Raw genomic sequence first — 72089 nt, 5'->3', positions numbered from 1 at the left:
CATAAACTAGAAAATGACAAAACAACAGGTGGATTATGACGTGATTAGTAATCAATGTCGTCATTTGCACTTTGAAGAACGTCGTCGGCTGGAACACGATTGTTTCAACATGACGATACCGTGTTTTTTTAGCAGCCATTTGCTTTTTTTTGCAAAAATGGAGAGAATATTGGAATTAATTTGATTCGGAAAAATAGCAGTTGATTTATCGACTGACATGGCAGCATAGTCTTCATCAATAAACTGCGCAGTTTGTAATGCAAACGCAAACGTAACTGTTAAAGGCAACGGCGGAAAGCAAAAATACGAATATTATCTGGAAATATTTTAATTTCTTCTTAAGTTTGACTCAATGCAACTACCAAAGTTACTTGCTTCATTTGCCGATGCATTTGACCAATTAAACATTGCCTGTGCGTATGAATCGCGAAGGGAGATAACTATTGACATTTTTAGCAAAGTAGATACCACTGGTATGAGATTTTACATTTTTATTGAAACTACACAAGACATTGTTCAAGCAACCACAAATGATCAATCAGCAAAATATTATCAGCTGCTGCTAGCGGTAGTGCCAAGTCATGTTCTGTCCTAGAACTTCTCCCTCCAGCTTCCTCTTCTGTCTCCTATGTCAGTGTAAACATCGAAAGTAACGATTACACACCATGAGGTCCGTAATTTATAAAATACCGTCGAAAAGCAAACTGCCATATCAAATTGTTTCGTCCTTTCAAGCCACGTCCTGTCTAATTCGACATTCAATTAATGCAACATCACATTCCAGAAGATGTATAACCTCGAAACTTCGAGCTAGTGAAAAGATGGCTACCGTAGACTCGCAGATGAACCTGCGCATCGCGTCTAGACATTACTCTCCGCGATGACGTGTCAGAATATTTTAATATCTAAACGCATGAATTCATCAACAAAAATGAGTATGACATTTAAAATATGTTTTGGAGTTTTGTTTGTTCAGAATTTGACTATTTGAACTATCAGCGTACATCATCATGTTGTATGATGGTCCTTCAAGGACGGACTATATGTTTTAACATAACCTCAACACGTAGACTTGCATAAGCTCCAGAATCTTGGACAAACGATCAGAAGGTTCCAATTATTGAAAAAATAAATATTGATTCGCAGTTCATGTTGAATTTGTTTCAAGACCAACTCAATTCATCACCCTACGAAATCGACCAAAGTAAGATTCATTCCTTAAAAGATTCCATTGAATTCATGTAGAAGTAAAATCATGTAATGTTATTTTTCCGATGCTAGCAAAGCATAAGCTTCCAGATATTCGACGACTGTTTACGGTATTTATAAATAGAAATGACAAGGGAATACCATAGTGTTTAAACCATAGTTTGAACTAAAATCGGTAAAACTTGGTCAAAATTTGAACAATTGAAAGTTTTACATGGAGACCATGTAAAGCTGTACAAAGATATACGACCAGGTGTTTCGGAAGGGTAAGCGTCCTCTGCTTCATCGTCGACATTCGCCATGTAAATCTAGGTCGAATCCAAGTTATGTCAAATTGCTTGAAATAAAAGGCAGTAATAAGGTACTCTTGTATCGGACACATGTTTCAATAGATGCCTCCAATTCAATATTAAAAATGTAACAAACTCGACAAGCTATGTGTGATTTCTTCTTTTGTCCCCTCTCAGTTACTCAAAAAGTGCCCTGTAATATTGTTTAGCCGCTACACGCAAAAAAATACAAGTTGAGGACCATAGCAATGTATAAGTTCAAAGGCTTCCTGGCGGTAAGGATCACCATGAGAATATTGAAACAAATACATCTACAATGCAAATTGGAACGCTTAAAATGGAAGCCAATCCGGCAAATGACTCAACTAGATGTCCTCAAGAAATCGGTTATAATTGATCATCTGGTGTTTTTCTATAAAGTTCTGCCCGTATAAGCATGGCACATTTGTATAGTAGATTTCACTGCGATACCACACATACATATGTTACAGAAACGCTAAGGGCTAATAGGGAAACTCCAGTGGTCATTAAGAAAGTTTTAGTAGGCCCCGGTGAAAGAATTTATTTCGGCAACTGTCTCTCAATACCAAACAAAATCGGGAAAATAGGTATACTATTTCTCTCGACAGCGGCAACTGCTAACAGGAAGAAAACTACCCCAATACACAATAAACAACATTAATTATTATAAATCATCTATATAACTGCGTGCATGCTTGTAATGACTTGATCACATGACCGGGAAATAAAACATTATGTTCCCTTCTCGCTTTTCTTCGGCTACACTATTTATATTCAAACGGTTTAACTCCACAAAAAGAGTTACTATGACATTAAATGGGTCCGTTTGATGCTTTGCAAGCAACGTATTTGTGTTATAGTCCGGATAAATCCATGAGAGGGAAAACAAAAGGAAATACTAAGTAAATATTAGACCTTTATACAATGATATATATGGCAGTCCGACATCTGAAGTTGTATTTTTGGGTAAAATTTGAGGTTTCAAAATGAAACAGTAATTGTGATATGGCGTGGTCAATAAGAGTTAATAGACCAATTTTACGTCTGCCGTACTATAAAGCTGTTAACTCATTTTACGTTTTGAAAGGAATGTCCAAAAATTTAACAAACCCGAAAAACATATCAACAAATGTGAACATACAAACCTACGCCAATATGATGAATGAAAGGCTAACATTTAAAGAAAAGGTCTTGTTATAACATGTTTTACAGTACCCTAATGTAATTCCACAATATTAGCATTCTGTATGCTTTGACCCATTGACGACATCACAATCATTTTTGCATAACAAAGGTGACCTCATCGCCGCGTAGTGATACACTACAATGACGTAGCACAGGATGTACTTGCTTCACGTCCGCCGTGAAACAGCCATCGATGTAGTTTTGTTATGCTAATATTAATTAACATTTAACATTATTGGCTTGATTTTAAAGCTAAAGTAAGGTAAAGTATATGATAATATTTTTTGACTTTTAGCAATTCTTAAAATAAAATTTTGAAAATGGAACTATATAAAAAAAAAATGGTTGTTTCTCTGTTGCTAGTACCCCCATTAAAAGGTTTTCATTTTCCCGAGAAAACACGCTGTTCTCTCTACTGCGTTTCCCCCATGTATAAATAATAAACAAATACATGTTATTTATCCTTGCATCGGAAAATTCAAAGCACTAAAAAATGTAAATATAAGAAATGAAATTATGTTTTCAACATTCATGAGGTCATAACAACATTGGCTTTCTGGACATATTTTCCGAGAATCGCGTCATGGAATATGTCCAAAAAGCCAATCTTGTTATGACCTCATGGATGATGTAAAAAATAATGTCATACCTTAAATAAGAGGTCCAATGGGTCCGTATCGCTCAACTGTTATCTGTCACATCTGTGACTTTCAAACTGGGTCTTAAATAATAACAATTATAATATACAACATTTATATAGCGCCCTATATAGTTTGTTTAATTACTCTAAAGCGCTTTACAACATATGGATAATAGTAATAGTTATAATTGTGAAACACAAGCAAAGGCTTACAATCACTTTTATTCATTTAAGCAAGCAATGTGCACATAATTGAACAAATAAAGGGTGGTATTTACATGACGTCTTTGCAGACCCTAAAATGCAGACGTGAAGAGGTGAGTTGTGATGTCTCTCTTGAATTTGGCGTGGGTATTTGACTTTCTAANCCCCCCCAAAGCACCGGTGGCCTATGACACAGTACGAGATTTTGGGACACACAATAATGATTCTGAATGCGACCGCAGTGATCGTGACGGCTGATACAGGGTAGCAAGCTCCTGTAGGTACTGGAGAGCTGTTCCATTCATTCAGTGCCTGGTATGTGTACATCAAAATGGGGTACTGCGCCCTGTATCGTACAGGTAACCAGTGCAATGAATATAGCACAGGTGTGATGTGCTGTCTCTTTCGAGTACGAGTAACCAGCCGTGCTGCAGTGTTCTGAGCCCTCTGCAGACGACTAGTTAGTTTGTCAGATATACCACAGAGCAGGGCGTTACCATAATCCAACAGAGAGGTAACAAATAAATACACCAAAATATTGCATGCATCTTCCTGATCTGGCAGTAACATGATTTGGCAATAGCGTTCACTTGTTTCTCCATGTTCAGTGAACTAGCAAAGTTTACACCTAGGTTTTTAACAGCTTGGCCAGTCTTAATAGTTCTGGCACCGACCTTTTGCTGACACTTTGGGGAAAAGAAGATTTGTTCCGTCTTTTCCTGATTTAGCTTTAGCATGTTGGCGTTCATCCATGTACTGATATCTGTCAGACAAGCTTTCAGATTTTCTGAAACTATATCCCAACTGTCCTGTGGTATAGCAATGATAGCGAAGACTATGGCGACGACAAACTTCTCCAATCGGTTTGGAGTACAGGCAATATTTTCGTGGTCCTAACACCGACCATTGAGGAACCCCGAAATCTAGTACTTTGTCATGTGAGGTGGTAGATCCGATGGCAACACAATGTCGTCTTTCACCCAGATAAGACTGTATCCAGCAGAGTGCGGTATCAGTCACTCCATAAGAGTATTCCAGACGTTTATAAAGTATACCATGGTCGATGACGTCAAATGCAGCTGACAAGTCCAGCATGACAAGCACCGCTCTGCACTTGCTATCCAAAGCAGAAGCTTTGTAATTATGTACACGTAGGAGGGCCGTCTCAGTAGAGTGTCCCATGCGGTAGGCCGATTGCATGTTGTCGTGGAGACTGTTTGCATGGAGATGAACCTCTAAACGCCGGGACACAACCTTCTCCAAGATCTTAGACAGAAAAGGCAGATTTGGAACTGGGCGGTCGTTTTTCAACTCCTGCCTGTCCATTCCAAGCTTCTTGAACAATGGTCTAACATGTGCCTTCTTGGCACACATTGGAACCTTTGACTCAGCCAATGATTCGTTCATGATTGAGTGCTTCAAGACATTGCTTTAATAGGTCTGTAGGCAGTGGATCAAGCTCACAGGACTTCGATTGCGAGGTCATGATGATATTGCGCAACTCGTCCTGGGTTGTTGGTGAGAGCTTTGCCAATGGTTCCCCAACAAATTCAATGTCAGCAGTCATGACAGAGATATCATTGTCAGCAGAAGAGTTCACTTCGGCAATATTTTCCCTGATTGAGCTGATTTTATTCAGAAAGTAATCACTGAACTTGTTTGATAAGTCTTTTTTCAGAATTACAGCTTGGTAGGATAATTTCACCTTTCTGGCCCATTAGGTTTTTGGTGAGTCTAAAAAGCTGTCTATGTCAAATCACTTAAATTAGCTAAATACCATTTCTCTGCACTTACTTTATCCTAGTAAGACGATTGTATCATTTTACATCTCATGAAATTTCTTTCGAAGATTTTATGATTATTTTACAAATGTGAGCTTGAAGTTAAACTCAGTCAATCATTCTGCTGTCACATGTTACAGCACTTAACACCGTTAAGTAACGGACCAAAATATCATAACACCAGGTCTCAGGTCATCCAAAGCCTTCATTGCAAACTTTCACATATTTGACCTATTTGATTTGATTTTTTCTTTTATTGGTAAATACGATTTATTCGAACAAAACTTGACAACACATCATAATAAATATACAACATTTATACAACCATAATACCATGCGACTTGCCAACTATCATTATCCACAGCCTGTTGGTCATTCAATAGAAGTCATTTGAACAGTTAAACAAATTCTAACCAACGTAACAAAATCAAAAAACATTAATTAGATTTAGGCCTAAAACTTAATTAAACTTTCCATCACAACAACCCCGTAATTACTACATGCATTACCTGTACAGTTTAATTAATTGTTGTTAACCATTCGTTGAAAAGGACAGAAAAAATGTCGTTTCTTGTGCAGTGCTGTATATGTAAGATAGAAAAAAGGAAAATGTGAATATGACCAGGCACCATAGTATAAAAGAAATTAAAGTATCGTGGTCACTAAAACCCTGTAATTATAGCTTGTATTGCAGAAGAAAATGGGGCTTAGGGTTGATAGATGAATGACCTGGCACGTACTTCTCGATACATAACAATACATGATTTTTATTATTCAGTTATTACATTTTTGCACGCCACATTTGTTTACCGTTATTGTGTAATCATATGACAAACGTACCGGAGAGGTTGATAAATTAGAAATATTAGTGTAGCTTCTACAGCAACAGCCGCAACTCTGTACAGACCATTGCTAGACACCTTAATGTATCAACCGGTCTTCTAACAGACCGTTCAGACTATTTGTCGGATGTTGGTGAGAGCGGATGTCCATAACTGCCAGTCAGCACCTGATGGTCAGGCCAAATTCCGGCTCTGAATTTGCCATAAAGTTATAGCAAGGACCAGCAAAGGAGTGATTGACAGGAAACCGCCAGATAAACATTTGCGAAGAGAGAGCCCATTGTGTAGGAAAATTAAACTTAGACTTCACATTGACGCTGCAGTATCTTCAACACAAAGTATGGTTAAATTGAAATGTAAAATGGCACCAATTATTTCTATAAGTGACAGTTGGGATAAATGTGGGGGTGAAGATAACGTGTAAAGAGCATCACGTGGCATTGTGGAGGATTTACCTACAGTCATTCGTCTGTATGAAACCATGTACACTGTCATAACAGAAGAGAGAGAGAGATCGCCGTGGTTCAGTATCACGACTACGACTTGAAAATTGTCAGCAGTGACTCTATCCAGGAGGTTTTTTGCCCTGTTGATATACACACGTCTATCGTACTATCCTAAAGACGCGTCCGTCTCCTTCCCGTTCGAGCTGGTTTTAAAATTTCAGATGTTTTTGCTCGTTCCTGTGACGCGTTAAGGAGCTTAGACCTGATATTATACACGTTTTACTTGTCGTACTGTCGTGTCGTCACTTCCGTTTTGTATATCTGTCATTTTAATGCAATAGGTCGAAATTGTAGTTACTGTAAAATCACTAATTTTCGTGTTTTTTTTTAAAATTCTGTTGATTTATTTGTAAATTTTTATCGACTAATCCATAGGTCTACGAAATGATGACAAGTATTCCACGAATTTAGTGACTTACGGAATGGTGTTTTACTGGAAATCACCAAATTTGAGCCCTCGAACATATCTTATTGCACAGTAACACCGGGTAAACATTAGTGCATGTTCGTGGCGATGGTATGCAGACAACTCACTACCGAGACGTTACTTCCATATAGACTATGTATGAAATGTACCTAAGAGAGATACTTCACACATTAATCACATATACTGCCGAGATAAAACTTCCAATACAAGGAAATTTGATGATTTTGAGAAGGTCATATATAAATAATAATATTGTGTGGGCAGATGTATTCTTGGTACGGTTGTCACGTGAAGGCCATACAAATCAATGATGTCGAGCACATGACGCTATATATATCTGATAAATATATTTACCGATTGAAATTAACTAACTCTGTGAAGTCAAAGTGTTTTTGTTTTGTGAAATAGTGCGGGCGCACTAGAGAACGGTAAAACAGACATTAGTTTCTTGAAAGATGTACCTGTTCCTGAATCGGGAAGGGATACAATTCCTATTCGCTTTATTTAGTTGCGGAATAATTAATAGTAGAGATAAAAAAGCATTTGAGCATTTGTCCCTTAGTTAACATGAAATTATGTGTCTTGTTTGTTGTTTGACTCAAAACACATTTTGCCATCAAATTTCGAAATAAAACTCTTCCCTTTTATTGCATCCATCATGACAATACCACACATGTGTGCTCATATAGCGTCTCAGATTGCACGAGCTCAGGGATTTAGCCCTAGTGAAATATATCCACTCGCCTAATAAACAAATGCGATCTAGAACGCCAAATGAACACATGTGTGGACTTGCAATTATTATGTACCTTTATATATATATGTGTATTTTTTTGCATATCATATTGTCTGCAAATGTGTTCTACTTTCTTCTCGACAGCTTAAACCAAACAATAATGACGGGCAAAATTCCGTCGATGACGGAATAATGACGTCATATGACCTTAGCGTAAAATGACTCTTAAATCTATAATTGTTTCAGTACCATCAAATCAGTGTTGCAGTCGTATAGTGACACTTTATACAAAAGAGGGGGAATAAATGGTACAGTATATGGATTTTGAAGAATTCAAAACATGGTTCGATCCTTCATGAACATCCTCCTCTCAAAAATTGTTTCTTCTATCAATACTTTTGACTGTTCGACCCTTTGCAGGAACGGAGGCATTCTCTTAGAAATTTCTCATTTTGAGGCAGACCTAGCACGGAGTCAGAGACGGACACTGAGAGTAGTAAATTCAGGGAACATCTCAAAATCTTTTTTTCATTTCATCTGTATTAAGGAGGCTCCACCCTTTCGCAATTAACCAGCAGAATTCAATGAAAGTTTCACATTAGGTTGTGTCACTATGTAGAGATGATTTTATGAAAATCTTAGCATTCTGATAAACTGGGGATTTTTTTTATAAAAAATACCGAAAAAATGGTTTTTTGTCAAATTAGCACTTTCCCATTTTTTGAGTGTGTGGCATTGTTCAAAACTATTAAAACAATAAAATAATAAAAAGAAGCATTGCTTATCAACCCTACACATATTTCATTTATTTCCCAGCGAAGTCTTGTTACCGGGTGTTGACATATCATCGTCACACACGTGTATTATTGTTTACCCGGTGTTACTATAATGATATGCAATACGGAAATGACGACACGAAAAATTAAATACGACAAGAAAAACATGTGTATTACGAAGGGTGGGAAGTCCTTAAGGATTCATGTCGCCCTGCTTGCGACAAAACACTAGAGCATTATCATTTAGTGTTCCTTACATGTTACCTACAGTTACATACCCTGATTTTCATAACAATTGATAAACTTATCCTGGCTGATCTCACCCAACCGTAATTTGTTTTCAGATTTTTTTATTTTTTTTTGAAATACAGTTTATACTGAAAAAACAAGGACTCTGTGCATGCTACAGTTGATTGTATTAGTAAAGAATCCGAAAATTCACTCCCCTGAAATTATCCCTAGAACAGTTTTCTAAGAAAAAACATTTAAATAATTTTGCCCCCCACCCGCCCCTATCTAAATATGTTGGTTGTGTTGCATGGGGTAAATACCCTGAAACCTATCGATATAAAACGAAGTAAAAAAATAGGGGGGAGAGGGCAACAGAAAATGATTCTAATGACTTATGAAGCATGGGAATCGTTTTCAGAGACGGTTATTTAAAGATATATTATAACGTAACTTAACGTCAGTAGAACCTTTTCATTTTTTTCAGTTGGTAGCTATTATAGGTAGGTATTTTTTCAGATTAAGCAGATTTCTTAACAAAAAACGTTAACTTTCAGCGATGTTTCAGTCCATTTTTTCATCATAATAAAAAAAAAAAGTTTTAATAGATTCCATTTTTAGTGGGTCGGTCAGGAAACCGCAAAGTTGTTCCTACATTGGACCAAATCAAACAATATTAAGCTGTCACCTTCGACAAATAGTTGAAATACATATCGATGTAGTCCGAAATTCTCGTAAATATTTTGCTTTTCACCTATTTATCACGAAAATGTGTTTCTATATTGCAGTTCTAGTCTAGTTATAAAAACACACGTAACTCTTTCTAGACAAATTCAATTAAAAAGAGCGCGCTAAGATCTTTAGAGGAACACGTTCAAATGTATGATATACTTTAATTTCCGAATGAGTGGTTTTCTAAATCACGTTTCTCAAGAGACAACTCAGTCTCGTGTGGCTTTATTTCAAATATTTTAGTTTTTAGGTCATCTGAGCTTTAGCTCAAGTGGCCTATTGCTATCCGTCTTCGTCCGTCGTCGTGCGTCGTGCGTCGTCCGTTAACATTTTACATTTTCAACTTAAGCTGAAATACTCGCAAAGGAATTTCATTAATATTTCATTGGAAGTATACCGACATCTCTCTGACCAAGTGTTGTTATTTTTTGGGTCGATCAGAAATTCAATATGTCCGACACGGCCGCCATTTTTAAAAACTGTTTAAAACTTAAAGTCAAGTTCTGCTGGGTCGATCGACCTATGGTCCTGACAAAGTGTTGTTATTTTTGGGGTCGAACAGAAATCCAATATGGCCGACACGGCCGCCATTTTGAAAAAACAATTTCAAACTTAAAGTCAAGTTCTGCTGGGTCGATTGAACTGAAACTTGGTAGGAATGATCAACTTATGGTCCTAACAAAGTGTTGTTATTTTTCTGGTCGATCAGAAATACAATTTGACTGCCAAGACCGCTATTTTGAAAATAACTATTTCAAACTTAAAAACAAGTTCCAATAGGCCGATTTAACAGCTCATGGTCCTGACAAACTTAAGTTAACGTTATACTTAGCTATTTTTTACTCAAATTGGTACATATTTCAACAACAAAAATAAATACTGTAGGACTCAGGTGACCATTAAGGCCCATGGGCCTCTTGTTTTAATATGACGTAGAATTTGTACAACCCAACTCTCCATCAGAAAAGGAAAATAGGTGGTGGTAGTTATTTAGGAAAAAGATAGACTTGATATTCTATCCCAGAGAAAGCATTATGGCTAAAAGTTCAAGAGAGAACATTTGTGATAGCATTTTTTTAATATTTTGACGTTGGAAGTATAAGCTGCTTTCTTCATTTCGTAAATTGATGTTTGTAATTAACCAGACCACAACATAACACCGGAAAAACTGGATTGGAAGTAATAGACGAACATTGATTCCGGGAAGGATGTTATAGTATCATACTTATTTAGTTAATGATTAAATACAATTATGTTATTATCTTGATTACATGATGTCATCTTTTGTTATTGTTAAATAGTCAATGTTTAGACATTTGGTTTACACAGAATTTTTATGTGTAATCCCGGTGTTTTTTCTATGGACGCTACTCCCCTGCTTATGGCTAATCTATTGTTCAAACAGATGGCAGAACAATAATGGTCGCTTCCACAGGGCCCTGATAATTTGTTACATCTATATTTGGACATAAACTAAGGTGTGTTAGAGTAATTTTACACCTTTTTGGGGATTTGTGACATTTTTACCGATAGTGAATCTAACATCGAGGCTCGGGTAATTTATTTTAACTTATTCGGCGTCAGAATAATACAACAGAGGTCCCGGGTGAGATCCTTAGTGGAGACATTGAAATATAAATTACCACGGTACGGTTACATTCTTGCCGCAGTGAGCCACGAAATGTATAATGTGTTTCCATATGATGTTACCTGTTCCCTTACCTGTAGTCACGTATATGTGCGTGTACACACTGACATGCCCTATACGCTACGTTCCATATAAAATATTTTTGAAATGACCCCTGTATTTGCTTGTAAAGGTCTCTGTCTCCTTGCTCCGTGCTATGTCTACCCCAAAATGAGAAAGGTCTCTTATTATGAGAGCTTTCTGTTCACAGAAAGGCGTACGGCGATATAGATATATGGTTGTATAGCATTTTGGAGCATATTTTGTGAAAAGTACAACAAAGGCCAATATTTACTGAGGGCTATATTTACTGAGGGCTATATATACGGAGGGCTATATATACTGAGGGCTATATAGGGCTATATTGGGAGAATGAGATCCTGGTTGACAATATCTTAGTTGAGTTCGGTGGCACGATTTCAGCAGACTGTAGGCATTCTTATGGGAACAAGCTGTGGTCCTCTTTTTGCCAATTGTTTTCGTTTACATATATGCATGAAGCTGAATGTATTGATAAACTTATCAGGACTGATAACCTAGGCTAGCCCTTCAATTTTACATCAGATATATCGACAATGTGCTGTCTTTAAATAACAAGAAAACCTTCCAGAAGCTGAGATCAAGAACACCACAGACTTTTCTATTTAAACCGCTTTCCTCGATTTTTACTTGCAACATGACCAATAGGGACGGGTCACTACAAAACTGTACGATAAGCCGGAGGATTTCGACTTTCACCACCATGAAAAGCACAAGTTAATCGGGCGCCGCCATTGTAGTAGCAGTGTGTATTTGCCCCATCTCTGGTGCACTTAATATACACTGAAACCAATCAACCGCAATCACGATCTGATACAGATTTTCACGGATTAAGACTTCACCAAAATATCATCGTCACATGGTTCTACCATGACATTTATAGATTATCACACTGTGATTCAAGAGTTTATCGTAATAATATTTTTTATCACGATCACGTGGATAAAATCGAAAGGCCACCGCAGTTTTACAGATTGACGTCTTCCATTCCTCGTCGTTTTTACAGAATGGGGTTTGTCATTCATCGTCAGTTTTTTAGATGTACGTCTTCCATTTCTCGGCAGTTTTGCAGAATAACTTGTTCCATTTCTCCCTTATTTGTGAAAGCTTTCGTAGAATGTCAAATGATTGCCTTTGGTCATCCTCGATATCCAGGAGTAAGTTACGCTCACTTTCGCTCTCTACACGCCTGGAATATGTGATAGCAAAATTGAAGGCACGAATATAGCTGTTTGCTTGGTCTCAGGTAAAAAAGAAATGACCAAACGCTAGACTGATACCTGTCCTTTGAGGATGACAAAGGAGAGACGCCCGACTCGAAAGGATCGAGCTAGTCGTCTTGTCTCATCAACAAGGTGGCGCACACTGAGTCATCTATTTTACTATGACATATTCCAGGGGTGTAGAGAGCGTAAGTGAACGTAACCCCTGGATATCGAGAATGGCCTTTGGTACGTATCGGGTCCCGTATAATTTAATCCGTAGCTGAATGATTTTAAACGGTTGTTGTATCTGAGCGCACTTCTCCGCACATGGTTTGTTATCGGCTGAAATAACGAATCCTTTCTGGAATCAATAAATACATATACACAACTCAGTCTCGCCAAAGCCATGATTCTCCAGAATAACTTGATTACGTCTGACCGATCGTAAAACAATGAATAGCCATGCGTAACTGGCCAATCATGTGTTCACGCCTGAGTGAGTTGAGAACAGTGACATTACTAGACAGGATTTAACTAGAGACATTACCCCCAACCAACCAATGGAGCGTACAATCCAGTCACCAATTATACGCGATTTATCGACAGCATTGACGTTTTTATGATGAGTTTATTGCTGATAATGAATATTTATTGATTGACAGTCGTAGCGATAATATCCCAGGGGGATCGGGTCGTTACCAAACAAACCCACATGGCGTCAGTTGCAAGTCTACAGGGACATCTGTTACGTCACGAGCTCTTAGACGTCTACTCCTATAAATATAAGATTCCGAGAAAGAAACCTTTTAGCAGACCACTTTAAACAAAACTTCAAAATACAAGCTTGTTAGATATCTTCATATATTGTATTTTGAACTAAAAATTTAATATATATATATATATATATATATACCCTGATATATAAGAAGTTAAAAACCATAAAGGACCTGTTACAGGAACAAAAGTATTTTGCCCACAAAGCAATTTAACCATTACTGGGTTATATTTGTAGCTCCCTAAGACACGACCCATGAGATATTTTTGAAAAATGAAAAAGGTCCCCAGGGCCTGTGCTATGAACTATTTAGTGATGCCTTCCAAAGGTGTACGACAGGGTTCACTTTTTTGTCCAAAAAACTATCAAAACAATGTTTTACGCTATCAAATAATATTATATTATTTAAAGTAGGATCTGCTGCAAATTATGAACTCAAATATGTTACAAAAAATTGCATAATAAAAAAAATATAAAATCTTAAACTCTAAAAATGTTGGTATTTTCATACATTTTTTTGCTACATCAATTGCTTTACGGTAGTAAAACACCAATTTCCGGTTCTTGTACACCAAAAATCTTTTAGTATTATTTGGTGCATTATGTTGAGATACGATAGTGAAAATTTCAGAAAATTTGAGAACCGGTAAATTTGTCATATAAATGTCAAATTGTAGCAACGTCTATATCCAAATAAAATCCAACAACCTTATGATCTATAGTCATGTTTGATAATTTAACAATATGTCGCACCAATTTATTATCGCAACTGATCAAATTTTCATCAATAAGATCTGCTGCTCATGATGAGCTCAATTATAAAGCTAGATGTTGCAAAATAGAAAAGTTATGCAGTCTCACACACATAAACGTTTAGTATGTTATGTACATTTTTAGTTGTTTCGCATCTTTATGAAAGTGATATACATATTTCCGGTTTTTGTACACCAACATACTTTGGATATTATTTGGCACATTATGTTGACTGACGATAGTAGAAATTTCGAAAAAATCGGTATGCGGTAAATGTGTCATTTTAAGGATAATATGTGTATGACCAATGTCAAAATAAACTTCAATAACTTCAGGTTAATGCAAGTATTTCATAATTAACCCAAAATCATTCCAATATACTATCATGGTGGATGATATGGTTCATAGTAGAGTATGACTGTTTAACTAAACTAGGTAGTTAAAGGGGAGGAATACAGCAAAAGTTAGGCAATTTGTCAGAACATTTGGTGAACCAGTATAATATGTTGAAGATATGTTAACCCATCACATTGTTTCTTTTTAGGAGAGTTATAGTTTCCAATTCATGGATTGTTGTATTTACTGTTGTTGTTTTTTAATTTGACAACACGTAGTCAAAATTGAACATTCAATTTTTTTTCTGAATTTCTCCTTTCTCAGTTCAATCTTAGGTCTTATTATTTTTTCATATTATTCCCGACAAGTAATTGACCAGAAGTGCATCAAGTGTCCACCGATAAAAACTGATATTGACTTGGAGCGCGTGATTTTTGTTGAAGGACTGGGTGTTTCTAAAAATAGAATTATGATGTGTCTCCAAACAATGCACCGTCCCACTTCCGAAGCTTTTTTTTTCTCCCAGATTACTAACACTACTGTTTTGTAAAATAATAAAACAATTGAAACCTTTAACTTCGGTCAATACCTGGATTTATCAACCCGAGAAAAGATATATTGACCTCGGAATGCGTCCTCGGTTAATATATCTTTTCCCGGGTTGATAAATTCAGGTATTGACCTCAGCCAAAGGCTATAATTGAATAATATTTCTTTTTTGAATGCATTCATAATATGCAGTCTCTGAATTTGCGAGCTGAAGGCTGGACCGGTTTAGCATCTGTTAAATGTGCATAGTATCCTAGATAATACAGTATTGATGCGACATGAGTACACATACCCGATGTTCTCTTTCCTGCAGGACACACACAATAGTATGCCTTGACAGGATCCTCTGATGCGTGTAGGTCAAACTCTATCCAGACATTGTGATTTGCCTGCGACCTGTGGCGAGAGTGTATTTGGCCTCGGAGAAGGTCATCAGCATGTTGGTACACCCATATCTCATAATCACCCCCATCCGTCTGATGTTCTGTGATATAGTCAGGTGCCAGCTTCAGCTGATATGTACCACAAGCCAAAATCGCATTGACCTGGAGATATTGACGATTTATTTTGACATTGGTCATACAACATATTATCCTTAAGATGACACATTTACCCATACAATATATTATCCTTAAGATGACACATTTACCGCATACCGATTTTTTCGAAATTTCTACTATCGTCGGTCAACATAATGTGCCAAATGATATCCAAAGTATGGTGGTGTACACAAACCGGAAATATGTCTATCACTTCCGTAAAGATGCGAAACAACTAAAAATGTACATAACATACTAAACGTTTATGTGTGTGAGACTGCATAACTTTTTTATTTTGTAACATCTAGCTTTATAATTGGGCTCATCATGAGCAGCAGATCTTATTGATGAAAATTTGATCAGTTGCGATAATAAATTGGTGCGACATATTGTTAAATTATCAAACATGACTATAGATCATAAGGTTGTTAGATTTTATTTGGAAATAGACGTTGCTACAATTTGACATTTATATGACAAATTTACCGGTTCTCAAATTTTCTGAAATTTTCACTATCGTATCTCAACATAATGCACCAAATAATATTAAAAGATTTTTGGTGTACAAGAACCGGAAATTGGTGTTTTACTTCCGTAATACAATTCATGTAGCAAAAACGTGTATGAAAATACCAAAATTTTTAGAGTTTAAGATTTTATAAAAAAAATATTATGCAATTTTTTGTAACATATTTGAGTTCATAATTTGCAGCAGATCCTACTTTAAATAATATAATATTATTTGAAAGCGTAAAACATTGTTTTGATAGTTTTTTGGACAAAAAAGTGAACCCTGTCGTACACCTTTGGAAGGCATCACTAAATAGTTCATAGCACAGGCCCTGGGGACCTTTTTCATTTTTCAAAAATATCTCATGGGTCGTGTCTTAGGGAGCTACAAATATAACCCAGTAGTGGTTAAATTGCTTTGTGGGCAAAATTCTTTTGTTCCTGTAACAGGTCCTTTATTGATTCATGATACTCGATTGCTGGTTAAAAAAGATTATTAAAAAGATGAAATGTCCGTGTGAAATATATAAAAAATAAGATTTAACGACCGACTAAAAAACAAGCTGCTTTCACCCTTCAAAGGGTTCTTCAGTGTTATTTTCTATATAGATATATAAAGTACAAAAAGCAAATCTTGTCAAAAGACAATCTTGTCAGAAGAATAATAAAAGCACTGCGAGAAAGTATAATAAGAGAGAACGCAAAGGGTGTTTAATAAGGAATATGTTCTATTGTTTTACCAACGTTGTCGAGAAAGTTGACTTTTAACGGGAACTGTTTAATCCCCTTGACGTAAATGGTATCATTTACCTGCCGGTGCTGCATTTTGGCGCCCACAGCCAGCATTCAACAATTTTAGCACTGCCCTACCCCGTACTCATGATCATTTACAGCGGAGTAGACTGGAACAAGCGGAGTAAAATATCTTGCTAAAAGATACAACACAGTGCCGTGCCGTGACTCGAACACGTAACCCATTCAGTCACGAGCCCGGCGTTCTGCCACTAGACTACCGTGTCTCCTGTGACATATGATAAATTCTGTTTTTACGCGATATTTTATTTCTGCATTTAATGCTACCGTACCACCCTACCCCTACTGCTTGATAAGTGCTGTGGTATTTCTGTTTGAGATCAATAAAGAACAATGTTAACTGATTGTAGTTTCCAGGCCTGTCGTGTTTTAGTATAAAACATCAATAATATTTAAAATTTAAGGATAGGATAAGTGTCATGTTGCTTTGATATTCTTCCACCAATTCAACAAAAACATGGTAGGCTTTTTGTTAAATTATTGAATTAGCGATGAACTGCACAGCGTAAATACATTTGTAATGTAAGAACATATTTGTTAAAATTAAGACTGACAAAATATTTAAGCGTGTTACCATCTTTTTACCAAAAGTATTGCCTCCTTCCTTTCTTAACTGTGCTACAAGCATCAACTGTGTTTCTGTTATTAGTTAGCTGCCATTGGTAATAACTAAAATTGTAATTGTTAAGAATTAGCAATGACACCTTAAAGTGTTGGAATGAGAGTCATGTAGAAAATGCCAAAGGGAAAAAATCACATCTTTACTAAAGATCTGTTACTCCTTTCTTATATACTGTTAAATCACTATTTTTTGTGGGATTAAAAATGTCGTTGATGGAATGGGTTAATCTTCATGAGTTAATAGGCCCACAAAGTAATTACAAGTTTGATATAAAGCAGTTCTCCGTTTGAGTGGGTACTCAATTAATTTATGTGACCCCGAAATGTGTTGTTTTTTCTTTCAGAAAATCATGAAATTTGGGCCCCACAAATAACTGTTCCTGTTAACTATTTTTTCAGTAGATGATAAAAGAACAAAAACTACTTTAACGAAGCTTGTCATATCCCGAAATTGAATCTTCACTATGTCATTATTATATGTATTTGTACATGTGTGCGGATGAGTGCGGGTGTGTTTGGTTTGGGACTTGAGTGAACATTGACGTCTACATAAACTCCAGAGTCCTCGGTATTCCGAACGGAATAGACCATGTCCATACTAGACGAATTCAACCAAAGATAATTAGTGATTTATGATATATCTATACATGTATGGGGTCTTAAGTGACCAGACCAGAAATAGAGGTAATTATCTATAAGGAATTGTCATGTACTTGCTTTAAATATCACTCAGATTGCATATGTAATCCATTAAACCGTTGCTATTGCCCGGTTGTGTACAACCTAAATGATACATGCATCAGCCCGCATCTTGGGTTTGCGCTACTACTATAACATGACAGACCGCTGGTCGACTTTTTTCATCGGGTATGATCATGTCGACAACGAAAACCTACTTCTGAAGCATTGTTTCCTTTGTGCCGTTTTCCCTAAAACTCCAGGCGAAACAAATAAGACATAAAAACTAAAAACAACACCTCATGACAACGATGTATATTCACAGTTTATGTTACATGTGCTACAGAAACGAAATGTAGTGAATAAGCGTATATGTTGTTCTAGCACTTCGCTGATAATGCTTTCACAACATGGCTGCCCGAGTCGTTTTAAACCCATCAGAAAAAAAGATTCCGCTTGTTGAAAATGCATGTCATCCGTTTTTATACTAACCGAGTCACTATGTGTTATTTCTAATTTCGGTTCGACCATGTTGTCTTTTACATTTCGAAAAAGGAAAAGCTAATCATTTATGTTTTTGAGATTGAATTCTTCTGATTTTAGAAGAATGGAATGGTGGAGAGGAATATTTATCGGGTCCTGTTCAAAGTTTCAATGTAACTAATGACACTAGATTTGGTCAAAGTCTGAGTTTTGAACATTTTATCGTCAGCATTGGAAAAAGCAGTCATAGAAAGTAAGAAGTTACGCGGCACCAAACACTCCATCCGGCTCTGTTTCGAAATTCAAAATAATTGTTTGGTCATTTGCAGAAAACATTGACGGGGAAAAGGCGTACTGGAATTACAAGCAAACAGAATTACGGAGTTGAACAGTGTAATGTACAAAGAAAATTAACAACAAAAAAAGAGAAGAACGGAATGAAGGTTTGTAAACGTGGACAGGGGCGATACACAAACTTCTGTTCATCAAACTATGTAAAACAACACGAGAAGGAATACTCAAATACTCCTCGATCATTCTGAGATGACGTTTGTAAATAATAATTGTTTAAAGCATCATAATCATACATATATAATAAATATGCAATAATGTGGCTGTTTTCATATCAGACCATGGATCATGTGTCATCGAAACGTCACATAGATACACCTATTGGTTGTGTAACAAGAAACATTTCATAATCCGTACTTATCAACCTGAAGAAAATGATGTGTCCTTAACCAATCTGAGGTCTGGCGTGAAGCAGTCAAATAAAAACTTCAAATTACTTGACCAGAAATTTGGAGGTTGTGATATATTTGTGTAACAGGAAAGGAAAAATACGTCAGCCAGACCGGGATTCGAATCCTGGACCTTCGAACTCTAAACGGACTGTTATACCACGGTTCCTCACCCCGACGCTATATCTCAGACAAAGAGCTGCGGAGTGAAATAGTGCCGAGTAAGAAACGTGTAACCTATGTACATATGTCTTGCACAATTTCTCAACCGGGTGAGAAATCGCGCTGAATTGTAGCGTTTGCTACACGATTTCTCACCCCAGCAAGACATATGGGCATAGGTGACACGTTTCTCATCCCAGTTCTCATTCTCAATTGGGGTATTGTCTGATGGATTTCCTGTTCGCCGGCGAACAACCCAGTACAGTTTCGCTACAAATCGCCCTCCTTAAACAAAGCTAATGTTTTAAAACGAAGACACACATGACCCTATTTCACCTTCCTTTTGTACAATATGTTACATGAAAGGAAAAGTATGCAAATGCTAAACTGGGATTCGAACCCGGGCCCTCCGTACTATATAAAGATGATCGACGTCGATCAAACAAATCATAAAGAAAAAAAATCAAAAGAGCCAAGAGGGGAAATGATACATGTACTGTACCTGTATATGATGATTTATGAAACTACTCGCAAATAATTCGTCAAAGCCAAAATCGCGAGGGAAAAAAAAATTAAAACGAGAAAAAAAGATATTTTTATCAAGATCCACGAAGAGTACATGTTTAGCTTATTGACAAGTATAAATATTTCAATTTATACAAAAACAAAACAAATACACAGAAACACCTCAAACACACGCCATACTTGTTCCACACAGACGCATGCATCTTATCGAGATGAACGATTTCAGATTTTCTTTTCAGGATATTTATTATAAAGATTAAATTATCACTTAAATCATTTTATTTTATTCATGAAATATTTTGCAGGATAATTTTCGGAAATGAGTACGTGACAGGAAATGAATAAAAATATTCAATTATCATTTTGAAAATTTTGAAATGTCACATGGGAGAAAATTGCAAAAACAATCATCCCATAAATAGACATTAATAACAGAGGATACGTTGAGAGCTGTTTTTCTATATAAAAATGTGGAGATGCGTACAGTTGATATTATATAGGCATCGGAATCTTAAAATGATATCACTTGTCTCCTGCTCCCTCTCCGCACATATTATGTCAACACAACAAAATGTCATAAACACAGCGACACCTGCGAGAATGTGCGTCTATATAAGGCCACAAAAACAGCGACACCCCACTGTTAGTCTGAAATTAACAGGAAACGTTCGTTGTACACATAGATCATTGTTTTCACAAATAGTTCACGATTTCAGTGTCAGCTGCTTTATAGAACATCACCAATAACATGTTTATGTAATTGGGTTTAAGCGACATTTCCTTTTCATTACAACATAATTTACAGCTTGCTTAGATGAATTTATCAATAGGTTTCCGCTCATAGCAAAAAGAAATCTTTGGAAAATAGTTTGTGTTTTGTTTATTTTTGATGGGAATCTCGAAAAATACGAACAGCAAAAATCGTATAAATATGCAAATGAAAGGGAGCGAGATGTCGACTAGCTTGGTGGGCGCTTCTCTAGATGGTGTATGACTGTACAAAACAAATTGAGCAGGGCCGTTGTCATTTCCAGTAGTCTCGTTTTAGTTTCAAGCAGCTCGCGATCAGTGGCGTATGTTTGTTAGGTGTGACGTAAAAAATAAATATTATGAAGATAGGAACCATATTAACCAAAGAAATATTAGATTTTACCGTAAAACGAAGTTGATATTTTCTACCGTGATATTTTGTTTTGTTCGTTGTCACTACCCCGATTCTCACTATGAGAACATAACATTAATTGGATTTGACCTAAAATTACATGGCGGGTGTCGATGATTAAGCAGAAGACACTTACCTTTGGAAAGCAAGAAGAACTTTAGACCGGGTTTTCCATACTGGTAAGTGTTTTCTGCTTAATCGACGACACCCGCTGTTCATATTTTGTCTCAGATTTAACGATTTTGAGTTCAATTAACGTGTTTGTTGATACTTTGATTTTTGTTTGTTGTTATGTTTTCCCCTCAAGAAACCAAGCAATTATAGAGAGTAGGGTTTTGGGGGAATAACAAATTATTTGCGTTTTCAATTTTAACGCGCTTTGAAATTACAATACAACATTCCTTGTCTTAACATTTTGTCGGATGATGCAATATATAGTCCTGTGAGTTTATGTTTTCATAAATCAACGCTTAGTTAACATAATATGTTTGCTTTCTTGATGAATAACATTTTTTTTTTTCTAATCTAATCCCTCCTTTCAGTGACAGGTCATCCCACACAAATTTGTCAATATCTATGGCAGACGAGCGTGAGCATTGCACTAGTGGATGAATTTCTACTTTTGAGAATCACATCAGACTAGGCAGCACCGCATGGCTGCCTCCGTACTAGTATTATGCTGTGTTATTCCATTTATAAGGTTAACGAGCAACTAATGAGCTTGATGTGAGAAGTTAAAATAATATAAGTGATGTCTGTGTCGTGATGGCTACTCTCTACCATGAAAGTATCAAGAATATTCATATCAGAAAGATCTACACTGAAATTCACCAAAGGACGATGTTTATGTACGGAGTACGTTCGTCAAGCCACCTGGTAGTCGGACCTCCCTGGTTGAATCTGCTTTGTCATGTCAAAACTACTCTGGAAATGTGCTATGGAGTGTGATGGATAACTTTCGTGTTATGTGAGCAACACCATCTCCATTACTAGCGACGATGTGGATAGCATTCGAAATAATTTCTTCTGACAGATTGAACAACGACTGAAGATTGTATTTTCATCCAAAACATTGGCAACGCATTAATCTCAAACAAACCAGATGTAGACTTCGGTGAAACCTGTCTTCTCTTTCATTTGTCTTCCTCAAATTGTCTACATCAGACTATTGTGTTTTGTTTGTTTCTGTGTTGTTGTTTGATTTAGATTTGACATCTAAAGGTGGCCAAAGTGTCCTACAAACTTAAAACAAGCAAATCGCTTTTCGCTGACGAGATCTACAAAGACACATCGATACGATTTTGTCATAGGAGTAATAACTGCATCGGAAATATTAAAAGGTATGTGCATGTGTACTGTGCTTAGGTTGGCGGCTGTGTCATCTGTTGATATCATCTTACTGACCATACAAAGACATCAAACAGTCAAACGAACATCGTGTAGAACAATAGGACGGCCAGTTTATGCGTCAATACGGAGGTAAAAATAATCACCGTGTTCGAAGTGCATTCCTGTTAAAAAATGATTTTGTTAGACGCACTAAATATATTACAAATTTAAGACATGTTGCATTGATGCTATTATAATTTTAATTGATGGAAGTGAAATGATTCTCGAACGTCATAAAAAATGTACAGATAACTGTTTTTTCAGACAGATTTGTTTGCAATAAATATGGACTGAAATCGCCTTGTAGTGTTCTTATTAAACAAATGTGTAATTAAGCCAATACAATTTAGTGCTGTATCCCACTTCTTATTTTCTTGCTCTGGAATTGATCTCATTTTGGTGAATAAAGCAAAATGTCGAAGTTCTTGCGTGACTCTGCCTAAACGTCTAATTGATTAGAAAGGCGTTAAGGAAGGAGAATTTTTTAGATTTTAAAGTCATTAAAAAATAAAATCGAAAATCGAAACGTTTGTCGAAAAGGACATATAGCACCCATTGCACTTCAGAATCGCAGCCAGGAGTGCGCACGGAATATAGTGCTTCAACGTCATTTTCAAAAATAAGTTTATTTTTAAATCTGATATCATGAATAAGAATTGTGATGTCAGGTGACCTGAGGTGTTTGTGATCTGATCTCCAGCAAAACTCTCAAAAAACAATATTAGGAAGGTTCGTTTTTCATCTCTATGAAAGGTCTCAACGGTGGAGGTAATCTGTTTATATATAGATTGAAATTATTGGGAAAATTGTTGTAAAAATTGATTATAGAGGCAATGTCTGATAACAACAGCTATGGTATGTGTGGTGGTGGGCCGGTGCACGGAGCTCGTGCGACACTCGTCGACAGTGGCCCCTGGACACATACGTAACCTTCCAAAATATGATGTACCACAATTTTACATTGGTATCCTACAATCATGATTGAAAGTTAGAGAAATATTACACCGGTCTTTGATTATGATTATAAGGATATTCGTCGGGAGATCATTTGGGGAAATAGAGATATCAGAAGTAATGGAAGTTCGCTAGTTTTAAGAACTGAATTGAATCTGGTTTAATATTTATCAAATGAAATTAAAATTTACCAACAGTTAAAAGAAACAAGAGACTGGATAAGTGAGGTAAGAACGGAAGGAAAAAATCAAGGGAGATAATGCAAGGGTAAATATACAAACTAACACTGATCTATTAGTCTTTGATAAAGGAGTTTGTGTTAAAATAGATAAGGTGAATAATAAGTTTCTGTATTTGGCATTTATAAGAAAAAAGAAATCCACGTCATGCTGTAGAGATATGTGTGAAAGTCTGTTTGAGATAGAAAGTAGTGGTGTTTTTTTCTTTTGTGGATTATTTGAATTCATCAATAATATCATGATTGAGAATGACGAAAAAATGTTTAAATGGAAGCTATTCAATAATATTCTTCCAAATGGAATCTTACTTAAAAGATGGAATATTATTGATGATGAAAACTGTTGCATATGTAAAGTTAAGGATGATTATATGCACTATTTTATTGAATGTCAATGCGTAGAATCATTGTGGAATTTAATCAATGAGCTTCTACGAAAACATAATTGCAATGTTCAGTTAAGAAATATGTATTACATTATGGTAGGATATAAGATTGTTGACATGAAGTACAAAGAATTTAACATTCTTATGTCTCTGATTGGTTATACAATATACAAACATTACCACATCTCAAATAGAAGGACTGACAGTAGCTCGATTGTATACTTATATAAAATATACCTTGAGAGAAAGCTACTACTACAGAGATATAGAGATATTAAATTATTAAAAGATATGGCAAAGTCTTTGAACGAGTAATGGTATAAAACGAGTAAAAAAAACAGTGAAAATAATCAATTTAAAAAAAAAGGTGCAATGATGACAGTACTGAAGGCTCAGTGCGCTTAGCACCTAAAGTTACGATTTCTGGATAAAGATGTGTAAATTAAAATAGTATGTACAGGATTTGCATGTAACCATGTAAATGTGTATGCAATGGATGAGTATGTGTGTGCGCGAGTGTGCGTGTGTGGGTGTGCGCATGTGTGGGGGTGTGGGTGTGAACATAAGTGGACATCTTGAGTAGTAGATCTGTGTTTGTATTTATGGGGCAAAGAAGTAATTCCAACAGTGTGGACAAGTTTAAGTTGTCAAATTTTCGGAGCGATCCGCTCCTTTTTCAAGACACAGTGAAACAGAACAGTTACATGTACATATACATCATATTACAAGAAGATAGAATTAATATGCTATAATTGAAAATATTTGTATTTACATACACACGCACACGCATACACATACATGTATGTATGTGCGTGCGTGCGTGCGTGCGTGTGTGTGTATGCGTGTGAGGGTGTTTGGATGTGTGTGTGTGTGTATTAGAAATAGATAGTAGGCTGGTTTCTTTCGTGTTTGTGTTGGTAATTACAAACGATATTGAATTGTGATCATTCCGTTACGCGTGTGTTTGTAATGTACGTAATGTTAGTGAACGGGCACAGGTGAGAAGGTAGTGTGCGATACTGTCTTCTTTTTTTGTAAATCGAACTGATGAAATGTGAATTGTGTTTAGTAACAAAATATAAGGGATGTGAATGCATTAACATTGTGACAATATACTGTATTTGACTATATATTTACTTAATATTATCACATAATGTGATATATAAAATCAGGAGAACTATAAATGGGAAAAAGAGCCTATATCCGAGCACAAAAAAAGAGAGTTGTGAAATGAACAATTATCCGTCTTTCCAGTGATTCAAAGGTTATTGGTGCACCAACCAACCAATCATAACGTAGTCTTTTATATCATTTCTATTGGAGCTTTACCTGGTTCTGATATAACCCTCAAACCTTTAGTAATACTTACTATATATGCGGGAAAGTCCTAACCCTAACCTCTGAACAGTAACCCTAACCATAACCCTAACCATAACCCCTCACAGTAACCCTAACCCTAACCCATGACAGTAGCCCTAACCCTAGCCCCTGACAGTAACACTTACAAGAAATCAGGAAATGTCCTAAGAAATGTACTATGAGGAGGCCCTTGTGAGGCTGTAAGCACATTTCAGTCCAATATGTATGTCTTATTCCTTTAAAACGTATGATGATGTACACCCAAACATTGTAACACACTCAGAAATACGATGTCGAAATTAATTAATTGCGTAATACGCTATAGTAGTCATTAGGTTTGGTTTTATTTTGTTTAACGTCCTATTAACAGCTAAGGTAATTTAAGGACGTGACTCCATGTGTGTCGTGTAAGCGTGTATGTGTGTATATGTGCTGGAGACAGTGTATGGTGGTGTAATCGCCTCCTTGTGATAGCGCGGATATGATGCCGACTTTATAGTGCTACCTCACTGAATTACCATGCCGAAGGCACCCAACACAGCATTCCGCCCGGTCACATTATATTGACAACGGGTGAACCAATAGGGGAAAAAAATAGCACATATCATAGAGCGCCGAATTCGTCCCCAATGAGACTCCACATCTAGAAGCATTAACTTTTTGAACTGATAAAGTCTGCGTCGGCACCTAATATAAAAAGGACCCTCTTAGTGGATCTTATAGGTACAGGACCCATCACGAAAAAAAATTATTGGAGTACCTCAAGGATTGTCCTAAAGACCACTAAAAAGAATAACTTCATCCAAAACACTGATATGAGATATTTAAAAATAAAATCTCTGACTGGTTTTTACGTATACATCCTTGCAACGGTTTTATCGATTTGATTGACGTTTTAGACACGTCACAGTGCTAAAACATTTCAAAATGTAGGACCTGTAGTATACTTGAGACTGACAGGACTAAACGTCACTAATAAACGTCACTAAACGTCACTAATAAACGTCACTAATAAACGTCACTAATAAACGTCACTAATATAATAAACGTCACTAATAAATAACTTTCTGAAAGGTAGCTTCGACTGAACTAATGAAATGCCATCCTCGATATCTAGGGGTTACGCTCACTTTCGCTCTCTACACCCCTGGAATATGTCATAGCAAAATTGAAGACACGAAGATAGCTTTTTGATTGGTCTCAGGTAAAAAGACCCTGACCAATCGCTAGGCTGATACCTGTCCTTTGAAGATTGCAAAAGAAAGACGCCCGACTTCGAAGCCTGTCAATTTCTACCGTTGCGTGCGCGCGAGATTCTTTTGATGTACATCAAAGTATCGAACTAGTCTTCTTGTCTCATCAAAAAGGTGGCGAACACCGAACCTTCATTTTTGCTATGACATATTCCAGGGGTGCAGAGAGCGAATGTGAGCGTAAACCATGGATATCGCGGATGATGAATTGCAAAACCTTCAATGTTGATGAAACAAAAGGACAATCACAACACTGAATGAAATGTAATCTTTCGTAAGTGAGCTGTGTAGAAAATCAATGCTTTTTTACAGTCAATATATATTATCCAGCGAATAACGCTACACTTACACCGTACCGTAGAAACGAAAGGAACATACAGTAAGACTTCTTAGCCAGCTGTGCCACATTAAGATAATGTCTGTTTGGGATTCTGAAGGAATTTGTCAAGTCCAGGTTAAAGTCATACATGTCTTCGTTCGCTCCTCAAAATAGGCTTAATGATTATCATCGGCATTACAACAGTTCGACGAAATACAAAATTATAATTGATGACCTTAAAAAAACTCCACCATTTTCAAATGATACGGTATTCGCTTCTTCTCTGTATTACAACATCACAAGCGGATTCTATTAAAACTCATCCTAATGACATTTGAAACTAGCTTGGAGACTTCAAAACACTTTTGCTGATGTGGTACAAAGTCGATTTTTAAACCAGTTCGTACGTAATTTATAAATGCCAACGTTTGCCAACATGAGGATAGATACACTACATCTCGTATTTCGTACATGTCATACTGTTATTCTGCACTTATTGCTCCCAAGCCTCACAACTACAATCTAACGTCTTCGTTATCTTATAAGGACAACTTTCAAATTGCACTTCGTTTTTTTAATTTGTCAAACGGCAATGTATGAAGATTAATAGAATCTATCGCTACTGGTCGTGTAAGATAGAGAAATCTCAACCCGAGGACTAAGATTTTTTTGTCCAGAACGAGGCTTGCCGAGGTCTGGACAAAAAAATCTTAGTCCGAGGGTTGAGATTTCTCTATCTTACACAACCAGTAGCGATTGATTATTTTTCTCCCATATCTAACAGTATTTTAATGTGAAACAAAGGTAAACATGGACCCGAAACACATACAGGCAATTTGTTGATGGATTGTTGACGTGACGTCATTGTATTGTTGAAGTGACGTCATGCCATTGTTATGAATAGGGGAATCCCCCCGTCTCAACCCTAGGGCGGAGACAGATAAATCTAGCACCGGCAAAACGGGAGATAAATCTGTCAGGTGTGGGAGAAATGGCAATAAACAATTTTGGAACATAATTTGTGAAAAGCACGACAAAGAACAAAATATAATAAATCTATGATGAAATCACTAGCATGATTGACTTATTGGTATCTTTGAGTTCAGTTTGGTTTGGTTTGTTTGTGTTTTACGACCTATCAACAGCTATGGTCATTTAAGGACGTGCCAGGTTTTAGAGGTAGAGGAAAGCCGGAGTTCCTCGAAAAAAACACCATCGACCTACGGCCAGTACTTGGCGACTGTCCCACGTAGGCCTCGAACCCGCGGCCCAGTGGTGGAGGGTTAGCGGTAGAAAAATGTTAGACGCCTTAACCACTTGGCCACTGCGTCCCCTTATTTGAGTTCGGAAGCAATATTTTCCAGGTGACATTAGGCATTGCCATGCGAACAAACTGTGTTCCTTTTGGTCGAAATGTGTTTTTTTGCAGTTAAGGCTGACCTTACTGAAGAGTATATCTGGTCTAGTAACAAAACCCCATTCCTTCAATTTCACTTTCAGCTATATCGACAATGTGCTACCTTTAAATAACAGGAAATGTATTGACCACGTTGAAAGTATTGAAGAACACTACAGATTCTTGTTCATCAGATGACCTACGAACTAGGTTGTGATAAAATGGTATATAAGAACCTCGAATTATTATTATTATTATTTTTACAACATAACCAACACAACTAATTGCTACGCTGTATAAAATGAGAAAATGATTATGATTTTCCTGTCGTAAACTTTTCCTTTCTTCATTGTAACACCCCTTCTTTCCAAATCTACGGTAACTACGTATACATGATTCAGTTGATTCGGAATTCATGAACTTGCTTCGCAAAATTATCATATGATGAGATGAAAAGGAAGCACCTAATTGAAAGTCCTGTTTGTAGATACAGAAAGCCGATTAGTAAACATTTACAATTTGTCCATTGAGGACCACTCCTGCAGTTGGGGGATCGAGAAAAGAATACACCTGCTGTTACCCACCGCACGTATCGTAAGAGGCGACTATTGTGGGAATCCCCCTCCAGAGTTGGGAATTTGCTTTTGTGCCCTCTACTTGGTGACTAAATATGCTGCACCAATTGCAATAGCTGGGATATTTATATTTCTCTCTACCTCTAACTACCTTTAATTTCCTAGCGCCTTGCTTGGCAATACTTCGCTTTTGGCTTTAATGTTGAAAGTTCGCCCAGGTGAGGAATTAAGGCATTGGATTCTGTCCGCAGGCCGGGACATACCAAAGTCCTTCAAAATGGTAGTTGTTATTCTCTGCTTAACGTTCAGCATTTAGGATAATGGCAACAACTGGTTCACCCGTTGTCAGAACTGATGACACAATGTTGATGTGTACCAAAATCTCTCATTGATATCCCCTTGATATCACAACACACGATGTATGTGGTCTTTCAGAACCCAGTCCTATAGTTACTGTACGCAATATGCATGTATATTAATAATCTGCATAGGAAGACTTCAACGTAAAGAAACAATATTACAACCGTCTGCAGACACATAAATTTACTCAGTATTAACGTTTTTACACGAGAATTGGTAGGGGAAGGCCGTATGGTGACAGGTATGTTTATATTAATATCTTTTTTAAATATGGTGCGTCACATACGATTACGCTGATAATTAAAACGATATTTACGTATTTTCTTGACGGAAATGGTAAATTAGAAGTTGTTAGGGACATATATCTCAAATTTGCTTTCCTATTGTCATTGTTTCAGATATATGTAGGAAAGTGTTGGTCACTTATCATAATACTGCTATATTTTTCATGGGACATATTTGTTCGGATTAAATCAAGGGAGTTGAAAAGCTAAATATCCAAAGACGCCATCACTATAATAAGTAACGAATTTAGATATTACATTGTCCAATCGCAGATCATTAGAATTCGTGGTATTTTCAAAGACAGTTTGCGGTTTTACAGATGAAAGGCGAGAGAGAATGTACATGTTAAGCACATTGAAAGTTTTCGTTTTCTACGAACTACAATATTGTTCCCGAAATTAACTAATGTACGGGGAACAGTAAAGCATTGATTAAAGTACGTAAACAGCTCGTTAAAAGTAAAGCAACAGTTCGCAAATAGGATAACGATTATAAGTTCGCCGCGCAATTTTTAACAAAATAAGATTTCATGGTAATTAAAGGAACAATGCACGCTTTATATCACAAACCGTCCTGGAAATACGTAAAAACAAGATAACCAATTATACATCTTCCCTGTGCACACGATCGTTACGTCAAAGACCATATTAGGACAATCCATATTACAAAATGTATCAAAAATCTGTCGGTATTCCGCGGGTTATAGTTAACAAACAAAGGATTTACGTTCGGCCATAACGGGAAATCGGCATCGAATGAGATATGTCAAAAGACATTCAGAGATTTGGTAGACTGTGAGAGACATAAGAAATTACACAAACAATTGTAAAATATGCTAAAAATAAATTAGAAAACGCCCACGACAATCAAAATTGATTACGTACAGAAACCCCTAGGAATTCGACAACGGTATTAAATAAGTCCGTGATGTGACGGAATAATGACATAGTGACATATGATATTAGGCCTGTAATTCATGAACATACATTTTTTTTTTTTTTTAATTTTATCAACGACAGTAACAACTAAATTTCAGGATAAGGAGATTCTATTTCATATATTGAATCTGTCAGAAACACTTTTATCATAATGTAGTTTAAGGATAAAATCTTTAAATGACAGACTAAACTCGGCAAGGGTTTTCATTACTAAATCAAAAATTTACCTCAAGATATAGTTTCCATGCAGATTAAAGAGGATTTTATATTTCAAACACTTGTGGCTTGAAAAGTATAACTATGGAAATTAATTCAGTACATATATCAATTCCTGTAGCTATCATTACCAGCACTTGACTGATACAACAGCAGGCTAGGTAACAACTGCGTCAGAGATCTTGCACGATATATATGGTTTGGTTTGATTTTGTCCGTCCTCGATATCCAGGGGTTACTTTCACTTTCTCCCATGGCACCCACCTATATAGTCTATGTAGGCCTGATTATTATCCCTTTAAAACATTCTTGACGGGGGCGAGATAGTTATTTGCAAAATTCCTATCAAAGACTTCTAGACAAGTATGACGTGTTTGTTGATAAAAGATATGCCATATTTTAGCTAATTTCTTACAACCTGGGCACAAAACCTTTTGAAAACAAAAAACTGAAATGTGGAAATCGAGCCCCTGTGTGCACATGTTCGTGTAAGCGTCTTTGGGACTCAGATGAAAAGAAACAACATGGCTGTCACAAGTAAAGGTTATCAAGGCACAGTATGGTTCCAGAGGGAATTTGCTGTTTCTTCAAAAAAAAGAGGATGTCATCTCGTAACAGACGAAGTACTAGCTAATGTTCCAGAAATTGCAAACATGAAAATTGGATTGCTGAACCTCCATAGTTAGTAAAGCTCAAAAAACCTTTCAAACACCATCTGACACGCTACCATGTGATGTTGATGTTAAAAATGACTCCTATCAAGCGTAATGTCCTTGTTTTGATTATTACCTAGCCTATCACAGTGACACGTTTTCTTCACATGGTTACCTTTTAGTGGTATAGTTCTGACAAACTCGCCTAAAAAAGTATTTAACTCGTTGGTGGATTTACATGTACATGTAATAGAAACTTACAGTGTACCGGTGTCGCCAGGGCGGGCCTCGTGGGCTTACATCTGTCTCAGGAGGTTGTCCAAACTGGACACATTTTGTATAGAAATGGTTAGAGAAAACTTTAACAAGTCTCCGAACACACGGCTCGTCTGGGTGTGATAATTAAAAGCATTATTGTGTACATGTCATCAACAAAGTTATAATCTGAATGTATGTTTTACAAGTTTCTTAATGTTGAGTCCATTTTGACAAGTATTGCCTGAATGCTGTGACCTAATTTGTGCTACAGACAATCCTGCCATCTTTAGTGACACTACACATTCAACTGTCTAATTATAATAGAGTCGTTTTTTTAGGTGACAACTAGCTATATGTAGTACATAATTAACAGTGACTTTTGAACTTCCAAATTCTGTTGTGCAGAAATACTGTGCAATGAATGTTAAAAATGTTTTTTTTTATGCTATGTAGTAAAACGAGAAATAGTGATAAAGATAGTGCCGTCGCTGGGGCTCGAACCCGCAACCCTTGGCTCTCCAGCCCGATTCCTGTTAGCCACTAAGCTAAAGGGAAATTCCCTACAGCTTACACTTGTAAAGCAACCTGATAAATGCACATCTTTTACAGTTAGATAATCTGATTATTCATAATATGTGTTTGTGCCCATTTGAAACAACAAAGAGTGAAGGGATAATATTGATAATTATGCCGTGTGCAAACCTAGCTCCCCTATTGTAGATGGAAATAACTGATTTTCTACATTAATATTTTTTTTAATGGAGCAAAGCTTGTTATTTTGGACTACCCAGTTGATTGGGGACCAAATCCCTTAAACTAATCATCAATTTCTCTTGTTGTTGTTCTCAGTAAAATATGGCATGTATGTGAATTGATTGATGCCAAATGAAAGATAAACAACTATGAATGTATTGATAACACTTATGTTTAATTATTCTAAACAGGAGGCACAGTAGTCAAGTGGTAGGACGCCGGGCTCTAGACCGAGTCACGGCACAGCACTGTGTTGTATCTTTGAGCAAGATACTTTACTCCGCTTGTTCCAGTCTACTCAGCTGTAAATGAGTATGTGGTTGGGCAGTGATAGAATTGTTGAATGCTAGCTGTGATCGCCGAAATGGCAACACCGGCTGTATGCTCCCTAGGGAGTTGAGAAAGATATTGGCTGGTTGCAAAGGCCCTATAACCATGGATAATAATGTGTGAACCGCTTTGAGACAACCTACGTACTAGGTTATGATGAAGCCGTATATAAGAACCTCAAATTATTATTATCATTATTATAAACAGGAGTTATTTATTTTTACGTTTAATGGAGATAATTTTAAATTCAATAACATTTTAAGTCTAAGGTAGTGTGCTACTACTGTGTGCCCATAAATAGCTGATGATATTTAATTGTTTATAAAAACAATATTTTGTTTTTCAGTAAAACATACATCGGCCAGTCTGTGTTTAAATGAGGTATGTACAGTTTTCAGGTACCTTAATATTTAAATAGTAGTTGAGTGTCTTTATTCACTATTGGGTGAGTGTAAACACCTTTTTAGGTCTGCAACAAATGTCATTTTAGTCGGATTGTTTCATTCCGACTTAAGATTCAGGAAAAATACTAGAGCTTCACGAATGAGTTTTTGGTTTTGTTACGTGAACTGAAGTATTGTTTTGAGATGTTCGGAAGATTATTATAATTCAATATTTTCAAAATTAAGACTATATAACCTATGAAAGCTTCGATCAAAAACCGCCACTTGATGTAATTAATGGACTAGGTCGAATGCATGGTGAGTGCCAAGATACCTCTGAGATCTCTTGTTTGCTCATTGCTAATATACCTTAATTTATTGCAAAACCCACCATTGTTTTGCTGAGTTTTTGATTGTTTGATAGAGTATTTAAAAACATGCATGTGTTCTTTTCCCTAAAAATATGGAAAAAAATGATAATTACTAAAGAAACAACATCATGCTGTAATGCCTCGCTAAGATCTCCATACATGAAATCCAATCTCCCTACTTTAAAATACAAATCCCCCCTACATTTTGTCGTCACATGAATGTTTACCATAAAACTTGTGTTGTTTGTTTTTCAGAACTGGGATCCAGATGTGAGGTAATCTAACAAAGTCATGCCACAAAATACTCCATTGACAGTCAGTCATTGCACAGCTTCTACAAAAATATATTGTAAAAAAATTAAGTTCAAATATTTGTTGTTTCTAACACAAACTACGTACTTCATAAGGAGAGTAATGGAAGCATCAGATTTATTCAGACCGTGTTATATTTTAAGGAATGTAAAAATCAAAACTAGTACAAAGGCATCCCTGTTATTCTAATGGAAACATTTTGTTATCTTTTAATAACAATTTGATCTGTCTTCTCTGAACAAATGACGTTTTCCATTCTTCCTCAAGTATCATAAAACCAAGGGTAATGATATTTGATTTGTAGCGGAAATATAGGGATATCTAACCTATTAAGACCTTCATTTAAGATCCCAGAGGTCAAATTATGTTAAAATCTTAAACGAGTTCTTCTCAAGAGAAAACCATTAAAGATCTCTGTACCACTTCCAAACCTGGATATAACTGTAGCACCGTTTGGCTAGGACAGTTCCGTTGACTGGCTAGCTCAATCGGTTAGAGATATAGTATAACAGTCTGAAGTCACAGGTTTGAATCCCAGTCTAGCTCCACTGATATTTGTTAGTCAAAACACTGATGTTGATTATGTATATATTTTTTTTTTGTCTTTCTTATTTCTCATAAAAGTCCCACAAGGTATTTTTCATTTATCTATTTTTTATAAAAAGCTATTATAGTTTGAAAAAACAGTTTCCAGTAATTAGTGACAGTTTTTGGCAGTGGTACGGGGATCCTTAAATAATTTGTTTTACATTTCCAGAGTTGACATGGAGATGATGCTGAACAAACTGGTGCCTGATGTAAGTTAAGTGATCCTGTAGTAGCTTTGGATAGTTTAAGGGAGTATGCCTCCTTACATTTATGGGTTAGAGTTATTTCCCTTTAAACATATTTAATTGATGAACAACAATTGATTTTCATAGGGGGGAAAACTCTCAGTAGTACAAGACGTCAAAACAATGTCCAAAGCCAAGTCTCACCAAATACCCATATGCTGGTCCTGTTTAGAGAAACTGCTGACTGTGCTGTGGACATTGTTCTGACATCGTGTCATTATGACGTCATATATTCAAGGAGTCAATATGGCGGCATAATTTTTGATAGCCCGAGTTTCTTCTGGCCCTGACACCAGACTTAGACATTTTGACAGATAGATGTCTGGTGTGGGGCCAGAGCGCACTACTTTATAAAAACGTGGATTCGCCGACACCGTTTGGTATAAGGGAGTGACTAATCAACAAATAAGACATGGTCCAGAAATCTTTTTAACAAGAATAATATTGTCCGTTTTCGGTCCGGATCAGTACGGTTTGTTGATTAGTCACATCCTTCACCTGCAAAATGGTGTTTGCTCAGGTGGGAAATTTGAAATAATTGAAAACCGATGACTCTACTGAAGGAAGTTAGCAGCTATTGGTGATAATAAGAGCAGATTTGAATAAAAAAAAAAATCCATTTATCGATTTATATGAGGTATGTGTTGTGTCATAGTAGATTTTTGTTGTCACCATCTCAAAACCCCCTCGATACCAAAGGTTAGTGGAGAATTCCACGTTTTCATAAAGTAGTGCACTCTGGCCCCACACTAGACATCTATCTGTCAAAATGTCTGGTGTCAGGACCAGAGGAAGCTCAGGCTAAATTTTTGTGTATCATTTCCTTTTCTTCCAAAGAATTGAGATAGATGTAACTCAAATCTATCGTTGATGACTGAGGGTAACCATTGTTTTATCATTTAATTAATAGTTATGAATTATCTGAGTGTTTATCAATGCATGTACGTGGACTCCTGGCTCGTGACCGAAGGGTTGCGAGTTCAAGTCACGGCATGACACTGTGTTGTATCTTTGAGCAAGATACTTTACTCCACTTGTTCCAGTCTACTCAGCTGTAAATGAGTATGTAGTTGGGCAGTGCTATAATTGTTGAATGCTAGATGTGAGCGTAGAGATTGCAGCATCGGCTGTATGCTCCCCAGAGATTTGAGAAAGATATTGGCTGGTTGCGAAGGCCCTATAACTACGAATAATAATTTGTGAACCGCTTTGAGACGACCTACAAACTTGGTTGTGATAAAACGGTAATTTTGATCTTTTCTACTTGTTGATGTAATTGAAGGAGAGATATGACTTACCACATGTTAGAACTATACACAATATTGTGCAAGTTACTCCAGTTTCAGGAATACTTTCTCTTAAATATTTTATGTCAACCCTGTCTGCTGAGAAAACTTGCATTGTTTTAATGATCTCAATATTCCTCACTTGGCTATTCTCTTGAAAGTGTTTGTCCAGACACTTTACTCGGATTGCTTTAGTCTATCCAGCTGTATAAGTAGGTACTGCTACCAGCACTTGTGGGAAATAGTCTAGTGAATGACTGATGTTCTTCAAAATAAGAGGGATCACTGAAAGCCTTGCTCTATTCCTAGTACTTGTGGGCCCCTGAAGTCAGAAAAAGTGTGCATTATACATACACATACTTTATTGCTATATTGATTAATTTGTTCTTTGTTGTCTGTTGACAGAGTACACCTTTCAAACACTCCTGTGAGGGTCCGGATGACATGGTAAGAACATTCACGTTACAAATCAAAACGCGAAAACAACTGTTAGGGCAAATAAAAAATGTCTGTTTATAAATGGTACCTATAAACATGTACCTCTGCTAGTTTTCACAGCCAATCCTAGACCAATATTGGTAGTCAGGATTTGTGCTTCATAGTAGATACAATATGTAAAAAAGTGTCTGAAAAAACTGTTATGCCTATAGCATTAATAAATCATTTCTGAAAAGAAAACCATACCTTGTGGGACTTTCATGAAAACTAAAAGATATGTAATAAACATAATATTATCAACAAGAGTATTTTGTGTGTAAAAAAGTTAACGTGGTCAGACCATGAATCGAACCATGGACTTCAGATTGTTACTGTTCTATCGCTCTAACAGACTGAGCAACCTTGTCAACAGAGGTGCACTGGCCCAACTGTGCTACAGTTATATCCAAAACGGAAGTTAAGGGGAGGTTACTGTACATTAATGTACGGGAAAAATACATAGTCTAGTGGGACTGAGATCCGTAATGATGTGGTCAGACTCTGATCGAAAAAACATTTATGTTCTCTGTTTCCGCAGCCAGCACATGTAAAAGCTGCATTTCTCGGGGCGTCGGTCAACGTGCCTCTGACAGAAGGGAAACTGAACCTGGGTACTTGGCAGGGGATTTGGTTGTGTGAGCACCGCAATCATGCAGGTAATATATCAACAGTACTTGTTATGGATAGGGTTGGGTTGAACAAATTATTTCACAGGTTTACTTTACAGCACAAATCACTTAAGTTATTGGTCTCATCAGGGCGATATCTATTTCATATAGAATATCTATTATCTTTACAAATTATGCATCACAAAAAAGTCTCCATGAAGAAAATTAACTCTTACTTTAATTTGACTTTTGCACCAAAAAGTTTAAATGTCTAAATTTGTTTAATATGAAAAGGGTTTTGGAAATATCCCTGCTTTACAGCAACAGTACGAATGGTTCAAAATCAAATTTGATGATGGTGCAAGGGAAGTAACCCTTACTTCATTCAAAGTCTATCAAGTACAAATTTGTAGTTATTATCTAGCTGTACACGTCATGGCTTCATTTTTCCTGGCCAGTAGTTAATTAGACTGTGAAGTTTCGTCCAACTTGTAAGACAAATATTAAAAAAACAGTGGCCTTTGAACATCTACAACCATGTAAACATAGCTGAAATATCATGATTCAATTAACGGGAAATTAAAATGTTGTTATTTATTGCTTGACATAGTGCAAATTATTACAAGTGTAATAATTGATTACTTTTTATTTCATTGCAGGGAAAAGAAATCTGGTTGCTACACTACAAGGAGCTTTAAAATGATCCAAAATTTATTTTAAATTTTTAAGAAAAAAAACATCACTAATTGCAACAACTTAACCTCAACTTAGTAATTATGAAAACAGTGCTATTGCTAAGCATGATGGCCAGTGTTCCCAGAATCAACCAATGCCGTTTGATGACACACTTCCACACTGTTGATCTTCCAGGACTTGTGAATAATGCCAAAGTTTGGCGCTGTGTTTTCTACATACGATGCTAATGTCAGGCTTTGATGTGGCGAGTAATTCCAGCATGTTGTTTGAACATTGCCAATTTTTTAACGTCTTGTTCCCGAAATGTTACTGTTGATAAAAGAATTATGTGCGATCTTACACATTAGACTTGATAGATGTTTTCTAAATGCTGCAGAAATATCTACATTGTTTCAAGTTAGAGAAAAGGGAGAACAATTTATTTAGATGATTCGCAATATTTTCCAATCTGAAGAAGGTAACAATTCCCAATCCAGTAATACCCTGACCTAAGTGATGGTACTGTATACAGTCCGGTATTACTATTTAACTGGCAATCATTTAATTATCTGAGTTCAAATTACCAATCATATAAGGTTCTAAGATTTTCTTAAATTGGAACTCTTTTAAGAATGAAATTCATGTTATATAAAGGTATCATATACATTTAAGGTGTTTGTTTGCATTTTCATCGACTGGGTCCTTTGATAAACCAAGGGGACTTGGTCTGTAGAAAGAGGTAAAAATAGTAACACATGGGGTAAAATACTAACAGGAGTAAATGGGGGAGGGAGTGGTAAACAGTTTTTATTTTCTGAAAGTCGTGTTTTAACAGCTGTTTGGTCTCCACAGATCTAACGATCCTAAGACAAAGGTGTAATCATAAATTCCTCAGTTTAGCTTGATGATAAATGTTTCCTCTAGTCTCATGTTGACGCAAGATGAAGCCAAGAAGAATGGATGAATACAGCAGTAAGACTGCAGGCAGTTCCGTATTGTTTTCATTATGCTTCCCTTTAAACAAATATATGGTTGTCTGTTTGTTGGTATGTGTCTCCATGTCCCTATGTGTCCAAAATAAATGGTTTCAGGGGAGAGGGAAGGTCTACTGGTTTTTGGGTCACTAGGTCAGAGGTCATGGTCACATCGGCTATTAGACTCAAATTTTACGATTTTTTTTTTTTAATTAAAAGATTGTTATAAAAAAACCAGAAAGTTGGTTTCTGGATGTCGTTGAATGTTACAAAATATGTAACCAAAATTTTGTAACTGGTGCCCCTTGGGAAGAGGAGAATTCCTATTGATTTTAGGGATACTAGGTCAAAGTTAAAGGTCACAGCACCTATAAATGTATTGATTCTGGAGGTTATGGCTTGAACAGTTTGTCAGGTCTAAACTAAAGCTAGATGGATGTGGTCCCTTTGGAAGAGGAACATCTCTATTGACTTCGGGTTATTGGGCTACAGGGTGACAGATATCTGGGTTTTTTTCTTGAATTTGAACAAATATTTACTGTCAGCAATATAGAGGGGTTTTTTTTCAGGAGAGCATTTGTGAGTTCTTCTGACTTTATTTTTAGTTTTAATAGTTACACATCATAAAACTGGTCATTTGTTTATGTTAGAGAGACATTCAGGTGTTCACTCTCAATTTTGACTTTAACTTATATTTAATAAAAATAGAAACGATGTCTGAAGTGAAGAAATTTTAAATTGATTAACTGATCAAGATATGGTCATTTTAATTACGTTTTAGATAATTTTAATTTTTTTGTCATATTGTTTCTCCCCTATGAAAAGTTAAGTATAAAAATGCATGTTTGTCAATATCTTTTATTCACCTGGTTATTTTGTGCAGCAAATTCCCAATTACTGTAGAATGGAATTTCCACACATGGAAATCTTCATGTTGCAACTCTTTACAACTAATTGCAATGTAGAAAATTGTGTGGTGGTGGTGGTGGTGGTGAAATCCATATAGTCAACATATTAAAAAAATTATATAATTAATTAATCTATCAACAAATTGTTACATGTGGATATTTTCGCACTTTTTTACTTGAATTGAAATGCGCCAGAATGTCCACACCGCGAAAATGTCCACTTTTACAGTAAATTTTAATATGAATAAATTATTTAAATCATTGCTCATTGTTTGTTTATTTTCAATTTTATATCCCCTTTTCACTTGTTAGTTTTTAGCTAACCTGGCTCAGAGGGCCAAGTGAGCTTATGCCGTGGTGCGGCGTCCCGCGTCAATATTTTACTTTAAACACCTTCTTCTTAATAACCAAGAGGCCTAGGGTGATGTTATTTGGCCAGAAGCCTGCTGGGATGAAGGGCTACCAAGTTTGTTCAAATAAATGACCTTCACCGGTATTCGATGTCACAGGGGTCAAATATGTTAAAAAAATTAAACAACTTCTTCTGAATAGCCGAAATGCCCAGGGTGATGATATTTGGTCAGTAGCATGCTGGGATGAAGGGCTACAAAGTTTGTTTAAATGAGTGACCTTGACTTATATTTAAGGTCTCAAGGGTCAAATATGTTTAAAACCTTTAAACATTTTCTGAATAACCAAAAGGTGCAGGATGATGATATTTGGCCCATAACATGATGGGATGAAGGGCTACCAAGTTTGTTCAAATGAATGACCTTGAACTATATTCAAGGTCACAGGGGTCAAATATGTTTAAAATCTCTAAACCACCTCTTCTGAATAACCAAAATGCCCAGGATGTTGATATTTGGTCAGCAGCAGACTGGGATGAAGGGCTACAAAGTTTGTTTAAATGAATGACCTTGACTTATATTTAAGGTCTCAAGGGTCAAATATGTTTGAAACCTTTACAATTTTTCTGAATAACCAAAAGGTGCAGGATGATGATATTTGGCCCATAACATGATGGGATGAAGGGCTACCACGTTTGTTCAAATGAATTACCTTGATTAATATTCAAGGTCACAGGGGTCAAATATGTTTAAAATCTCTAAACCACCTCTTTTGTATAACCAAAATGCCCAGGGTGATGATGTTTGGCCAGTATCATGCTGGGATGAAGGGTTACCAAGTTTGTTCAAATGAATGGCCTTCACTTATATTTAAGGTCACATGGGTCAAATATGTTTAAAATCTTTAAATGACATCTTCTAAATAACCAAGAAACACAGGGTGTTGATGTTTAGCCAGTAGCATACTAGGATGAAGGGCTACCAAGTGTGTTCAAATGAATGACCTTCACTAATATTCAATGTCACAGGGGTCAAATATGTTTAAAAAAATTAAACGACCTCTTCTGAATAACCGAAATGCCCAGAGTGATGATGTTTGGCCAGTATCATGCTGGGATGAAAGACTACCAAGTCTGTTCAAATAAATGACCTTCATTCATATTCAAGGTCACAGGGGTCAAATGTCTAAAAAAAACAAAAAAACTTCTGAATAACCACAATGCCCAGGATGTTGATATTAGGTTAGTAGCAGACTAGGATGAAGGGCTACAATGTTTATTTAAATGAATGACCTTGACTTATATTTAAGGTCAGGAGGTTCAAATATGTTTGAAACTTTTAAACAACTTCTTCTGAATAACCAAAAGGTGCAGGATGTTGATATTTAACAAGTAGCGTGCTTGTATAAAGGGCTTTCAAGCATTTTAATTTGAATAACCTTGACCCACTTTCAAGGTCACATTTGGTCAAATATGTGTAAACATTTAAATGACCTTATCTTGATAAACAAAAGGATAGGGTGGTGATATTTTGCAAGTTGCATCCTGAGATGAAGGGCTGTAAAATGTGTTCAACGTAATGACCTTATTGGACTTTTAAGGTCACAGGGGTGAAATGGTTTGTAAATCTTTTAACAGGTTCTTTTGAATGACTTATAGTCATAATTACTGATATTTTGCCTGTAGCTTTTTTAGATCAATTTTAAGGTTACAAGTGTGAGATTTAGACCAGGTGAGCGATGCAGGCCCATTAGGCCTTTTGTTATATGTAATACCTTCTTTTGATGTGTCTCCATTTATTGCATGACGGAGATTTACGTCCCTGTTTCGGCCAGATCGACCCTTATAGGACAAGTTCAAAGCATCGTTAGATGACCTTTGCAGTTAAGGATCCCTGCCCCTACAGTAACCTCTTCATAGTTTAGAAAACTGTATCACAGTGACAGTTGACCATGGCACTTCCGTTGACTATGTGATAGTAAGCTCAGTCGGTTAGAGCGATATAATATACGATTATTAAAAATCTTGTCCCGCAAGATGTGGTTTTCTTTTCAAAGAACACAGTTTGTATTGCATAGTTAACAGCTTTTGGCCATGGTACGGGGATCCTTAATTAATAGGACGCTTCGCAAAACTTGCTTCAATCACTATCAGAGGGAATCCTGTTGACTCGGTATTTCTCTGCCAAGGGCCCTTCAGACAATATATCAAAGTACTGAAAGCACTATGATGTGAACACCGAATACAAAACATGCACGTTCGTCTCACCATGGAATCTATGTGAGACTTTCTCAATATCCATGAGTAACATTGGGGGGCAATAATTGACACATGCACTTTGCATAGTACTGACTATGTGTACCAAGCTGCTTTAAAGTCAGTCTTGAACTTTTAATAGCACCAGTATATCAAGACAAATGGGCATTCCATTCTTTAACAATGTCTTAAGGCCGAAATCTGATATTGTCATCATTGCTGTTGAAGTCAAGGGAACAAGAACCTAATTGTCAGACACAAGTTAAGTCACGTGTATTTATTAATTCTCGCTGAAATACAAACCAATGTTTAAAAGAAAACGTCATAAAAAACTGAGAACATAACTGTTTTTGTTAGAAATGTGTTAATTGCTTAAAGTATAAATAAACGCAAGTTGTTCGCAATGTACTATCTCCTGATAGAGTTTTCTCTGGCCCTGACACCAGGCTTTGACATTGCGAGACATCTTATCTGTCAAAATGTTTAAGTTTGGTGTCAGGGCCAGAGGAAAGCCAAGCTTCTAATAAAACTATACTTATCTAATTAGTATTGGACATAGTGGGGTTGATGTGGTCCATTCTAGGATTGGTTGGAATTAGTGTATTTTCAAAAGAAATGTAAAACTGTGTCAAGGAAGTTTTTCTTTAATTTTAAGCTGTGCCAATTTCTTGGCCCCATGGAACCCCATTATAACATCAGATCGGTGGTACATTGTATTCCCATTAAAAAAACTGGGTAATTGAAACCGTTTAAATGGTTGGTTTATTGCTTCCGATTACTGCGCTTGGTTAATGCAACTTTTTATTGATACCGTTTAGAAAGCTAGGTTATTGACACCGTTTAGAAAGCTAAATTATTGAAACCGTTTAGAGAATTGGGTCATTGATACCGTTTAGAAAGTTAGGTAACTAATACCGTTTAGAAAGCTAGGTTATTGATACCGTTTAGAAAGCTAGGTTATTGACACAGTTTAGAAAGCTAGGTTATTGATATCGTTTAGAAAGCTAGATTATTGATACCGTTTAGAGAATTGGGTCATTGATACCGTTTAGAAAGTTAGGTCATTGATACCGTTTAGAAAGCTAGGTTATTGATACCGTTTAGAGAATTGGGTCATTGATACCGTTTAGAAAGTTAGGTAATTAATACCGTTTAGAAAGCTAGGTTAATGATACCGTTTAGAAAGCTAGGTAATTAATACCGTTTAGAAAGCTAGGTTATTAATACCGTTTAGAAAGCTAGGTTATTAATACCGTTTAGAAAGCTAGGTCATTGATACCGTTTAGAAAGCTAGGTAATTGATACCGTTTAGAAAGCTAGGTAAATAATACCGTTTAGAAAGCTAGGTTAATGATACCGTTTAGAGAATTGGGTCATTGATACCGTTTAGAAAGCTAGGTAATTAATACCGTTTAGAAAGCTAGGTAAATAATACCGTTTAGAAAGCTAGGTAATTGATACCGTTTAGAGAATTGGGTCATTGATACCGTTTAGAAAGCTAGGTAATTAATACCGTTTAGAAAGCTAGGTTATTAATACCGTTTAGAAAGCTAGGTCATTGATCCCGTTTAGAAAGTTAGGTCATTGATACCGTTTAGAAAGCTAGGTTAATGATACCGTTTAGAAAGCTAGGTAATTAATACCGTTTAGAAAGCTAGGCTACTGATACCGTTTAGAAAGTTAGGTTATTGATACCGTTTAGAGAATTGGGTCATTGATACCGTTTAGAAAGCTAGGTTATTGACACCGTTTAGAAAGCTAGGTTATTAATACCGTTTAGAAAGCTAGGTCATTGATACCGTTTAGAAAGCTATGTCATTGATACCGTTTAGAGAATTGGGTCATCGATACCGTTTAGAAAGCTAGGTTATTGATACCGTTTAGAGAATTGGGTCATTGATACCGTTTAGAAAGTTAGGTAATTAATACCGTTTAGAAAGCTAGGTTATTAATACCGTTTAGAAAGCTAGGTCATTGATACCGTTTAGAAAGTTAGGTCATTGATACCGTTTAGAAAGCTAGGTAATTAATACCGTTTAGAAAGCTAGGCTACTGATACCGTTTAGAAAGTTAGGTTATTGATACCGTTAAGAAAGCTAGGTTATTGACATCGGTTAGAAAGCTAGGTTATTGATACCGTTTAGAGAATTGGGTCATCGATACCGTTTAGAAAGCTAGGTTATTGATACCGTTTAGAAAGCTAGGTCATTGATACCGTTTAGAGATTCGGGTCATTGATACCGTTTAGAAAGCTGGTTATTGATACCGTTTAGAAAGCTAGGTAATTGATACCGTTTAGAGATTCGGGTCATTGATACCGCTTAGAAAGCTGGTTATTGATACCGTATAGAAAGCTAGGTTATTGATACCGTTTAAAAAGCTAGGTTATTGACACCGTTTAGAAAGCTAGGTTATTGATACCGTTTAGAAAGCTAGGTTATTGATACCGTTAAGAGAATTGGGTCATTGATACCGTTTAGAAAGCTAGGTCATTGATACCGTTTAAAAAGCTAGGTAATAAATACCGTTTAGAAAGCTAGCTTATTGATACCGTTAAGAGAATGGGGTCATTGATACCGTTTAGAAAGCTAGGTTATTGATACTGTTTAGAAAGCTAGCTTATTGATACCGTTAAGAGAATCGGGTCATTGATACCGTTTAGAAAACTAGGTTATTGATACCGTTTAGAAAGCTAGGTAATTGATACCGTTTAGAAAGCTAGGTTATGTGATACCATTTAAAAAACTAGGTCATTGATACCGTTTAGGGAATATGTCATTGATACCATTTGGAGAATTATGTCATTGATACCGTTTAGAAATCTAGGTTATTGATACCGTTTAGAAAGCTAGATTATTGATACCGTGAAAAGAATCGGGTCATTGATACCGTTTAGAAAACTAGGTTATTGATACCGTTTAGAAAGCTAGGTAATTGATACCGTTTAGAAAGCTAGGTTATGTGATACCATTTAAAAAACTAGGTCATTGATACCGTTTAGAAAGCTAGATTATTGATACCGTTAAGAGAATCGGGTCTTTGATACCGTTTAGAAAACTAGGTCATTGATACCGTTTAGAAATCTACGTTATTGATACCGTTTAGAAAGCTAGGTTATTGACACCGTTTAGAAAGCTGTGTTGTTGATACCGCTAACAGAGCCTTTATTGCCACCGTTTAGGGGACTGAGTTATTGCATGGTGCCGACTATAAATCTTGGTTATTGATAGCGCTTTGAGAATTGGGTCATTAGAGGGGTGGGTTATTGAAACCGTTCAGAGAGGTCGGTTATTGACACCGTTTAGAGAGGTGAATTATTTACACCGTTTAGAGTGCTCGGTAATTGATGCCGTTTAAAGAGCTAGATAATTGATACCATTTAGAGAGGTGAGTTATCGTTACCTTTCAGAGAGGTGGGTTATTGACACCGTTTAGAAAGCTTGGTCATTGATAACGTTAAGAGAGTTAAGTAATTGAAGTCGTTTGGAGAGTATGTATGGTTATTGATATCATTTAGACAGCTTGGTATTTGATACCGCCAGAGAGCTATGCAATTGATGCTGTTTGGAGAGGTGGGTTATCGATACCGTTTAGAGAGCTCGGAGTTTTAAGTAAGTTGATAGAGAGCTAGGTTATTTGATACCATTTAGGAAGATGGGAAATCGATACCGTTTTTTAGAGAGCTATGTTATTGATGCCGTTTAGAGAGCTTGGTATTTGATACCGTTTAGAGAGCTGTGTAGTTGATACCCTTTATAGAGAGCTATGTAACTGATATCATTTATAGAGAGCTAGGTAATTGATACCATTTGTAGAGAGCTAGGTAACTGATACCGTTTATAGAGAGCTAGGTAACTGATATCATTTATATAGAGCTAGGTAATTGATACCGTTTATGGAGAGCTAGGTAATTGATACCGTTAATAGAGAGTTAAGTATTTGATACCGTTAATAGAGAGTTAAGTATTTGATACCGTTTATAGAGAGTTAAGTATTTGATACCGTTTATAGAGAGCTAGGTAATTGATACCGTTTATATAGAGCTAGGTAACTGATACCGTTTATAGAGAGCTAGGTAATTGATACCGTTAATAGAGAGCTAGTTAATTGATACCGTTAATAGAGAGCTAGTTAATTGATACCGTTTAGAGAGCTAGGCTACTGACACCATTTATAGAGAGCTAGGTAATTGATACCGTTTGTAGAGAGCTAGGTAACTGATTCAGTTTATAGAGAGCTAGGTAATTGATACCGTTAATAGAGAGCTAGGTAATTGATACCATTTGTAGAGAGCTAGGTAATTGATACCATTTGTAGAGAGCTAGGTAATTGATACTGTTTATAGAGAGCTAGGTAAGTGATACCGTTTATAGAGAGTAGAGTAATTGATACCGTTTAGAAAGCTCGGTAATTGTATGAAGGTAATATGTTATCCGTATTCAATAAGTAGGATATTAAAGATTTAAATAAATATTTCCACTTATTTGGCCTCACCGGTACCCCTCTGCCCCAGGGAGGTGGATGGCAATTCAAAGTACTATAGGGAAAATGGTAAGGCTTTAAAATTGTACTCCTTGAATAAGGGAACATGTTTTAACCTAGTTGGACTGCAGCAACCTTGCGTCAAAGGGATTCAGTGGTGGTTAAAGACAGTATGGTGCTATCTTGGGGCAGGCCTAAGTTTCGTGCCCAGTTATAGCCGAGAACATCTTTAGCATTCTGTAGGAGTAAAGGGATTTAACATCATTTGGTTTGGAGCTTCCTTTGGCCACGGGAAATTAATGCAATCAACAATGTATACACAGAGGGTGTACTGTGAATCCTTTAATGGTTGAGGGCGGGGATCCTTTAGGGGAACTATTGGTGAAAAATTATAAATCCTTTTCCTTTAGTGCAAGTGAAAGGATTTGAACCTCAAATGGTCTGGAGCATCCTTGAGCCATTCATTAAGGAGCCATATTTTTACGTAACGTAAGGATGTGGCTATCCTGGAGGCAGAGGGATGTGGGGTGGATAGATAGGGGAAAATATGTAAACCATATTCCTTGATTATGGATAAACTAGGAAAATTAAGGTAAATTGACCTGTCAGAAGCTAGAAGGATCATAATATATACTTCTGATATATGAAGTGTTTGTTGAAGCGAACAAAAAAGTATTGATTATTTATGGTAAATCTACGGTACATTATTTTTGAAAATAATTATGTCAATAAACCTTATTATCAATGCTAAAATGCATAAAATCTGTTAAAATAATCATTACTTAATCCAACGCCTGTTTCATGTAATATGTATGTAAAACAATAACATATAATATTAATTCCGTTGTTTTATGTATAAGTTGGTCAATATTTCTTGATTTTATTTCCATATCATCAAATGATATGTCATTTCATGCGCAGAGATGTGTATCGATTTACCGCATTTTCCCAGTGTTTCGTAAATTTCATGAAGTCCGTTTCTTTGACGTGTTTCGCAAATTCTATATGCTCCGTTCCGCATGAACGTTCACCATTTAACGAAAAAGATGGCGTACAAACCTTATGAGAAGCGGCACCGGGATTTGCAGGAAGATGTGCGTCCTCCCAACAGCAGACTTTTTGTTATCTGCGGGAAGGGAGTAAAAGAAGAAACGTTTAAAGATGCGTTCGAAGAATATGGAACGATTGAGGATATTTGGGTCGTAAAAGATAAACGGACTAACGAAGAGAAAGGTTAGCGTGGCCATTGTCATTGTCATAATAAATCCACGCGTCTCGTACTGTTGTCGCTGGTTGAGGTGCCATATATATTCGTATATTTATTACCCTTTACTTTAAATATAACTGCAGTGTTATCGTCTATGTTATACTTAATATTGTGCCGCATTACAAGTACCCGGCCTTTGTCCCTGAAAATTGCGTATCCGGTTAAAACGGCCTCACTGCAGTAGGCCTAACCAGGTCTAGTACACTCTGCCGATTGAGCTATATAGCTGTAAAGACATATAATAGCTCTATTGACCTATCTGAAAAAGGTCTTTTGGGCTATTTTCAAGTGATTTTCTTTTTTAAAGAAAACGAAACAGAGTCGCTTTTAAAAGAAGATTGTATCATTAGGTTGATAACAAAAGACATTAAATATAAGTATTCTTTTTAAAAAAAATGATGTAAAAAATCGGAAATTTTACATTTATGAAAAACGAAAATAAACATCTAACTGTATGCTCTTTTTAGTCAACATTACCATAAACCTTTTTCTTTTATGCGACTTTGCTTGCTTTAATTTAATGAAATTTGATATCTGAGAAAATATAGCTCAATACAGCTTAGTCCGAATTATTCTGACGTTTTATCAACTTTTTCATATCGTTCTGTCGTCGATTAACGTCAGAACTCCGGCCCTCTATAATATGCGGGAAATATGCGACCCGCGCCCGGAGCAAACTTCAAACTGATATTTTAGAAACAAATCGTCACTTTCGCACACATGTCGCACATGGATCGAAAGATCTATTCTTTAGGCACTAGGCGGTATCAATAACATGTTTCAAAGATCATTACGAAAAGTATTTTCCAACGGTTTCTATACCAACCCATGTTTTTAGTGGAAATTAGGCCATGAGCAATGACACATGACTTGACAAGATCTTGTGTTACCGAAGGTATTTCCCAATGTTATGATGTAGGCCGGCGAGATTTTAGTCACGTGGCATTAGAAGGCGGGGCTATCAAAAAACTAGAGTAAAACAGAGTAAGTTTGAAAAAATATGTCTTTAGTGATTGTATTGGTTGTTTGAAGCATGTTATGTATGTTCATCTTGTGCATGAAGAATAGATCTTTCGATCCATCTGTGACATGTGTGTGAAAGTGACGATTTGTTTCTTAAATATCAGTTTGAAGTGTGCTCCAGGCGCGGGTCGCATATTTCCCGCATATTATAGAGGGCCGGAGTTCTGACGTTAATCGACGACAGACCAATATGAAAAAAGTCGATAAAACGTCAGAATAATTCGGTTTTGAACGTGCACACACACCTTATTCATATTACCAATACAGGCATTTAATACTTCATTTAAAATCCAATCAAATTGTATAACACAATTTGATAAGTAGGGCGGATTTTACAGTGATGCCGTTTTGACCTAGATTCGAAAATTGTCTCGTCGTCTGAAGATTATGTTGCTTCATTGCAGTTACAACAGTAGGAATTATCCCTTGAAGAAATATCCTATTTGTGTTCTTTTTTGGGACAGTACAAATATAACGTCTCTACCTGCTGTGTTATTGTTGCTAAAAAATGTTTGGGGGTGGGTGGTGTCTTTTTGGAAACACAAGTCACCTCTCTTGCTAAAATAATCTTGCATTTGCAATTGGGTTACAGATATTTATAATACAGTAACTATTACAGTACAGTACCAATTGTATTAGTGAACTTGGGTATAAAGTGAAGCAGAAGGGCATAATTCTTTCAGCAAAATAAAATAGATAGGGTATTGAATGAGGTATATTTGTGGACAAAAAATGTGTGAGCAGGTGTCATAAATTTTTAAAAAAGACAGCAGGATTCAAATTTGGGAGCTTCCTAACTCTAGACGAATGCTATACCAATTGACCTGCATGATTGCCAACCATCAACCCAGTCCAGTTCAGCTACATTCCTCCCTCTTTTTTCTAAGTCTTTGACCCCGAAGATATCACTATATAAAACAGGTCCGCGGGTATCCACTTGCAAGGGTTGGCAAGCTTGTCAATTTTGTAACAGGAGTAAGAGAAAAGCAACGGCCAGAACAGAATTCACATCTGGGACCTTCCGAACTCAGATGGACGCTCTACCAATTGAGCTATGTGGTCGCCAACGATCGACCTAGTCCAGTTTCGCTAAATTTGTCTACAAAAGCATATTGAATTGGTGTATGAATGTTCGCCGTTATGACGTCATGGTTCAACGTGTACTATTCTGCATGACTTCTTGAGGCTATATCTCCACCTAGGCCAGGGGATAACAAGCTGGTTCTTGGCTAAAACGGGTGATATACTTGTGAAGGATGGGAGAAAACCTACATTGGTTCTTTTGAAATTTTAGAATTTTTATCTACACATACAATCCCAGCTGATAAACCAATTTCATGACATATGTACTATTAGCTATAGTTGTGTTTGTACTTATAATTAAAAATAATAAAATGCAAGTAATAATCAGATCATTAGAATATAATTTTTCAGATAAATTCCCCAACAGACTTTTCGTACACATATTAAAGTTGAATCTTTTTGGACACTGTTACAGGTGTAGCTTACATCAAGTACTCGAAGTCGTCTGAGGCTGCTCATGCCATGGAGGAGATGAATGGCAAACAGCTGGAGGGCTCGCCAAAACCCATTAAGGTACATTGTCTTGACTACAAAATCATGACCATTTGGTCATAATAAAGTTTTTAAAAAACTGCTCTGATATGCAATGTACATGTATTACCGTAAATGTGCTTGCCATGCATGAAGGGATATATGAACACTGTCATGCAAGCCTACCAGGATTAGCACTGGGTTTAGTTGGCCCCATCCAGGGCTAGCTCTGGGTCTTGATTCATGTTCCCAACAAGTGCGTGTGATTGCACGCAATCATGGACCAGTCCCCCCCCCCCCCCCCCAAAAAGACCTCATCCCTTTAATTTTAATTTAATTTAAGCATCCCATTATATGCATTCTAATGTGTATCCTATGTATCTTAGACAGGAAATGAATTATTGAAATGAAGAAAATGTTTTATGTTTTATTACTATAAAACACTAACAGTGCAAATAATTTCATTTTTTATACGCCTGTCAAATTTGGCGGGAGTATTATGGTATGACATTATCTGTCCGTCCGGCGTAGACTTTTGTTTGTCCGGCGCAATCTCCTCCTACATTTTTCGACCGATCTCTTTGAAACTTGGTATACATTATAATCATGATATGAAGTTGTGTCTCCATTAAAAGAATTTTGATATGATGATTTTTGCAAAAGGTTTTGCCCTTTGTTCATTTCAGTATTTGATTTTTTGTTCGGAGATTTTCTCCTACATTTTTTGACAGATTTCTTTGAAACTTTGTAGGCTAAATAATCATGATATGTTGTTGTGTTTCCTTGAAAACAACTATGATTCAACAATTTTTGCAAAAGTCATTGCCCTTTGTTCATTTCAGTATTTAATTTTTTGTTCAGAGATTTTCTCCTATATTTTTTATAGCAGGTCAGCTAACCACTCTTAGAATGATGCAAATCTTCTTTCAATGTAAGAAAGTATATAACATTATATGGCATTCGACAGAATATTCCGCCCTAGAGTGCTCTGTTTTTTTTTTATTTCTGCGACATTCCCTGGCCTTCTGCATCCCAATTTAAAGGCCTTCTACACTCCAACCAGCTACTCATTGTTGCCAAAGTGCCAGGATGAGATATTTCATCTGTTAAAATGAAGAAAAAACATATATAAGAGAACTGAACATGCATATATATATTGGAGCAAATCATTTTCACCAAAACCAAAGGCTGATCATTTAGGAATTTACCATCCATATATATCAAAAGTTGTATTGGTGGTTATTTATCTCCATACTATCAGTTGATAATTCTTAGTCAAAAATCATTTGTTGGCAAAAATGCCAAAATATTTTCACATACAAAAATAATAATCGGCAACATAAATATAATTTTCTGCAAATTGTCGTCTCGATCAGAGTGCAAGAATGACACAATTTAAATTGTACATGTCATTTTCTGTGCCCTGGCAATTATATATCCGTTACTGCTTATCAAAATTAAAAAGAAAGTCGCTAAAAAAATATCCCACCCTGCCTCCAAATGTAAATACACACCTGTGCCTCGTTATTGCCTCGCATCACTTCACAGGATTTACTGCGGTACCTACTCTAATCCAATTAAAACAACCCTTTTCTCACCCTAACCTACCCTTTTGTTCTCCACAGAGCACCCCCTCGAAACTAGACAATATATATAGTCATATTTGGATAATTGGCGATTTTGATATCAGACGGAGTCGTTGTGTCGACAGGTGACCATTTTGTAAAAAAAATAAAAAAATAGTTCCAATATTCTCACCTTGCCATTCATCGGAAATGCATTCAGCCGTGACATCATAGTACACAAGCGGTGTCTGGGGGCTAAATTTACCTGTAACAATTGCTCTAGAAACAGTTATTGCCAAAGTTTTTTTCCATTGTCGACAGTAACTTAAATAAAAGCCCCTCATCAACATTTTCGCCAAGAGCAGTTTCAAATCGCCAATCATGTTTTACTTTTGCCAGTGGCAACAGCCAGAAAGAGCGAGCCCTGTCCATCCCTTGAGACTAATGACTACAGATATTTGTAATATTTCTTTGATAAGAATTTTTGACATGTTTCTTGTTGGTGTCCCCTTAACTATTTCTGTTTCATTTGTTCACAAATGGTAAATCAACAACCAACATGCTTCCAATTTCTTAATAGCCTATTTTAATTTTGATGTCGACGAAAAATTGCTGAAATGGCGCATTGCTCTCAAGTTCCAGGATGTTCCCTGGGTTTGTAAAAGTAAAATTTTTATAAACTTTTTACAAATTATGTACACATCTTTTTTGGGAGTTGAAAAATGGAGAGAGAAAAATGTAAAGGTCTAAAATGCTCTATTACTTAGCATAAATATGTTTGTCTTGTAGGTTCTCATTGCCAGCAGTAAAAGGGAAGGATCTGTCCGAGACCCTAAGGAAGATGAGAAACTGTTACGATTGTTTGTTATTGTTCCAAAGTCGTATACTCGTGACGATCTAAAAAAGGAGTTTGAAGTAAGTATTCCTGGGATTTATTCCTCCGTCTTTTTGAAGTTAATTTTAATTACAGTACAACCCTTTTTCAGTTGGTCAAGATATTTTGATTTTTGATATTTATATTTTGTACTGTTTTATGACATATATATGATCGCTCTGTTTCAGAAATATGGGGATATAGAAAGTGCCACGCTGGTGACAGACAGAGTGTCTGGGGAGTGTAAAGGTTTTGGTTATGTCCGCTATCACAGAGCCTACCACGCTGCTCTGGCAATGGAAACCTGTGACCCATGTATGTAATTCCCACCATGCATCAGTGATTTTAATCAACATTCTCCATCAAACGTCACATGTGAAGGAGCTTGAGTTTGGTTATTGTGTGTTTAAATTGCTGTTAGGTACTAAGGTAGATGTAAAGAAAAGATGAGACAAAATCTTCTCGTAAGTTCCATCAGAAGTCACGGTTTCCCAACTCCACAAGACAGTCATTGATGGGTATTTCTTGATGTAAAAGACTACCTGATTGTTTTGCTCTTCGTTTTCTGTTTTCTGGATTGTATCAGTTGTATTTTCTTAGATTCCAAGCTAAAGGTTTACAGTCTTCACTGATACTCACTCAAAAGTCAAGTGAAGTTAGTAAACACAGGGATGAAACTGATGCATTCCCGGTCTGCTAGGTTTTATGTGTACAGTTAATCTAGACTTGATTCACCACCGTTTATGAGTAGTTTCCCCTACAGAAGAAAATAGTGGTTTTTTTCAAGATATTTCCCCTATTTATTTTCTTAAAAGTTCAACTGTTAAAATTTATAAAACTGCATATATACAGTTTCTTCACATAATTTAAACAAAAATTCTACTATTTTAAGCTTAAAATTGTTTATAAATTGAAATAAACTGCACACATGTATGTTGGACAAAACATTTTAGAGCCTTGTATCAAAATTTTAATTCCCCCCCCCCCCCCCCCCCCCGATCTGAAAAAGGTAGATTCCCCTTTAACCTACCGGTAGATTCATCCCTTACACTAGAGTTAGAACCCTGGTATACTTGTAGTTTGTTAGTGGATTTGACTTATATCAGGGGCACAGATCTAGAGTCGCTGAGTTACACTGTTTACCAAATCAGGATACAAAAATGGAGTTGAAAACGGCTTAACCTTAAAGTTTTCAAGTCTGTGGTTGTGTGGCAGTTTGTGAACTAAACCCAACCTGTTATGCACTTGCATGTTATTCGTTCTGTAATCTTTGTTGTTTTCAGCTTTTAAACCAAAGTTTGCGGACCCTAAGCCTACGAAGGATGACTTTGATAGCCACAGTCGCCGAGATCGCGGGGACAGGGACCGAGACAACATGTACGGGGGGTACCAAGGAGGGTACAGAGATATGCTGGGAGGGGGAGGCGGAGGAGGAGGAGGCGGCGGAGGGGGTTATAATTCCAGAGGTGATAGAGGTAAGCCGTTTGGTAAACGTACTACTGGCAGAAGTCTTTTTCTACTAATCTGACCGATATTTTTATTTTCAATATTAAAAAACATTCGAAAGCCACAACAAAGACACTAATAGCCCCGAGTGTTGGTCAAGTGGAATACTAATAGCCCCGAGTGTTGGTCAAGTGGAATACTACACGCGGCAGTTGCCTGCTGGTGTATGCTTTAGGTTTTCATCAGTGTTCAAACTTTATGTTTAGACTGCAAATAGCTATAGCCTGTGGCCATAAAAACGTAGTCAACCATAATTTATACCATGACCAATTTATTTTCGAAGATTTCTTCACATAGTATGAACGCTTCATTATCTACAAAAATAGTTTTTCTTCGTAAACTGAACTTGATATCCTCTGTTATATATTAATAACATTTGTTTCTTGGGTATCAGTTTAATTTATTTCTGTTAAAGTCAGCTGGTCACTGAAAGTTTCTGTCCATCACAATGCCAAATCTCATAGACATTGTCTATAGTGTATAAACTATTGGATACAAAGACTGTATTATAATGAGACTATCTTTGTCTCTTCCAGGCATGAAGAGGGGCTACCAAGATATGGGAATGTCCCGGTTCGACATGGGGCGTAACAGCAACCGAGATGATTTCGGAGGCGGAGGAGGAGGTGGTGGTGGTGGAGGTGGATATTACCAGGAACAAAATAGGAGTAAGTCAGTGTCTTTAACTCATTCACCCTTTAAGACACGGTTGAACTCTTCCAATTTAAAGGTTGGAATAGTTCATTATGAAATTTCAGGGGTGAATTTAGTTAAACAAATCAGGCCAGATTAACAGCAGTTTATAGTTCAAGTAATATAGAAAATACGGTTCTGCATTTAAAATGGTTATTGTCTACCACATCAGGATTATGGAATATAGGATGGCCAATTTAGATAGGAGTTTGTCAACCCTTCTGGTTGTAAGAGGCTGTAATTCAATTTTCAAGTGGAGGTAGAGGACTGGTCAATATTGTTAAATTCATTTTATTTTCTTTGAAAATTTGTTGGAAAAGCTCTTTGTGGAATAATGTCCTTCCCTCAGTGAACAATTCACCACAGAAACAGAAAAATGGAAATAGATAGAAGGCAGGGAAATTAAATTTCATGATTTGTTAAAAAAATACTAATGAACTTGTAGCAAATTGAACAGCGTGCAGAATTAACTTTCTGTGATAAAGTTCGTGTAAACCCTGAGACACATGTTTAAGATAACACTTGGTCTACATTTCTATATCCTTTTGATGGCCGCTATAATATAGCCTTGCACATGTACAACCAAAGCTCATATCTATACCCCACATTTTTATACGTCCCCCATTTTTATATGCGCCCCATTTTGACAAAGTGTATGTTATGTTCTTTTCCACCTGTCTGTCATATGTAGGAAAAAAATAACGGCTCCTAATTGTGTTAGAACTTTTTTTCATATCTATATGCCCCATTTTTATACGCCCCATTTTTATGTCCCCCATTTTATACGCCCCCCCCTACCTCCATTTTGACGAAGTGTATGTTATGTTCTTTTCCACCTGTCTGTCAAATGTAGAAAAAAATTACAGTTCCTAATTGTATTGGAACTTTTTCGGAAAGTGATATATAGTTATATTTATGTTTAAGGTTTGAAATGCATCTCTCTTTAGCAATTATGAAGGTTATGAACACAATTCAGTTAAACATATTTGTTAATGTACAGTACAAGATAGAATTGTCTTTATATCTTTACCATTTCTGTCAAGTGGTGAAATTTGTGAATTTTCAGTCATAATTTTACGTCAAATATTTATTGGTCCCCGATTACTCAAGCAATTTTACAGAATGACTTGAACAGTTTACGGAAAATATTCACCTGGTAATTTTTCTTGTTTTACTTGATTATAACGACATATATTTGGTTGTAAGGTTTATTTAAAGACTATAAAGAAACAAGATTTATTTAAGTATTGTTCTGTGTTAACAGTGTCGGTTCCACCCCCGTCCCAGCCCTTGTTACCTATGGGAGGTAGCAATGTGTCACAACAGGGACCCATGGAGATGCTGCAGTCCTACCAGAGTCACGGCAGTACCAGGCTACACATTACCGCACCTATTGGTCTCACCCAGGGCTATCTCACACGTCTCTTCAGCCTCATTCCCGGCCTCGAGTACTGCGATCTCAATGAAACGACAGGTGAGTTTTGATATAGACGTCCTCATTCCCGGCATGATGGCAGAATCCTCAGTGGTCAGATAAGACAGGATGTCAGAATGCTCAGTGGTCAGATTAGACAGAATGTCTGAATAATCAGTGGTAAGATAAAACAGGATCACAGTCTTCAATTATAATATACAAAGAGTTAATATTCATTTACTATTTATGGTAATCCCAGCTCTCTTTTAATTCCCATAGGAATAGCATATGCACGATACACAACAGCGCAGTGTGCATCATATGCGCGTGACAAACTTGATGGCTTCGAGTATCCCATTGGCAGTCGACTGATGGTGAGGTTTGCTGATGGACCAAGCAGTGCACAACCAACTGACACACAGCAGCAGGACAATAGTGGCAATTACGACAGGTAAACAATCTTTTCCAGGTGAACATAGTATCACAGTCAATGACACGACAGGTAAACAATCTTCTCCAGGTGAACATAGTATCACAGTCAATGACTAGTGGTAATAATAGCATTCTGTTACTCTCTAAATCAGCACTCAATAACATGCTTAAAAAAGGAGCACATTATAGTTTGGAATTAAACAGCATGCATGGCTGCCACGGTTGGCTGCTTCTCAAAACCTGGTAGGCATTATCTACTTACACTTATTTCCATAAAGGAGAATTCTTTTTTTCTCAGTCTTATTTGCTTTATTTCAAAGGAAGCATTCGCTTTTTGCATCATTTTGTAATCATTTTTGCCCACCATCATCAGATCATCAAATGATGTTTGGTCCGTCTGTTCTTGAACAGTCTTTTTTTTATTGATTCTTCTTCTTATTTTGGAGACTGATGGACAGAACAAGATGGCCTTAAGACAGCTATCTCAGATTTTGACAGTTCAAATTTCTTATTTAGTCGCAAAAATATCCTTGAAGGTTCTTCTTCTAAATTGTATCATCCATGAAAAAATGTTTCACAATCAGAGAAATGGGGATATATGTTAATAAGGATGTGTAGCGGACCTGAACTGGGTCGATCGCCAGTGATTAGACAGCTCAATTGGCTAGAGCATCCTACTAGAGTTTGGAGAGTCCCAGGTTCAAATCCCGGTCTGGCCGTTGCATTTCTCTTTCTACTGTTACAAATTTGGCATCCAACAAAATATACTCACTGAGGGTGGGATAGGGTCTCGTGTGTCTTCGGGGTCAAAAACTTTGTTGAAGGAGGGAGGATTGTAGAGTAACTTGACCAATCGTATAGTCCCGTGTTAGAACCCCTGTCTAGCCATGCATTTCTCTTTCTCCTGTTACAGATGCATCACTAATTCACTGGTTTTAAAATATTCGTAAAATATATATGTTAATACATGACAAGTATGCAAAGATGTTGATATTATGGTAAACCATGTTACCAGTGATTTATAAACATGAGTGAATTGGGGATTAGTGCTGCTTCTTAGTTCCTGAAGTCTTTTCAAAAATAATCACAGCTTCATGTTTCTAATTAAAAACTTGTTGTTGTTATCAGTTACCGTGGATACTGTGCAGCACGTCCAGATCAACACAAGGCAGAAGACATGATTCAGAGAGTGAGTACTTTATACTTGACTGTGTACCTCTGTAGTACTCGGTTCTTGTACTACTTAAAACAATTATTGAGCTCCCCACAGTATAAATGGTTCGCCCATTGTCAGTATAATGTGACCGGGTGGGGTGTCCACTGTGTGTCTTCAGCAGTATGTTTCAGAGAGAGGTAGCACTATAAAGTCAGCATCAGTTCCGCGCTATCACAAGGAGACAAATATGAACATATCGCTGCCTCCCAAAACACACACGCATACACTACACGCATGCATCTTGCACACATGGGAGGCTGTCCTTTAATGACCATAGCTGTTGATAGGACGTTAAACAATACTGAACCAAACCACATAAACACAATCATCCACAGTACTCCACTTATGTTCTCTCCATCCCTGGAATATGTCTTAGCAAAACAGAAGGCATACAGTTAGCTATTCGATTGGTTAAGGTTAAAATAAATTGACCAATTGCTATTTGCTAGGCTGATATCTCCCGAGACATGACAAAGTAGTCAATTTGACCTTGATGCTACTGTGCGATTCTACACATCAAATAATCACACAAGTCTTCTTTATCATCCACAAGGTGGCGCTTTTGATTTTGTCATGATATATTCAAGAAGTGCAGTGAATGTAAGAGGGCATAACCCCAGGAATTTCTATGACGACACATATATAATAGGCAAAAATTTACAAAAACATTCAAGCTACCAGGAAAAGCCCTGGGGTCGGCCCCACTTAATTCTGAAATTTGGGTATTTATCTTTGAAATTGCCGAGATCCTTACAGTCCATACGAAATACAAACTTTCTTACAGGACATTCGGTCAAGTACCTATCCCAAGCCTGACTGCACTGAATATAACAGGATCATTTAGAATGCTTAAGTGACATGACTGGAGACGATTGTAGAGTAGAAAATGTACGCTAGACATTTGGTCCGCAATTACGATGGGGATTGCCAGACCAGCAGTAACTTTTACCGGACATGTTCGTGGGACCTGCATATTTCGCATGGACTGTCCTTACCATTAATCTACTTGTATTTTGGCAAGGCTTTAAGGGATAAATACAACCATGTTATAAGGAGCAGTCTGGGGTCTGGACCCGCTATAGGGTTTTAGTCCCGGCATCCTAACATAGAATTGGTTGAGATCCCCACCATGGCACCTTAGTGTGTGTATACGTTAAATTGCTTGGAAAGAAAAGATGAACAAAATCATTATCGGTCAATGGGCCAGTCTCACCCCTGGTAACTAAGTACCTTGGTCATAATGTTAACGTTAGAAATGGGAATTGAAAGCCCCACCTAACCACTGCAGACTCAACTCCAAGTCATTGCACGGATTATAAGACTGTAAATAATTGCAAGGTATAGAGATGAATACACTCAGATGACATCAGGACTGGCCCAGGGATCCGTCCCCTCCAGTCTCAATGTGATAATCCAGGCCATTAATCACATGCATACAGAACTCAGTTTTATTTTTTAAGCAACCTTGATTCTTGGAAGCGTGGAATTAATTGTTGCATAAAAGAAAGTGGAGCCTCTCTAGAGACTGAGGGACATAGTCAAAAAGGAAATTAGGGTTAAAGTCTAAAGTCTACTTCTCTTGACTAGTTGATTGCATTAACCAAGTTTGGTATGAAGTGACCTTTGGACCAGAAAATGAAAATTTTAATAAAGGAAAGGTGTGCATGTTGTTCCCCCACAGATACTGAGACGCACACGCCATATGGAAATGTTTGTAATGTGTAACTATTAGTGAGAACATTTTACTCTGATTGCTTAAATATCAAAGAGAATGATACAGGCCCTATTGATCTGGGCCTCTTATGTCTAGTTGTGGAGGCATCAATATGAGGAGACACCTGTCGCAGAATAAACCCACCAAAATGATAAATCTGTTAACGTGCTGGAACACTGGCTTGATTTTCCCTTTCACAAACTTATATGAAACAAGAACATGTCACCTTCATGTATAAATCAGAAAATAGAAAAATGATACAATTTAAATTCCTTTAACAGTAAATTCATATCATTGCTTCTGTGACAGATTGCTTCTGTGACAGACATCATAGTGAGTGTCATTACTGTAGTCAGATATATAGTAATGTCTGTTTACATTTGTTACAATAAAATAAACAGTTGTCTATGTCACAGGTTTTATTTTCTTAGATTACCTTACAGGCAGCACTGATCCTGGAGAAGGCTGGAATTAACCCTGACCGGGTACTGACCGCCACCTCAGGGGCGGGGCTGGGCTCAGTGGGCGGGGACATGGAGAGGGTAGCGTATACCTCCATTCCCCTCCCCTACCCACAGTCCATGAAGCCTGAGGACACTGAGGTGGTACAGAGACTATTCATTGTCTGCCAGCCCTCAGGCATCCCAGAGAAAGTATTACGTGATGCTTTCTGTAGATTTGGGAATCTCATCGACGTCTATTTGTTACCAGGTGAGAACTAATACTCCACAGACTTCTCCTTTCCTGAGGACACACATTGATGGATTTGTTATAGTATACCCTAAATTTCTTGATAACAAATCTGATTTTAAAATAGGCCACCCTTGAAAATGAGCCTTAAGCTTGGATTCCTTGCAGTGAAACATATCTTAATAATAAGCCATCTTTGAAAATAAGCCAGCTACGAAAATGAGTCTTGGATTCCTTACGAAAAACTAAAATAAGCTGTGACTTATTATTGAATTTTTTTGGTATTCATTCAACAGGCTAGATGATGAAGTCAGTGAATAAAAACCTCCTCTTCTTTCCAAGATGCTTTCTGTGGTCAACCTGTGTATAATATACAATTTACAGTCACGCCCAGTGATTATTCTTGCCTTGCTTATTATGGGGGCATTTTGAAATTAGAAATAAGTGCCTTTTGTATGTTAAAGTGGGGCATTATAGTAGAAAAAAAGCTTTGTTTGAATTCTGCTAAGGCACCTCTAAAAATCATCAGTGCACAATGATCAGAGGACTGCTGTATCTTTCCTGCTGTACTTTGTGACAGGATGTTGTTCATTTCAAAGGATTGCAGTATGTTTTGTAATGAAATTTTTCTTCAAGATTACCCATCAATAACACAACTAAAGGTGGTCAATATCCCATTGAAAGATTTGGTTTTCTTCATTGTGAAATGAAGTTAGTCCAAATTTTTATATTTCTACTTTCAAACAATTTTTTTTTTTTTCTTTTTTCGAAAAAATATTGCAGTAAGGTACAGTATTGATAATACGTTTTCTCTAATTTACACAGCTCGTAACTATGGCTATGCCAAGTTTGCCTCCAAGGACAGTGCTATGCGTGCTATCCAGGTATTGCATGGTCAGAATTTGGCTGGTAATCGTCTGAAGGTGTTGGAGGCAGAGCCGCCTAAAAATGAGCATTCAGACAACACAGGAGGTGATGAGGAACCGAAACGACCCCGCTACTGAAAGGTAACATTTCCCCGACGCACTCACTCCTCCACTAACTGATCAACTGACTGAAACAACTTTGTACTGGCCATACCCAATGTACTCTGTCACATCAAATTATGATATTTGTATGGAAATGTCTTTTCGAGTGGCAGAGTGTTACAAATCTAAACCTAAGTCAGGTATTGAGCTCCACTGTGTAAAGAGTTATTCATTGTTGATACCAAAGCTTATCTGGAGATGGAGGAATGTAAGGCTAGGAAAATCATCAACCACCAAACATTTGTTTATCAATTTGAGCACTCTTTGTAAATCTGTCTGCATTATTTTGACGTTACAAGAAAATTGTCTGATACTCCAAGGCTTACACTTACTTTCGCCCTAAGCACCCCTGGAATATGTCATAGCAAAATTGAAAGCATGAGCATGCAACTAGCTATTTGATTGGTCTCGGGTAAAAAAAAAAGACCAATCGCTGAGGCTGATACCTGTCCTTTGAAGATTACAGAGGATCAACACCCGACTTCAAAGCCAGTAAATTTTACCATTACGCAACCGACAGATTGTTTTGATGTACATCAAAGGATCAAACTAGTCTTCTTGTCTCATCCACAAGGTAGTTCACACTGAGCCTTCAATTTTGCTATAATTAAACGTAAGCCCTGGAGTATTGAGGATGCAAGAATGTGAGTAGGAGAATAATAAACAGTACTGACGGCATATGCAGACAGGAAAATCTCAACCCGTAGGATAATAGATTTTAATGTATTCCCTGTAGATATTAGTTCTATTGGTACTGCTGCTGTTAGATGTTACTCTACTCTTGCTTTGATGAAGCTGTTCTCGCGCATGTCTTCCTGATCAAGTCATGTTGGACCTGTGATGGTCTGAAGCAAACAGTTGCCAGATGAAAATTGTATTGCGACGTTGTCTGACTAGTATTCTCTGTTACAGCGGACTGACCACTCCTTGGACTGACGCTGATTTAACTGACCATTAGACTTGAGGATGACCAAAACAAACAAACCGGACACATTTCTGTTGGAGCATTACTGACTTCTTTGGATGGAGACGGCGTCATTTGATAACGAAATTTACACAGGACAAAAGTACAGAAAACTGATTTTGATTGACTCACTGAGATTGTCGACAAGAAGGTTGACGATGGTCGAAACTTAGACTCATTGATATTGTCGAAACGTTGACTCGTTGATATTGTCGACAAGAGGATTGACGATTGTCGAAACATTGACAACATCGATGAAAGACTAAAATACTTTATCATTTTAAATGTTCTATGATATATATGGGAGAGTATATATTGACACGCTTTGTAACAAACCACTACAGAGTTTTGTTGACTACATGAGAAGATTCTGTTACATTTGTCGTAGACTGTATACAGACGTCCCGGAGTACAAGTACTAGTGGTATATTGTACTGAAGCCTAGCTGTCGGATAAACTTCAGTCATAATTTTGTTGATGTGGAACGATATTCTTGTTGATAACTCCTACACAAATGACTGGTATAATGTAATGTGTGATATAAATACTTGTGGAAGAGCAACTGATTAAAGTACTAGAGGGGAAAGTCCTGTTCCACTCGATGTAGCAGGCAATAATGTAAGGTGGTAAACTAATAATCAAAGAAAGGGTATAGGAACACTTCATTAAATATTATAATAGAGGTTTCTATTACAATGACTGTGTTAATAGCTTTCAGTCAAACTCATCCATTTCAACTCTACACATAAGGAATGTCCATCAACATTTTGACCAATCCCTTGAACTTGTCTCTTCAATCTTGTTTGTAAGAAAGGAACTGTTAATAGGTTAAATAGAAGTATGGGTAAATGAGATACCATTTTGTGAATTTAGTTTGAAATGAGACGTTTTGGTGAATATAAGATGTGTAGCACTTGTAGTCAGGTTCACATCAGAACATGTTTTTATGTTCATTTAAATCCCCTTTGAATTTGTTTTTGTGGCTCTGTCATCGGTTTTTGTAAAAGTTTGCAGCTGTGAAGTGGTCCAGTATAACATTTTCTTGATCCAAGATTAAGACGTCTTTAGCATAGGTCTTTTATATTCCTATGGTTTATTCTGCGAATCATTTTCTGACTTTGTATCATTTAAATCACACTTTTATTTACATGAGTCTATAGCTATTTCATTGTTGTATATTTAGTCATAAAAGTGTTTTACAGTGTATTTTATTCTGTGTCATTTCATTCATTTTACTGCATGTTGTACATGTAGATTCAGTATTGTACCCGAGCAAAAAATGTCTGCCGTGTGTCTGTCAGTTAACAAAACCTTCTCCAGGGAACACATACACACGTGAAAGTTTGCCTTAGGCTTACAGTGATAGTTGTGTAGGTCTACATAAGCTGTATATGTGTAGATTTATAAATGAATATACGTATATATAAACTAGGGCTGCACCGATATACTGTGCAACGATATATCACAATATTTTGATACAGTACGATACAAAATATTTCCTTTGGAGGTCACGAAACACCGACGATATTTTCCGGATTTTGTCGTTTCTGAATTTAGTCTACACATATCGGTTCCAGCGTAGCGAATGACGGCTCCAGCTCGGTATGCACGTCAACAAAAGTGAATTGTGTGAAACTTAAAAGTGATACCCATTTTAGGCCACCTCTATTTCCAATTGTAATATTGCCATTAAAAGTTTGCAATATACCTTTGCGCTTTAGTTCTTTACAATTTGTATCGTGACCACAGTATCGTGATACATATTGTATTGTGACCACAGTATCGTGATACATATCGTATCGTGACCACAGTATCGTGATACATATCGTATTGTGACCACAGTATCGTGATACGTATCGTATCTTGACCACAGTATCATGATATGTATCGTATCGTGACCACAGTATCGTGATACATATCGTATCGTGACCACAGTATCGTTATACATATCGTATTGTGACCACAGTATCGTGATATGTATCGTATCTTGACCACAGTATCATGATATGAATCGTATCGTGACCACAGTATCATGATACGTATCGTATCGTGACCACAGTATCATGATATGTATCGTATCATGACCACAGTATCATGATATGTATTGTATCGTGACCACTGTATCTTGATACATATTGTATTGTGACCACAGTATCGTGACCACAGTATCATGATATGTATCGTATCGTGACCACAGTATCTTGATACGTATCGTACATGTTACATGTTACAGTATGGTTGCAGACCTAGCTAGTATATACATTCTTCAGTGTTCTCATTCAGTGTAACAAAATGCCTAAATAATCCATCAAATCTCATTCAAAAGAAGGTCACCATGGTTAAGAAAGAGAATCTTTTTCTAATTTCACATAACACACATCTGCTTTGTAGTTAGTTTGCATTTTCTTAAGTGACGTCATAGAGGGAAAGAGTAAGCAAGAAATTGAAAAGGAATTGAATCAAAATTCATGACATACTTTGCTCTTTGGCTTGCTCATGTGTGAACCTATCATGCTTGATGATGTGCTTTTTTTCTCATGATGTTAAATTGAAAAGAAATAAAAAAAAAAGAATTGATAAGACGAAATATTTTGCCTTCTGACTTGGTGGTTTTGTCCGAAAGATGATTTTCTGTTTGCTATTTGATCGATGTGTTTTGATTGTTTTGAGAACTTGAAAAGTGAAAAAAGATTTCATGGATGACAGACTTTTAAGGACCGGTTCGTTTATGAACAGGACTTGATGAAATATTTTGATCTGTACAATTTCATTGTTTGTGACAAGACCTAATTCAAGGCAAATTTGTAATTTGTCATTGACATTATAATGAAACAAACAAGTTTAGGAAAGTTTTAATTAATATAATAAACAACAAAATTACAAACAATAGGTTGTGATTTACTGTCGAGAAGAGTCAGAAACACAAATCAATTTGGTTACAAATTACAGTCAGTATCTTACCAGTGATAAACTCGGGAGGACTGAACAAACAAATGGGTCGAAAGTAAGGGATGGGTAGTAAGTAGTCCAATATATCCCTCGGATAAATTAGAAATATTTTCTTAATAAACATGGTAATTTGAAAACAAATATTTTGAAAAATCAATAAATGTATTTAAAAAGGTAAAAGCTATTTATGTAAAAGATTTTCTGACATCTAAATTTCATTGCAAATTATATTTTCTGAAATAGTAATTTGATTCGGTTTTTTGGCACGCCATTCAAACAAAACAATCTATTTTTATAGATTTAAAAGTTAAAACCTTAAAAAGCTTTTAGATTGCTTCATGATTCTGTGAGTCTGAATGTGTGACATGGGGTTTCCAATGGCCAGAAGATGGAGACGAGAAATGCCTGTTGACGACTTCCACCTGTTGACGACTTCACCTGTTGACGACATGCACACACCTGGCGGTGTATAGACAGACAGGTGAACGCGAAGCCCAGTACAGCAGACAGGTGACATCAGAACATGTATCGCTCATACAACCTCAGTCATTATCCGCTAACAACATTGGTTGTTAAATGACTACCAAAATATTTTGGTGACTTTCTTGTGCATGACGACTATTTATGTATTTTCAAATCATTTTTTCAGTAGGTTATTGTAATGCAGGATAGTATTGATATAAATTATCATTCCAGTGTTATTTCTATTCAAAGAAAATATTAATATCTTAATTATTGAAATGAAGTTTGAATGAATTTCTATCAAGAAGAAAGTAAGTCTGATTTTAATTCAAATTAAAATCAAATTGAAAGAAAAATTGGATTTCTGAAAAATGCTTCAGTATTCTTTTGATCTGATTTGGTTATTGAGAGAGTGTATAAAAAATACCAAAAATTCTCAAATTTCATATTTAGGTCCCACTTGGAAATTGGCAGGATAAATAATTTTAAAAATGCCTTTTCCTGCTTCCATTTCTATCATGATTATGCACAATTATTAAGGTTTTCCTTTTGGTATTGATGTTTTCAGCTTATCATTAGTAAAGATTATTCTTCAAATTGTCGCTATTTAGTACATGGATTTGGAAATTTAATTTAATATAATGTTAAAATGAATATTTAAAAAAAAGAGACAAAATCCTTGTAAAGAAAGACACTGATTGTTTTCTTACATATTTTAGGGAACCACAGACTTCAAGAAAAAAAGAATTGATAGCCATGAAAACATGGTGATCTTACTTCTTGAAGGATGGCATTCCCATGGTAACTCAGTGGTTGAATGATGACGTTCCCATGGTAACTCAGTGGTTGAAGGATGTTCCCATGGTAACTTGGTGGTTGAAGGATGTTCCGATGGTAACTTGGTGGTTTCATTGCTGACTGAGTGATTGAAGGATGACATTGCCATGGTAACCTGGTGGTTGAAGGATGTTCCCAATGGTAACTTGGTGGTTGAAGGATGTTCCCATGGTAACTTGGTGGTTGAAGGATGTTCCGATGGTAACTTGGTGGTTTCACTGCTGATTGAGTGATTGAAGGATGACATTGCCATGGTAACTCAATGGTTGAAGGATGTTCCCATGGTAACTTGGTGGTTTCACGGCTGACTCAGTGATTGAAGGATGACATTCCCATGGTAACTTGGTGGTTTCACGGCTGACTCAGTAATTCAAGGATGATGTTCCCATGGTAACTTGGTGGTTTCACGGCTGACTCAGTGATTAAAGGAAGATGTTCCCATGGTAACTTGGTGGTTTCACAGCTGACTCAGTGATTGAAGGATGACGTTCCCATGGTAACTTGGTGGTTTCACGGCTGACTCAGTGATTGAAGGATGATGTTCCCATCGCAACTTGGCGGTTTCACGGCTGACTCAGTGATTGAAGGATGATGTTCCCATGGTAACTTGGTGGTTTCACGGCTGACTCCGTGATTGAAGGATGATGTTTCCATGGAGTTGCTATGGTGTTGATCATCAAAGAAGCTGCATGTCATCAATGCTGATGTATTCACAGGTACATGAAACGTGATCACAGCACAACAAAAGTTTACTATAGTCCAAAAGTCAAGCCACATTTCTACTTTTTATAGAACTTCAAAAATCTGTTAAAGTTATGTCATTTTGTTTATGGTCATATAAGGACAATAATATTGTAGGTTTAAGGCCTCTTTAAAGAATTAGAATATTTTAAGTTATTATCAGTGGTGATGCAGAAAATTTCAAACATGAGGACCAGTGGTTATGCCTCCTGCGTTATAGTTGAGGGTTTCGAATCAAATTCCCATCTTGGGAATATTTCTTTGATGAAAAAATATTTTTTAACAAAGACATATTTCTTTCTGAAAATAATGTGTGTGCGATGTGTCTTTAAAGATTAATTTTCTTTTACAGACTACAAAATGAGGAAAAGTAACAACGATGCCTCTCACTACCAGGATTGTGCTGTCAACTTGATTGTGAAATCAAGTCCATGTGAAAATTTAGGACTAGCTAAAAGGTCTTATGCTAAACCCAGCGCCATATTGACGGACAGTTCAAGTCTTCTCCAACACTCACACAGATTTCTCCAGTCTGCTTGTGTTTTCAGCTTGTCACGTGTGTAGAAAAATTAATCCATCAGACTTCTGATCTCCTGATGTATAATGATCAACACAGTACAGGCCCCTGAGCTGTCTGGTTAAGTAATAATCAATACAGTACAGGCACCTGTCTGGTTAAGTAATAATCAACACAGTAAAGGCCCCTAAGCTGTCTGGTTAAGTAATAATCAACACAGTACAGGCCCCTAAGCTGTCTGGTTAAGTAATAATCAACACAGTACAGGCCCCTCTCTGGTTAAGTAATAATCAAAACAGTACAGGCCCCTGTCTGGTTAAGTAATAATCAACACAGTACAGGCCCCTGTCTGGTTATAAGTAATAATCAACACAGAACAGGCCCCTGTCTGGTTAAGTAATAATCAATACAGTACAGGCCCCTGTCTGGTTATAAGTAATAATCAACACAGTACAGGCCCCTGGTTGGTTAAGTAATAATCAACACAGTACAGGCCCCTGTCTGGTTAAGTAATAATCAGTACAGTACAGGCCCCTGTCTGGTTAAGTAATAATCAACGCATCTTGTTATCTTTTGTATAGAAGTAATGATCAGCATACAATGTCACCTGTCGAAGGTACCAGATCATGAAACATAATATCAAAATAACTCATAATTGTATTAAAGATCCCTGTTCCACTGCACTGTTTTTATGAGCTCATCTGGCCCGAACGGCCAAGTGAGCTTATGCCATGGTGCAGCGTCCGTCGTCCGTCTGTCCGGCGTCAATATTTTACTTTAAACAACAACTTCTTAATAACCAAAAGGCCTAGGGTGATGATATTTGGCCAAAAGCAAACTAGAATGAAGGGCTACCAAGTTTGTTCAAATAAATGACCTTCACCTATTTTCAAGGTCACAGGGGTCAAATATGTTAAAAACTTTAAACAACTTCTTCTGAATAACCAAAATGTCCAGAGTGATGATTTTTGGCAAGTAACATGCTGGGATGAAGGGCTACCAAGTTTGTTCAAATGAATGACCTTTACTTATATTCAAGGTCACAGGGGTCAAATATGTTCAACACCTTTAAACAACTTCTTCTCAATAACCAAAAGGCCTAGGATGATGCTATTTGGCCAGTAGCATGCTGTGATGAAGGAATACCAAGTTTGTTCGAATGAATGACCTTGACTTATATTCAAGGTCACATGGGTCAAATATGTTTAAAACCTTTAAACAACTTCTTCTGAATAACCAAGAGGCTTAGGATAATGATATTTGGCCAGTAGTATGCTGGAAAGAAGGTATACCAAGTTTTTTTAAATGAATGACCTTGACTTATATTCAAGGTCACAGGGGTCAAATATGTTAAAAACCTTTGAACAACTTCTCAATAACCAAAAGGCCTATGATGATGCTATTTGGCCAGTAGTATGCTGTGATGAAAGGCTACCAAGTTTGTTCAAATGAATGACCTTCGTCCATTTTCAAGGTCACAGGGGTCAATTGTCTTAAATCTTTATACAACTTCTTCTGAACAACAAAGAGGCCAAGGCTAATAATATTTGGCCAGTAACATGCTAGAATGAAGGGCTACCAGGTTTGTTCAAATGAATGACCTTTACTTATATTCAAGGTCACAGGGGTCAAATATGTTCAACACCTTTAAACAACTTCTTCTCAATAACCAAAAGGCCTAGGATGATGCTATTTGGCCAGTAGCATGCTGTGATGAAGGAATACCAAGTTTGTTCGAATGAATGACCTTGACTTATATTCAAGGTCACATGGGTCAAATATGTTTAAAACCTTTAAACAACTTCTTCTGAATAACCAAGAGGCTTAGGATAATGATATTTGGCCAGTAGTATGCTGGAAAGAAGGTATACCAAGTTTTTTTAAATGAATGACCTTGACTTATATTCAAGGTCACAGGGGTCAAATATGTTAAAAACCTTTGAACAACTTCTTTTGAATATTTAAGAGGCATAGGGTTGCGATATTTTGCCAGTAGCATGCTGTGATTAGGGGNAAATCTTTATACAACTTCTTCTGAACAAAGAGACCAAGGCTAATGATATTTGGCCAGTAACATGCTAGAATGAAGGGCTACCAAGTTTGTTCAAATGAATGACCTTTACCTATATTCAAGGTCACAGGGGTCAAATATGTTAAACAACTTCTTCTCAATTACCAAAAGGCCGATGATGATGCTATTTGGCCAGTAGCATGCTGTGATAAAGGGCTACCAAGTTTGTTCGAATGAATGACCTTGACTTTTATTCAAGGTCACAGGGGTCAAATATGTTAAAAACCTTTAAACAACTTCTTCTGAATAACTAAGAGGCCTAGGATAATGATATTTGGCCAGTAATATGCCAGGATGAAGGGCTACCAAGTTTGTTCAAATGAATGACCTTTACTTATTTTCAAGGTCACAGGAGTTAAATATTTTTAAAACCTTTAAACAACTTCTTCTCAATAACCGAAAGTCTTAGGATGATGATATTTGGCCAGTAGCATGCTGGGATATAGGGCAACCAAGTTTATTCAAATGATTGACCTTTACATATATTCAAGGACACAGGGGCCGATGATATTTGGACTTTAACAGGCTGGGATGAAGGGCTACCAATTTTGTCAAAATGAATGACCTTCACCCATATTCAAGGTCACAGTGGTCAATATATGTTTAAATCTTTAAATGACTTGTTTTGTATAACCAATAGGTCCAGGGTTATGATATTTTGCCAAAAGCATGCTGGGTTGGAAGACTTTAAACTCTGTTCAACCTAATGTCCTTGCTCGACATTCAAGGTCACAGGCGTAGATCTTTTAAAGTTTAAATCTTTTAATAGGCTCTTATGAATCAAACACTGATATTCTTCCTGTAGCTGCATTTTAGTCCACTTTTAAGATTACAAGTGTGAGATTAATACCAGGTGAGTGATTCAGGCCCATTGGGCCTCTTGTTTCTTATATACAGTAACCTCCCCTTAAATTGGTTTTGGATATAACTGTATTACACTTCGTGCAGGATGCTCCCGGGTACCTCAGTTGATTAGAGTGATAGTATTACAACAAGTCTAAGGTTCGAATCCCGGTCTCGCTCTACAGTAATTTATACACTCGGAACACTTATTGATTTATGTGTTATTTCATCTTTATTATTTTTCGATAAAAGTCCCCCAAGGTATGGTTTTCTTTCCGAAACAATTTATAATCATGCGTATGTACAGTTTTGGCGGTGGTGGTACGGGGATCCTTAACATAAATATGCTATCCTGAACTTCAAGTATAACACTAATTTTAGAAAATAGTTTTACATGATTTGAAAATAAAATTAAATTGAAATTAAAGTTTTGACTTCTATGAATTTTATTTACATAAAACCAGACATGCATGTGTTAGACATGCTCACTTGGATGCAAGTTGGTTAATAAAACTATTACATAAAACAAAATTGTCATTGATTTTCTTCTTTCTACCTTGGGGTTAAAACAGAAAAATCTCAACCATACTCCTAAAGTGGTGAATGCTTACTTTTCTCCCACTTTAAATACAAGCGGTTATTACATAAATGGATTTCGTATCTGCTATTGTTGACGTGACGTCATACACTTGTTACAGACCCTGGACCATTTTTCTTGTCCGTTTAAACGCAAACGCAACGGAAACGCAATGGAAATTCAACGCAAACGCACACAAACAGTTTAATTAAACACGCTCCTAAAACGCCGTTCATAGTAGAATGGTTCTTCGACATCAACAATACATATGGATACGTCTAGTGGGTAGTTTATATTTTTAGTCTCATATTCTGAATTTGTTGCTAAAAAATATTTAATCAATTTGTCGAAAAATAATTAACAACCCAAACTAAATTACGTACGTGTAATTGCTTGTTTTTAGGTCACCTGAGCTTTAGCTA

At 36.6% G+C, this 72089-nt stretch overlaps 2 protein-coding genes and 1 long non-coding RNA gene across 4 annotated transcripts; all 3 read left to right on the top strand.

Annotated features, from left to right (window-relative positions):
* The first annotated feature begins 31335 nt into the window (after positions 1-31335).
* On the top strand, positions 31336-39897 carry LOC110448499 (UPF0047 protein YjbQ-like). The gene is made up of 7 exons (XM_021494765.1): positions 31336-31503; positions 33163-33197; positions 33826-33845; positions 34640-34679; positions 36407-36448; positions 37017-37134; positions 37746-39897. The coding sequence occupies exons 1-7, from the start codon at positions 31347-31349 to the stop codon at positions 37787-37789; spliced, it is 456 nt and encodes a 151-aa protein (XP_021350440.1). The 5' UTR covers positions 31336-31346; the 3' UTR covers positions 37790-39897.
* Positions 39898-47748: 7851 nt separating this feature from the next.
* LOC110448498 (RNA-binding protein 45-like) lies at positions 47749-64073 on the top strand. 2 transcript variants are annotated; one of them, XM_021494763.1, is made up of 12 exons: positions 47749-47963; positions 50519-50616; positions 52929-53054; positions 53202-53328; positions 54297-54488; positions 55056-55187; positions 56477-56686; positions 56906-57077; positions 58187-58247; positions 60432-60699; positions 61504-61685; positions 62619-64073. In XM_021494763.1, the coding sequence occupies exons 1-11, from the start codon at positions 47750-47752 to the stop codon at positions 61680-61682; spliced, it is 1779 nt and encodes a 592-aa protein (XP_021350438.1). In that variant the 5' UTR covers position 47749; the 3' UTR covers positions 61683-61685; positions 62619-64073. The 2 variants fall into 2 exon arrangements, with proteins under 2 accessions (XP_021350438.1, XP_021350437.1); XM_021494762.1 differs by having other exon boundaries at positions 60420-60699.
* Positions 64074-64827: 754 nt separating this feature from the next.
* On the top strand, positions 64828-68808 carry LOC110448497. The gene is made up of 2 exons (XR_002462729.1): positions 64828-67634; positions 68012-68808. It is a non-coding gene; the product is annotated as an uncharacterized LOC110448497 (long non-coding RNA).
* The last annotated feature ends 3281 nt before the right edge of the window (positions 68809-72089 follow it).

Source organism: Mizuhopecten yessoensis, unplaced genomic scaffold (genome assembly GCF_002113885.1).
Source record: "Mizuhopecten yessoensis strain PY_sf001 unplaced genomic scaffold, ASM211388v2 scaffold4105, whole genome shotgun sequence".
Taxonomy (NCBI): domain Eukaryota; kingdom Metazoa; phylum Mollusca; class Bivalvia; order Pectinida; family Pectinidae; genus Mizuhopecten; species Mizuhopecten yessoensis.
This window is presented reverse-complemented; position numbering and strand designations above follow the sequence as displayed.

Bases quoted from the DNA above. Each gene is read 5' to 3' on its own strand.
- LOC110448499 (XM_021494765.1), top strand. From the start codon at position 31,347: ATGGCTGTCACAAGTAAAGGTTATCAAGGCACAGTATGGTTCCAGAGG. The intron at 33,198-33,825 runs GTATGTACAGTT...TTTGTTTTTCAG, and splicing joins CCAGTCTGTGTTTAAATGAG to AACTGGGATCCAGATGTGAG. The intron at 34,680-36,406 runs GTAAGTTAAGTG...GTCTGTTGACAG, and splicing joins TGAACAAACTGGTGCCTGAT to AGTACACCTTTCAAACACTC.
- LOC110448498 (XM_021494762.1), top strand. From the start codon at position 47,750: ATGAACGTTCACCATTTAACGAAAAAGATGGCGTACAAACCTTATGAG. The intron at 57,078-58,186 runs GTAAACAATCTT...TGTTGTTATCAG, and splicing joins AATAGTGGCAATTACGACAG to TTACCGTGGATACTGTGCAG. The intron at 58,248-60,419 runs GTGAGTACTTTA...TTATTTTCTTAG, and splicing joins CAGAAGACATGATTCAGAGA to ATTACCTTACAGGCAGCACT.